The sequence below is a fragment of the Pungitius pungitius genome, chromosome 15 (assembly GCF_949316345.1).
Source record: "Pungitius pungitius chromosome 15, fPunPun2.1, whole genome shotgun sequence".
Taxonomy (NCBI): Eukaryota; Metazoa; Chordata; class Actinopteri; order Perciformes; family Gasterosteidae; genus Pungitius; species Pungitius pungitius.
In genome coordinates, this window is record NC_084914.1 from 15,788,492 (window position 1) to 15,858,040 (window position 69,549).

Sequence of the window (69,549 nt, forward strand, 5' to 3'; positions counted from 1 at the left end):
TTGATGGTAAGCTTTCATACTTCTGTGGCAACAAATACTGGGAATACCGTTTAATCAGTAGCACAAAGAGGCAACAAACACCTTTTACCCCAAGTTTGAAAGAATCCAAAAGAACCACAAAGCGGGAAACAGAACAGGAGGAAAGAAAGAGGGCGCCAGTGAGAACGGGCCGAGGCAGGCGGCGCTTCGTTGTCCCGCGGTCAGTAAATGCCTCACTCAAAGGCTGTTGGCTAATGCAGGAACGAGTTATCTCGGTTTCACCAACAACAACAAAGGGATGGATGCCCCCCCCCCCAGGTTAACCATCACGGAGAAGCCTTACCAGCAGATGGACGCCGACCCGCTGCGCGGACAGTAAGAGGCTCAACACGTTTACAAGGTGTGGTAATGAAGAAGAGGGGAGATGAAGAAGCAGCGAGGACACGAGGTCATCCGCTCGCGCACCGCTTCTGACTCGCGGACATCTGTGTACAGTTCTGTCCCGACACACCACTGAGAAGACACTAAAGGCTTTGAGTCCTGCTTCAACAAAAACAACGACAAACAAGTAAAGCACAAAAATAAACTTTGTACATCGATCGGTCACAAAGGCATTTCCCACCGTATTCATTTTGTTCCTGTTTCCTCTAAATGTTGCAGCGTATGCAGGCCGGCTATGGCGCATTGTTCCCCCCCCCCCCCCCCCCCCGTTTAGTAGTGGTTTAGTCCACAGAGTCTCTTCTTCCACACTTAAGGAGTCCTGGAGAGGTGACGAGACCATCAAAGTGGTTCTGCATAGTCGGGTACGGATCTGTTTACAAATGGATGCCTTTCCTCCTTTTCATTCAGTACAGACACACTTTCTCTTTTGTCTTTAAAAACCAATATAAAAAAACAAATAATTGGAGCCGTTATAGCAAAGCAATGCACACAGGAGCACCTGAGAAATGCCTTGAAGTTTTTGCTCTTTTAAAAAAAAAAAAGGAAAACTCTGTCAAATCCCCGTCCAAAACAGTTCAAGTACCCCCCCGCCAAAAGAACAGAAAAATAAAGTAATAACAAACGCATAACATACTTATCATAAATAATTATAACTTTACAATTTTCTGAATTGACACTTTCATATTTACAATATCTTAAACGCTTAATGCTACTACCTTTTGTTTTGTTTCTTTAAGTGATGTCCCTGAGAACTGAGCGACAGCCTTTTGGTTCCTCTGCTGCTCTCCCTGCGTGTCCTCAGATGGGAGGAGAGACCCGACGACCTGTGGAGGGGCCAGTGGGACGCGCATGGAATGTAAAAGCAGACGACAAAGTCTTCCTCCTTTTCTCACCTTTTTCTAGTTGGGTGTGTGTGTGTGTGTGTGTGTGTGATTCCTACTCAGACATCCAGATTTACCAACACAATCAATAAATAAACGCTGAAGCAGGCAGGAACGGACTGAAGAGGTATTTGTGTGAAGTGCTTATACGATGACGGTAAAGAGGGGGGAGCATGGACGTCCCTCGTGCACACAAGGACTCCTTGTGCCCAGCTATGTGGTGTCATACATGTTGGAATAAGTCATCATGAAGCACACGTATCTTTAACCCTTTGAGAACCATCACAACCAGTAGCCTTCAGTAACTGGAGACTCTTTTCCATCACGAGCACCACAGAACTGGAGGAATATCAAAAATCAGGATCAACTTAGTTGAGCATATGAATGTGTGCCTTAGCCAGAGTGTGGTATGATTACTGCAATGACTGTGGTTTTAAATCTTTTAGATTTAATTTTTGTTAGAGTTTATCCAAACGTTAACACTTGTTGGTCCAGCCATGCTAACACAACAATGAAGTATCATCTCTGGCTAACACACTAGCAACAGATGCTAACATAAGACCTGACACATGAGGCCGAGACGGAGCAGCGTGTGAAAAAAAAGAGGATGGGGATAGCGGTCAATTTAAATGAGCTAAAGGGCTTGGTCGTGCAGCAGAGTTGTTTGGCTTTGTTAGTGACTATAAACAACCAATTCACATCACACATGATCAGTTGATCTATAAACGTTATCATTTAGTGCAGATGTATAAGTGGGAAAAGCCTTGTCCTACTATAAATTCAAAAAATATATATTTTGGTAGGCTTTTTGATTCTAAATATACAAGCAGAGGCTTGTTCCTCGTCACCAGTCCCATATACTGTTTGAAACGTCTCATCTCTTGCTGTACAGTACTACTCAACCATTCTGGAGGTGACGTTTTTAAATAGTGCTTATTTGATTAGTCACAAGTGCTGCATAGGTCCCCCCGATAGTCCAAAGTCCTATCTGCCAGGGTGTCAGGGGTAGGAACCACGACCGATAGAACCAACATAGGAACCAGATTGCTGGTTCATGGAAAAGTTCCGTAGAAACGTCTTGAGATGGAAAAGGGACTTGAGCTATGATTCGAGTACGCTCAAATCAACACAGGTCCCAACATCTTTCAGAGCTTCCTAACAGAACACAAAAAGACATGAAATGAAAGCCGCTGGCTGATGAAGCACAGAGTGTTATTGCTTATGGACTAAATCCCAATCCAGCAAGTGACGGGTGACGACAGGAGGGTCGTCTGGATTTGAAAGGTTTTGCCCACGAATAGCTGTACAACACTGCAGTTGTAGCTCCACAGATTGAGACCCAGTCGTTTATCAGAGCTGTGAAGCAACTTGGTTCTTCCCTCCTTTAAGAAACGCACTGAGCAGCAGATGTGTAGGAACCGGTTAGTACGCCACGTGTAGGTGTGTGTTCTGAATGAAAGATAAGGCCAATTCTTCAGATAGAGAAGTTAAAGCTGACAAATAATACAGTGGAGGTATGACGTTATGCAACGACATCAGAGCGCTCTTTTGGAATGACACGTTCCTTCCATTTTGGAAACCACTTCCTCTTGGCCTTTTTAAAGTAAGTAGACCTATCCAACGAAATATTTTGGTTTTTGAATCCTCATGTGCCAAATCCCCCAAAAGATTTCTTTTGACTTGATGGTTTGAATAGATGGTCTCAATGAAACAGAGCAACACTTCCTGGTTCACATTCAAGAAACAAAACAACAAAACAGGACAAAAACTTAAGACTCAGTCAACAAATGGCTCAACAGAAGAAGTAAAAATACAAAGGAATCCAAAATAACTTTAAATAGAAACAAAAAGGTCAAACTACTTCCCGAGAAGAGCGTCCCTGTGAGGGAGGGGCGTGGTCAGCCAAAGCGCTCCCTGACCAACATCATCAGTTTCTTCTTGCCCTTGTAGATCTGTTTCAGGTTGTCTATGAACTGAGCAAACTGAATATGGCCGTCCTGTGCCAGCAGGAAAGTCTCCCGCGCTTTGCTCAGGAACTCTATGAACTCCCCGTAGTGCCGCGGGCTGATGTGCGTCAGTCGAGAGTGCGTGGTGTTGATGTACGCCGAGATCGTGGCGTCCAGCAGCTGCCGCAGCGGCGCTTTGTCTGTTGACATCAGCTTCCCAGAGTTCCTTCTCCCGGGAATCCCGGCGAGACCCGGCGCCGTCATGGTGCACCGCCGCAGGATGTCGGAGAGCACGGTGGCGCAGTGCACGCTCTTCACCACCAGGGGGATGATGGCGGCGAGCTCGTTCTTCCCCAGGGAGTGGCTGAGCGCGCAGGCCCACAGCACGTCGTTGATGGCGGAATGCGTGTCCTGGTTGTAGGCCAGGTTGAGGTGGGTCATGGCGAGGGAGGCCAGCTTGAAGGAGCGCAGCGGGTACCCTCTGTGCTCCATGTACCTGGCAATGGTGAACAGCTGCGAGTAAGTCATGCCCGTGGACGCCGCCTCGATCACGATCTGGTAGGCCGTCTCGAAGGCGATATGGTCCTTCTCGCAGAGCGTCAGGGCAGACAGGGCGCAGTTCTGGGGGTCCTTCATGGCGCACTGCAGGGCCAGCGTCCTGGCACAGCTGGCCAGCTCCTCGCGCTGCGGGTAGTCCAGGCTGAGGCGCAGGATGGTGTTGTGGGACATGACGGTGGCCGCCACGATGCTGGTGGCCTCGGTCGGCGTGAAGAGGGTGTACCAGCTCTGCAAGATGCTCACCAACGCCCGCAGACCTGAGGAGGGGGAGAAGGCTCGGGGGGTAAATCACATGGTGTGATGATAGCTCTTTGGTACTTGTTTATCAAGTTTTTTGCTCAGTTTAACAGAAAGAATCTGACAAGTGAGGAGAAGAGCGTTTCATTCTGAAACTGGAAGTCGTACTTCGACGGAGCTCCTTGGGTTCAACATCACTCTGAAGGATTTCTGAAGCTAATTGCTGATAAAATGTAAGCGCTGTATTATCATCATCGGCATCAATGTCACTTTCCCAGATTGTAGTTTTTGACCCTTTGGTCCTTTTGTTTTCAGTTATGGAGGACCTTGAAATAAGGCTACAGAGCCAAGTGGAAGTGTCGTAATGACTCTACTTGTAGCACTACTTGTCCTGATTCATTCCCTCAGTAAACATGAGTTTATGGTCTTAAGGTCCTCTGCAATACAGCCCTGGTGTTCATTTAGTGAATTATGATCCATTTAGAGACAAATAGTACTTTAGTGGAATGGACTTTCAGGAGGGACAACAGGTCGCTGCTGCCACCAGAGCCTTATCCTCCCCCCCCCCCCCCCCCCCCGCTTTTTATTTCACACATGGGGACCCTGTATATCAGCTGCACAGAACACAGCCGTGATCTAAGATAGACAGACACCAGGCTGCGGGGCCTAACAGGGAACACTGAGCAAATAACGTGTTACTTCCCCGAAAGGAAAGTCCCATAAACATTTGCGAACAAGTGGTTTCAAACTAACTTCTCAAAGAAAAGAGCAAAGTGTGGAGCAGGAGACTGATCTGGAGTGGCTCTCTTTTTTGTATTCATGTGAGCTCCTTTTCTGCCGCTGAACTCTGAATGTCCCCCCCGGGGGCTTTCAGTGTCATCGGTGACAACTTTATTGTCTATGCACCACACTTAACATGAACATCTCGCTCTTGTAGGAAGGACATGCAAATGCTTTTGCTCTGTTCAACAGGTGTTTTTTTCCCCCCCAAACAAACGATTCTTATATGACTGAAACTGTGTGATTTGATTGGACAGCCATAAACCGTACATATTCACCACACAAGCCAATGATTAGACTGATGTGTGTGTGTGTGTGTGTGTGTGTGTGTGTGTGTCCCACATACCGACTTCAGTGGCACAGGTTACCAGCCAGCGGACCATCTCTCTCCTTCTCCAGTTTAGTGTGGACAGAGTCATCCTCATCACCTGCGGAGCGCACACATCCAATGATTCACACATGCTCCCGCTGCTTCATACAATGGCAACAACACACCTTTTTGTAGAGAAAGGTCCCGCGGTTGCTTCTGACAGACGAGAGGCTTGTAGTGTTTTTTTATATCGATTGGTCCAGTTTTGGTTTCTCTCTTCTTCCTCCGTGTTTACTGTCAAACACTAAAGGCTAAATTACGTGGTTGAAATGGCGAGACGCTGTGTGATGTTTTCTCTGTAAATTTGTAGCAAGGCTGCCACAAATTACAAGTTCAAGAGAACTGTTGTTTTGACAGGTGACCAGTGCTCAGGTTTTTGTTTTATGGTTAAATGATTTATGAAAACGGCTGACTCACTGTCTCACACACACACACACACACACACACACTACCTGCAGTCCCAGCTCCAGTGCCACGTTGAGCAGGGTGATATCAGGCGGGTTGTCTGCAGGTGTGGCAATTTTAAAGGCATCCTGGGCCAGCTTGAAGATTAAGGAAGAGGAGTGGATGTTTTTCTGGATGGCCTCCAGCACCGTCCGCAATCTCAACATGTCACCTACAAGCAAATCAAATGATATATACACATACAAACATCCATATGGGGACATTAGGGTGCTTGGTCGTGTTGACGGGTCGATACCTTTAGCAGCAGTGAGCATGGTGGAGGCCAGCTCGCACTGCTGGGACTCCAGGTGTCCCAGCGTGAACCAGCGTGGGTACCTGCTTGGTACTATGGAGATGCCGTGGTGAGGGTGGCCCACGTCCCCTGAGCCTGTGGAGGACTCCAGCACCGGCAGCCTGCCAGGGAAAGCACCACAACGTTGTATGGTCACCATACAAGTCTGCTGCCGCATGTCCACGGAGCTGACACTCCTCAACTTAAATGTGATATTTAAAATTCTGGAAAAGATCTACTTTTACAACTAGACATTAGTGTTGATCCTAGAAAAGGGTAGTACCTCGAAGTGGCGCCCCTCTACCCTTACCCTCACCTTTGCTTCTACCAAACCATTAGAAAGCTGGTGAAGGATTTCCAGCAGCAGTGTGTGAGCCGCTGGACCTCATGACCTGGCCATTAAAGCCACTTTCTGCTTTGCACACTGACCTCATTGCGCGGAGGGCCAGCTTGTAGGCCAGGTCGGCGTCGTGCGGCAGCAGGGCGGAGAAGAGGTACTTGGCGAAGGTGTGCATGGGGACGCTCTCCCGGTGGATGACCTCGCCCAGGCCACTGAATGGACCAGCTGGGCCGAGAGAGAGAGAAAGAGACGTTGGAATCGTTCTTCCTGAAGTACTGAGCAGAAACGCGCCGTCACTGTACCTTCCAGTAGCTGGATGGCTTGCTTCCGTAGAGTCTGGACCAGGAGGTCGCCCAGCTCCAGCTCCTGAAGTTTTGCGACAATCTGCTCCTCGTTACGACACACCTAGGGCGCAATTCCCACATTGTCAGTGTCGTGCCCATGAAAAATGGAAAAGAAATGTTGACGGCGTGTACTCTCTGGACTACCGTACCTTGTCCTGAGCATACAGGCCCTCGGGCATTATCCTCTGCTGGCCCATACCCATCAGAGCCACCTCTAAGGCCAAGGTCAGGTAGGACTCTCCTCCACTGGAACTGCCCCACACTGGTACGTGGTGGTAGACCGGAGGCCTGGGGTCGCCTTCTAGGAAGGAAGGAAAGAAACAGTACCATTTAGTGACTGGGGCAAAGATGCCTTCAAATCCCAACAAAAGTCTGGCTTTGATGAACCTAAATGCTATTTGCTTTTTGTCGGTCATTGGTCGTGCATTAAAACTTTTATGTCAATATGAATCAATGAGAACAGGCTGAGGCGTTTGGATCTTTACCACGCAATATGCTGTTCACTGAGGTAAAGGCATAGTTTACTTCCTGGTAGTCAAACAGAGATACTTTAACTTGCTTTTATGAAGCCACAAAGCTGGTGTAACATTACATCTATGTGGCATCCATGATGGACTGAGAGTGCTCATGTGAAATGGTCGCTAACCCGACAGGCAATGCTCGACAGCTTTAAGTGAGAACAGATGTCACAAGAGTCTCAGCTGTTGATTGGTGTCTGTTTGTTCTTCCCCCATCCTCATTCTGCTTAAATCCCCTCCATGCAATAGATCCCCTCAATCCTGTTTATTCTATGGATGGATGTGAGAGAGAAAGAGAGAGATCTAGTGAAAGGGGGGATGGGTTTTTACAGGCTTAACCCCAGTGCTAACTCATTGAGTTTGTTAGGTTTTTTTGTCCATTGGGTGTTGACTCATTGGTTGATTTGAAATTTCATTGGAGTGATTGCAGCATTTTCATTGGTCAATGAAAGATTCCCCACCTCCCCCTCCCATTTTCAAAAAACAGATGTTTCCAGCTGTCTTCCAAAGAGAAATATAGCGTAGTTACCAGGCGCACACACGCACACACAGTTTAGTCTGTGTGTGTGTGTCTCTTATCTTATTCTCCAAAACAACATAAGACAATCACCTCATCCATCACCCCCCCCCCCCACACACACACACACACACCAATGAGTGTGCCAGTGGTCAGCATTGTTTGGATTGACAATAGTTCCCTGTGGCCTGGTAACAATGGGAAAACCCGGCCCCTATTCTGCTCTGTTGCAAAGGCCACTAGTGAAAAAAGGGCCCTGGCAGGGTGTGAAATGCAGAATGGTGATGGATTCTATGCATACCACACACACAATCACAGCAGGAGTGTGGTCTAAATGAGCAGGGTGTTCAAGCACGATCCCTTCAGCCCTGCATAGTTCTGGGCCACGTCAGCAGCACAATTGCGCCGCCGCCCCCAGATACAAGAACGTGCAGTCTGCCGTATAAAGGGTCACTGCTGGTGGGAGGTGTGCGTGGTTGGTTATTTGGTCAACAAAAATGGCCCTTTGAGCTGCACGTATATGTTCTAGAGCTGTCAAAATGACAGCATTAATCTATCCAATACATGTGGCAGAGATGCAATATTTAAAGAAATGATGGAGTTGAGAGCACAGAAAAGTGCATGAGGTATTCTACCTCCAAGATGATCAAATGTGTGCAGTTTTGTGATAAATTGCCTAAAATACACGCTTCTTAAAGTGATTACTCATTACTTGTAAGATTTGGTCTTTAGAAGAAAAACAACAATTACAAAATTTGACATGGCTGAATAATATTTTTCTGAGAACATTAGAAATACTTTTAATTTTGCAGCATCTCACTTCCTATAAATTGTGAGGTTAGCTTGTTACTAATGGCGCCTCCTGATGGCAGCCTGAGACGTGAAGCTTGTTCTCAGCTTTGCTCGCCATGTGTCAAAATGACTAATCTACACATTTGAATTACTCCGTACACGAGCCTGTACAGAAGAGAGTAAACCCAAGACGCTGAATACCGAAAGCCAGACAGTTTGTTGGTCTGATGCAACAAAGAGTAGTCATAAGAACCGTGTAAATATTTAGAAAGGAAAATTTGTGTTGATGTACAAAAATATTTGCACTGCTTTATCTTGCCATAAAATTGGTGGAAGGGGATCCCTTTATGTTGACAATGTTCGTTTTCTGTTCAACTTGTGTTCCTTTTTTAGTATTTCACTTTTAAAGCAAATAAAATGATATCAATGAAATTATATTCGGCTCAAAGTTGATTATGGGGCACATTTGATTTTTCTCATTCCCGGCGAGTGCTTACCGAGGCACCACTGAGCTAAAGTAAAAAAAGGGGGGGAAATAGCAGTTGGCTGGTCTAAAGCTTCTTGATGGTTTTCTTTTAGATGTCTAAAATATTTCTTGTTGCTCCCTTTAACAAAGGGATTAGTCTCAATAATGATCTTTAAAAAAGGAGACACAGCGGCATATCTTCACACCTCCGGTGTCCATCGAGTTGTCGTCGTCCATGCGGCAGGTCTCGGTGAGCGTGTTGAACAGACAGCCGATGGGGTCTAAGGGATGACCCACCCAGCCTTCCAGGTTGGTGGTGGAAGTCACGCCCCTCTGGAGAAGCTCTGAGAGATGAGGACAAAAGACAAATATTTATTTTTAACTGTAACACATGCTGCACAAAAATGAAACCCACTAAATATGTGTGTTACCTTTCTTTTGGTGTTTGTAGATGTCCATCTGTCTCTGCTGCTGGAGGCGAAGCGTGTTGATGATGGCCACGGCCAATCGCAGGGCTTCCCTCGAGTAGCCGTGGGAACGCAGGGCGTCGACGCGAGCGCACGCCGTGGGGACGTGGTCTGTGTGTGAGACAAGGTGGTCAGGACAGCTTCCAAAAACGACATGTGGCCAGTGCAAGTTGCAACATCTGACCGCAGATACTGGCCTCAACAAGCAGAATTTGTGTGTGTGTGTGTGTGCGCGTGGAAGTGCCACAGAAACACTGCTGTTTCTCCTCTCTACTTTCAAAATGCAAAAGGGAGTTGTGCTCTGAGCATGTTTGTAGCCTAAACAAACATATATATATAACATAAGGTCAATATCAATATCAATCCTCACCGAGCCAGAGCGGCAGCCCCTGCGGGTTGAAGAGCAGGCTCTCCCCCTCCCTCTGGTAGGACGGAGACACGTAGTGGTCGCTGCTGATGATCCTTTGGAGGTGGCTGTCCTGCCAGTGGAGGTCGCAGGCCTCGACGGCCCGGCTGAACACTGACCTCCTCGGCCTGGACAGAGAGTCTGGGGGGCAGGGGGGGACGCGGTTAGCGCCATTGTTGTTCATTGGAGTGAGACTTCAGGTCAATCCCGTGTGTGTGTGTGTGTGTGTGTGTGTGTGCTCACCTTGTGCCAGGTTGCTCTGCGGCAGAGCGTTGGTGATGTTTGGAAGCTCGCTGCCGTAGTTGCCGTCCTCCAGCGGGCAGACGTCCAGGTCGCCCCACTTCTTCAGCTGCTTCAGCCAGCCGCTCTTCTCTTCGCTCTTACAGTGGGGGTTGAGCACCACGCACACCCACAATGCACCTGGAGTAAAGGAGGGCGGTCAGGGGTCGGGATACAAAGAGAGCGGTTGAACGCTCTACTTTTCTTAAACTCCAGCGCTCATTTAAACAGGAGGAGCCGGACCTCGATGTCACTCCTTACTGGCAGGTTCAAGTCTTTAAACAAAGCGAACAAAGTAACACTGAGCACCGTCTTCAGAGAAACCGTCTTACAGAATCTCTACGTGCAATGGTAAGAAACTCATGAAACAAATAGTGTAGCACAGATGTGGAGTGTTGGCAGCTTTAAATACTCCTAAAAAGCTGGAGAGTTTAGTAGATGAATTTTTATCTCATTAAGTTACTTGATGATTTTTTTTAATGATATATTCGGTTAGTCATATTTCAGAAATAATCTCTGGTTCCTGGTGTTTAAATGAGGATTTCTGTTATGAATGTAGGTACATTAAGATGTGAATGTATTATTATTTTTATACCTGAAAAGCTCTCTGCTCTACATACACAGACCTCACCCTGGGGTCAGCCGTCTGAGGAAAATGATCCGACAGCACACCCCCACCCACCCCTGTCTGCGTCTCTGTGCCCCCACTCCCCACCACTCAGGAAGTGTTCGCATTGACCTCCTAAATGCTGCGATTGATTGCAGAGAAGCCGAGCAGGCGTATTGATCATTTTGCTCCGTGCAGGGAGCGAGAGGCGAGGAGGCTGCTGGCTGGGTGACCAAAGAGCTCACTGGAGGAACGGGTATCCGACACAGACACCCCAAAAAACTAAAGGGACAGGCTGGACACTTATGCCTACTGGGCCGTCCGACCTACAGGAAGCTGACCCGCAGTCTAAACAAACTCTGAAACAAACACTGTTATGTGCAGATCTCTGTACAGCGGCTCCCTCTCCCTTACAGAACAGAGTTGAGTGTCACTCAATTGTCCTCCTGGAGAGCAAAGATGGATGCAAAGAAAATAATTGCAAGGATTTATTCATCTCACATTTTGGGTAACTTTAATAGTTCTAGACACAGCGGGTTTAAAATAAACGGCTCAAAATGAGACAATACATTTCGACCAATGCTTTTTTGAGCCCCAGTGAAGAATAAATGGCTCAATTACCTTTTTGCTTTTGATCTAGAACAGAGGTGCCCACACTTTTCGATCGGTTAGGTCGACCTAAAACAGCGCTGCAGGCCCAGAATGAGTCTATATGACGAAAACAACGAGCCTCCCATCGGTCAGAATAAGGAAACCGCCACAAGAATCCCACACATGCTTGGTCATTCCCTTACTGGAGTCGGCCTGGGTTGCTTTGGAATGAAATTAAATGCATGTGTTAGTAAGCTAGGATCGCTAATTAGCATTAGCATCCGTTTTGAATCTCCCGCGGTCATTTTTTACGATGGCATGCGAACGACTGGTACTGCCTTTGAAATTGGCATCTTGAAGGTCGTCAGGCATTAAGTTATAGATGAGCAGAAGAAATATTTGGCTGGTGGGTTCAGTAATACGCAAGTTTAGCCTTGGACACACACACAAACCTACACACAAGATAAGTGTTCTTACCCAACTCATCCCAGAGCTGCCGACACTTATCCGTCATGCCTGTGCCCTGTTGTCGCCATAGCGACAGCCTGGGGTCCGCCATGAACTGTTCCGTTATGAGCGTCAGCATGCGGGCGCCGTTGGAGTCTCGCATTCGTAGCATCTCCCTGACCTGGAAGGATTGAAAGTGCAGGTTTAGTCATGCATGGAAGCCTCTAGTGGAAACAAAACACACACCGATACTAACGGGCGCCGCAGGGGCCTTCAGCTCGTCCTTGTCAAACACAGAACAACCGTTCCTCAAGCCGTAGTGTGACACACTGCTTATTTTGCTTTAAGTCAGAGGTGGAATGAGGAGGTATGATACTACTGTCACTTTAATATTTTTAGATGGTAGAAGCATGAGTCTGTATATGTGAGTGAAAGTTTTATCTAAAATCAGAGTGAATGAGACAAAGAAGGATTTTTGGCAACAGGCATAATCCTAGACTGCACTGGAGGTTTAACATGTGGCTGCATTCAAGAGGTTTTATAACCTTGTGAATGCCACTAAATAAAGACTTATTGATTGAGGGGCTTTGTGTAAGTTTGAATAGCGTTAACTCTGAAATATCAGCAGGCCAAATGTGCTGTGTGTATAGTTCTGTGTCAGACTCCTTTATGAATCCTCCACATGGGATTTGCAGAGCTACATTCAACCATATTCAAGATTGACTGTATTATGCAAACTGAATGCACTAACCAAAGAAATCTAAAGATGCTCTAGGGACCTGCAGGTGCTTCAATTCTTTGTGCAATTCTCTCAAAGGGAAATCATACTTTTACAGAATTAAGTGGCGTGTTTGAATGGATGAAACTAAAGGAAAAGAAATTCACACTAAATTATGTAGGAGTTTCTTTTATCCATTTGAACAAAAAGTGTGTCTTATGAACTCAAAGTGTGGGGTTGTGGTTGTTACCACACCAAAGACCCTTAATAAACAAAGTGGTGATTTCTACCTTGGCGAACATGGAGTTGAGTTGCTTCCCAGAGCCGTAGTATCCTCCCTGGGAGAGGAACTGTTTCACCTGCTCCCTGACCTGGTCCTCGTCCAGATGCCAGCAGTTGTCATCGTCGATACTGGCGCCTGCAGTTGGGTCAGGAGCGCCTGGGAAAGCACACGTGTTAAACTACGCTGTGACCATGGGAAATAGAATTTACTTTAGGCCCAATCGTGAAGAGAAAGACGGTTTCCATAGCGGCATGCTAACGTGTGGTTCAAGATGAAGCCTCACTTATACATTTTAATTCTGAATCTTTCAATTCTGGTTAAGGCTGTACTTACAGCAGGTGAAAGTATTGAAGTGTTGAACACGTCACCATTTTTCTCAGTAAATATATTTCCAAAGGAGCTATTGACATGACATTTTCACCAGATGTTGGTAACAACCCAAGTAATACATACATACATACAATGAAACCAAAACCAAAACTTCACATAATAGAAGGAAGGATGAATGGGCAAATTTACAGAGACATAAATCTGCTGCCATCTAGCAGGATGATGAAGATGACACGAGGGACAATGATCCCAAAAACACAGCCAAGGAAACTCTCAACTGGTTTCAAAGAAAATAAAGCTGTTAGAATGGCCCACAATCACTTGACTTAAATCCCATTGAAAATCTATGGAAAGAAGACCAAGATTCATAGAAGAGGCCCACGAAACCTTCAAGATTTGAAGACTGTGTGGAAGAATGGGCCAAAACCACAGAGCAACGCATGTGACTGGTGACTCTATACATGAGACGTCTTGAAGCGGTCATTACCAAGTGTTTTTTCCCATTATTACACATAACTTTATTTCTGAACTCTGAACTTTGTTTTGGTTTCGTTGCATGTATGTATTACTTGGGTTGTTACCAACATCTGGTGAAAATGTCATGTCAATAGCTCCTTTGGAAATATATTTACTGAGAAAAAAATGGTGACCTGTTCAATACTTATTTCACCCGCTTTATGTATAGTAGCAGAAAATGCTTTCTGCATATGAACAAAAAGTGTGTAGTGCAGATAGCATTACGGCAACTCTGTAGCGAATAGTATACAGTTCATACAACTTAACTCCACTGTTTGCTGGTATGATCTATGATGACTGGGTTGTTGAGTACAAAAGTCAAAATGGGGATGTTCACACCAAGTTTCATCCATTTCATAAATTGAGGATTTATTCTTGAAAGGCTGATAATATCAAATATCAGGAAACATTTATTGCCATAATATGTCAGACAAACATGGCAACAACTTCATTCAAGATTCATTTGAAATCCTCGATATCAGCCTAAAATGTGAATTTGGTAAAACTTTGGTAATAGTAAATCAGCTGTACATGTAGTTACCAATCCAACTGTAAAAGCAGAAACATTCTGACTCATTCTGAATGAGTTCAAATCTCTACTGAATGTTAGTAGGCATTTGTATTGCATTCTACTTAAAGTGAACCTACTTGACACCCGAGAAAGCTCCTCGACTCAAGCTAATCACACACTGAGGGAATACAAGGCCAGCTTTATTTTTCTTTGGGGCACGGAGTGTTGCGTGTGTGTCTGAGTAATGCAGCGGGGGAAATGTAGATGTGCTTTGATCTAGCAGGAAGCGGACTGAGGAAAGCCCAGAGATGCGTTTCCAACTGGCTCGGGGTACGCAGCAACATTCCTCCATCAAAGGAGCCCGTCGCTCCTGGATCCACTGAACTCGAACCCCCATGATCCCCTTGTCAAACACAGAGGGAATCACAGTGCCCGGGCTTCCTGCACAGGAGTGCTGGGGAATGTCAACATTTGGCCGGGCGCGTTGAAACGGGGAAACAGAAGCAGGCTTTTGGTTTGGAGAAAGGATGCTTCTCGTTGGTTGTTTTCCACTACGCGGCTCTGTTGTGGTCGTCCTGCCCCTTTCCAGTCCATCCAATCCTTTCATCTTCCCTCTCCCGAGGGCCGTCTCTCACATCTCCTCCTCTCAGTGTACCTTCCCTTTTCCACACGTCTCTCTGGACTCATTCACCCCTTCTCCCCCCTCGCCCTCTTTCCCGTCCCTGCTTTCTTCAACATCCTCCTGCCACTGGAAGGAGGCAGGCACCGGAGAGGGGCACCTAACAACATAAACCAACCGATTGAAGCCTGCCTTGCTGCATCGTGGGACCAATCGGCCTCGGATCAAGTCTGGACGCTTTTAAGTCGTTGCTCTGACTGACAGCACCTTCGCAAAACTAACTTTTCACCAGTTAAGTGCTTCTCCGTGCATTTGGAACATTAAAAAAACTTCAATTGTCAATCACAAACTTGTGAATGTAAAAATTTGCCCAACCGGTTGTCCTCTCACCATGGACCTGGTTGATCTCAGAGTTTGAAGAGAGGATCTCGTCGGCCAGTTTCTGAGCTGTGGGCAGCACCTCGGTGTGGTGGGCCGTGATCAGGTACTGGACCAGCTTCTGCAGCTGATCCCGGTTCATCTGGAACAACGTCTCTGAGATGGGCAACCGCAGCTTCACCTGTAGCAAGCAAACATGGGTTCGCCCGTGAGTTCATTCAAACGTGCTAACTCGCTGCTGCCCCCCCCGCCCCCCACCGCGGGCTCATGACCTCTTACAGACACGGACATATGGGGTTGTTTTGAGGCCATGGCGTTATTACCTGCTCGGGCTTGCGAATGCGGTAAAGCGAGAGCGCCACCACGTGGGCGCAGTAGAAGATGTCCCTGTTGCCGCAACCGCAGGTGACCGAGGTGATCTTGCATCGGTCGAAGCTGATGGCGACCTTGTGGGTGACCTCTGGCTCGGACGACGTGGCGGGTTCAGTGACTGTGCCGCTGAGGTGAAAGCCTGCGGAGAGGAGAAAGGACAAGTGGGTTTTATCATTCACTAAAAAATACTAACATGTGACCTGATGATAACAATGTGGTGCTGGGTGAACAGCCACGATTCACACGTTTACTTTATTCTCTAAAGTGAAGTTGTTAAGTTTTGTTTCATCTTTTACCCGGAATCGTGTGTGCAGACTGCCAAGGAGAAAAGCATCAGAGAAGGAGCATTTTCCATAATCTGAACCCTTTCAAACTTACCGAGGGAACCTTCGTCACAAAACACACGCATCAGAACGAGACACCGGGTCATCTGATCCTCTCCTCGCGCCTATGTTCATTTCAAACTAGGGGGTTGCTAGGGTGTGATCATTTCCTGCCCAACCACTTTCTCTCACACACACACACACACATTCTAGCCTGTAGTGATGAAAGCTTCCTCTCATAGTTCATCTTTGGGGCCCCCACATACTAAGCTAACCGCTGGCTGTTGGCAGCTGTCGACCTATTGCTCAGCGTCTGGGGGGCCAACCATCTCTTGTACTTTTTAGTCATACGTCAGGCCTCATTGGCTCTAGCCGGCCATTACAGGGCTTGATGGACTTTGAACATTGACTACACGCTAGTTATTTCCTGCAATGCATGAGGATGGTAGGCCATCAGCAGACAAACAGCTGCTGGTTCTTTCGAGTCAGAATAGCCGTTTGAGCCTTATTAAAAGGGTGTGTAAAATTAGGTAAAAATACTCAACTGGAGTATCTGGAGTACAATGCTACATCGTTATCAAATGTATTTAATCATTGGCTCAAGCTCAATGCAAAATAAATTTTAGGAGCAATACTGCCGTTGAGTGCCAAAAATCCTCATCTTTATCATAACTAATATATAAACTCTTTGACCTACATTAAAATCCCCTAAACCTTTACTAAATAAACAAAAGCAGGTATTCTTTATAGCCCATAGATTAAAACATAATGTGATAACAAGAGAAGAACTAAAAAAAAAAAGTTAAAAGGTGCAACAAATAAAAAGGCAGGTAAAGGCTACGGAGGACAAAGGGGACAAGATAGCAGAAATGTAAGGAGAACAGAAGAGGGGAGAGTGCATCTGCTCTGTTGGCTCACCGTGACAGGTCAATTATTTATAAAGTAAGACCTCTGTGTGTGTGTGTGTGTGTGTGTGTGTGTGTGTGTGTGTGTGTGTGTGTGTGTGTACTGTATCCCACCCAACCATAGCAACCCCTTTGCTACTTTCAGGAGAGAGAGAGAGAGAGAACAGGAAGGCCATGATATTGGCTATTCTGGGTATGGGTTTAAAAAAAGAAAGTTCATGGTGAATGTTAGTTTTTGCAAACACACACACACAAGAACAATTCAATTCTGGGGTATGGGCCAGCAAGGTAGAAGCAGCTTAATGAGCGAGTGTTAAGCCATCTCCCTGGCAAAATCCCACACCTGGATTTTATAAACCAAATGTTGTGAGCATGCACACGCACACGTGCACAGAGAGATCGTATCAACTGCAATCCGCCCTCCCTGGGACAATGGAAGATAAAGAGCTACAGCGGATTAAGAGAGAAACCCAACATCCACCAGAAAGGTTGGAAAGAACGAATTCAACGGCTGATTGGAGGTCAAAGTACTTTCTGAACAGTTAAAAGGTGGACAACATAGTAGAAGCCCCCCCCCCCTCCCAGTTCAGTATACATCTCTCTATATTCCCAACATCCACCAACATGCAAGTACCAGACGTCTACCTGCAGACACCAACCAAGGGCCTTGAAAAGAATTGTCAGGTTGTTAAGTGGACTGACTTTGTAAATCTCTTTTCTAATCTTCCAACCACTCAAATCACTTTAAAACTATGCAGTGTTTCCCCTTGGGGTGTACAACTTCAGGGGGAGGGGGGCAGTGAGAGTTGAAAGAAATGCCAGGAAGAAAACAAGGAGCCTGGATACATCTGTATAATCTGATGATAGTGATAATAGAGACTTGTCCCACAGCTTGGGGTGCTTCTGATCCTTTCCACCTCGGCTCTGAACACCCCCCCCTTTCATTTGGTTAGGTTAACGCCTATTGTTGCTTGGACCACAGACACAAATGTGATGATGATACTGCTGCTCTTTTCACAGTTCCCCCCCCCCCCCCCCCGTTTACTGATGTTTGTAAATACAGCCACAGCAAGCAAGCATTGGCTCATTATTGAAAAGCTAAAATATACTACCAGCCCTGTGAGTATCATCACAATAACAGACCAGAACCTTCAGGTACACAATACCACTTCTATCTCCCGTTCATCAAACTTGTATCTGGTCCCAAAGGCTCAGGGTAAAAATGTACCCCATCTTTTTCTTCTGCCCTGTTTGTTGGAAGTGTGCGTGTGTGTGCGTGTGTGTGTGTGTGTGTGTGTGTGTGTGTGTGTGTGTGTGTGTGTGTGTGTGTGTGTGTGTGTGTGTGTGTGTGTGTGTGTGTGTGTGTGTGTGTGTGTGTGTGTGTGTGTGTGTGTGTGTGTGTGTGTGTGTGTAGAACGACTGAGGGAGACATTGTGTCTTCAGCAGATGGGGATGCAATGACACTTGATAAAAAGATGCTGCATCACTTTGTAGGCACAGACACACAAAGTGAAGAACCCTTTTCGTAGCCTGTCTGCTTTGTTCTTAATGCCACCGCAACAAAACAAACCACTGAGTGATATTCCCCGTGAATATCTGTAAACTCGCTCTTTTTGTCCCACACACACACTTTGTACTCGTCTATATCATTGGTCTGATTTGCAAAAAGCGATGAATTTCTAACAAAGCTGAATTAGGAGTGCAATGAGTGTGAACTGGGAGTGTTGCCAAGTAAAATGATCAGCTCTAATCCTTGGGTGGGGGGGGGGGGATTTTTTGTGGGTCCTTTCTCTGCTTATGAAGGTAAGCGTTCTCGCTCTCAGAACCAACGCAGACACTCTGAAATCTGTCATGCGGAAGAATTAATTTGTGTTTGCCATTTGTTTCAATATGTGTGATAGAAAAAAAACAAAGGAGACAATAAAAATACAGAAAGGACGACTGGAGACCACCAATTGTACATCTCTCTTTTGTAAATAAAGGGACCTCCCCCCACGCACTGATGTATATGTACAAACACTCTCCCTTCCTCCCTAAGCCATCTGCCACTCGGTAACTCCGCCCACACAATCCAATCAGGAGGCAAAGAGCTCCCCACGCTCATAGGCCATTAACTCGTAATCAGCTGGGGAGACGTAACCAGGCAGCAAGCCAGAGTGTGCGTATGAACCCACACAAACCCACACAAACCCACACACCCGTAAACCACCAAGCGAAGCCTCACCACAGACGGACCGACAGTCAAACCCCGCCCACCCCTACACTGGATTTTATAGATGAGGACGGGACTTTTGGATTCCATTCATCGGCTTCAACCACCGCGCTGTAGCATGCGCCCCCAATGCCGCACACGTTCCCATAAGCTCCTCCTTCTCATTGCTGTTTAGATTAGTCTTTCGTACTTGCTGCTCACATGTTGTTGCAAACGCCTTCCTGTGGTATTTGTTAGTCTGAATCCGGCTGCAGCAGAAAAGGAAGCTGCACTCTTCATTCATTTAGCTGGCTCACCTCTGGGTAAATGCCTCAGCTCAAATAACGACTATAAGTGCTTTGCAAATGCTGTAGAAGACCCTCATAACATCACCAAGAGTCCCACGGGGGAATTTCACCAAGATATATTCACCATACCGAGGCCGGTTTACTACAGCAACATGAAGACCGCAACAGGCTTATTTGTCTGTGATTTGATTTCACAAAAACTAAAAGGAAGGCAAAAGATATGCATGACAAAGCCCATATGGAAAACAAATGAATGTTTGCTTTGCGAGGCCTGTCGGCAGCGCAAAGGGAAACTAATTTTAGAAACATGTTTTCTGAATGAGGGGGGGGGTTCAAATTAGGGCTGCAACAACGAATCAATGAAATCGATTAGAATCGATTATTAAAAGCGTTGGCAACGAATTTCATTATCGATTCGTTGTGTCGCGCGACTATTTGAGTTTAAAAAGAAAGTTGCGCGCGCCGCGCAGAGCTGGGGAAAAAAAAGTTGAGCGCTCGCGCAGCAGAACATCGGAGAGACCCGTACTACTGTTCTGAAACATGCGGAGGAAGAGAAGCCAATGCGATCTAAATATTTCACACTGAAATGGGGGGTGCGGGTCCTAGCGGGCAACGGGGGGGGGGGGGGGGGGGGGTGCTGCGGTTTTCTTTGCAGCGCTAGTAGTTTTACGTTCTAATCGCCGCGCTCGACTTCAATGTGTAACCTTTATTATTGTTCGGTCTGAAACAGCGCGCCCAGTGACGGGTGGTGCAGCAAAATTGATGTCCGGGTGGAAATCAGGAGACAGGTCGGTCCGGGATATTTTCGGGAGGGGCTTTGAAATTCGGCAGGGTTGACATGTCTGATTGTAAGATATGCAAAAGCGACATGGCCTGGCACGGGAGCACCACGGCAATGATTCATGATTTTGTGCCTAATATATTTAATTTGGCGGCTGTAAAGTATACATCATGCGATGTGTGTATGTTTTTTGTGTTAGTCCATTTTATTTGCTTACTTAGGGATGTTCAAGGAGCAATCTGTTAGTGCAAAAGATATTTAGGAAGTGCACAGTCAGTTCTATTTTTCAATAAAGGGTTGGAAATTAATGTTTTTACATTTTTAATTTTTTTATCCGATTCATCGATTAATCGAACAAATAATCGACAGATGAATCGATTATTAAAATAATCGTTAGTTGCAGCTCTAGTTCAAATATCATTGACCCTTTTGCCAGGAGGGGCCTACTGCAAGATTCATCCTCCTCCAGCAGCCTTTCCAGCTCCCATCTGTCCTGACAGCTTCAAGGTTTAAGGCGCCGCCGCCCCCCCCCTCTTCAGTCTCATTCACACACAGACACCCCCTGTATTCAATCAGCCATCTAGTGCTGTACAACAGACATGTGTGTCTGTTGTACAGCACACACACACACCTCCTCCCCTCTTCCTATCCATCTATCATCCATCCATCCGTCCGTCCGTCCATCTCTCCCTCCTCATAACAGTTCATTGATTCATTTGTGATTACCCAGCAGCCCCCTACCGAACACACACATGTAATATGCAAAATACTTGCAAACCGACGGGACTCATTTGTCATGATTACATTGAATTGATTCCATGATTTTCTCCATTTGGTTGTAACGGGAGAGGCCGGAACACTGTCATGGGGGGATGGGGGGGAGGGTCAAGTAATCAAGTCCCCTTTCTGCATATGTGTCACTGTAAAAACAAGAGAAAGGGGGAGGGGACTAGTGCAGATCTGAAGGAGAGAGACTGGCAGAAACTCAGCAAAATAGGCTGACATGTCGGTCAACAAAGTTGGAAAAAGACGAAGCAGAATGAAGGAAGTGGCGAGAGGACACTCAGAGGGAGGCAGATTATTCTGGATGCAATATCAACTTTGGCTGAATGCTTGTCAAAGAGGTGGAAAAAGGTCGATCGAAATCATCACAATGAGGGAAAACCCGTCGGATCGAGTGAGTAACAGATAAAGGCTCTGAACAGGAGCCATGGATGGGTGGGGAAGTAGAGGCGGGCTACTTCAGCTGGACACCATCGAAAACTCCAAGCCATGAGGAGCCTTAAAGCGGTCGATGGTTTGGCTTCTTTGTTGATTTCTTAAGCATACGAGTTAAGACAATCTTGTATGCGTAAGCACTGTGATGCTATCATGTTTTGAAGTTCTAAAAAAGTCATACTGATACTTTTCGTCCCAGCAAACGCGTGAAATATCAGCTGGTATGAATTTCCATTTTATATGGCCATAGTCACAGCCTGGTCTAACAAGCTAGTGTGTTTACATCCCAATTTGATTGGATGGGGGGCTCCCCAGCTAAATGTGACAGTCGCTCTACTCTTTATGACCTTTGAACAGGAAATCAAGTTCATATTCACTGGAAGCAAAACATTGGTTATACTTTCAGCCTTCATCATCATGAATATTTTGTAACTGAGAAGTCTGACCCCTTTTACTGTGTACAAGCTAATCCAAACGGGGGATACCTGAAGCACTACAAAATAATTGTAGTTACCACGACGAGGGGGTCTGTCTCATAGCCGTGCTGACCCAATGAGACGTTTTGTACTGCACCCTCTGTCTCGGCTCAGAGATGGCACCTGGCTTTCAGCGGAGACCACAAGGGGGGCCCTGCCCACATTGAGCCGTGTGGGCAAGGTGTGCACGGCAGTGGGGTCACTCTTCACTATCGTTGGTTGCCAAAGACATGCACACATATCCACACATTTGTTCGCCACTAATAAACGCACACACACACACACACACGCACACACACACACACACACACACACACTTTGAAGTGTGTGCATCTATTCCACTCATATTTGCGCCTCGTTTAAGGACCATGTTCGCGTCGCTACGCATCTGCGTAAGCGGTGCATGCAACGTTAATGTGGTTATGCACACAAGCGTGCACACACACAGACAAACACGGGTTTCCTGAGTCTCTCTCACTCTCCCCTTGCTGCTCTTTTGTCTCTCTCGCACTTTGCCCTTCTCCTAAAAAAAAAATAAACCAGCCGTGGCCTCGGCCGTGCTTTTTGTTCAATATGGCAGTACGCAAAGCAACAAAAAAAAAAAAAAAAAAAGAGAACAACCATCTGCCGCATGCACGCAGCCTCTGTTTTAGGAAAAACAAGGGCTGGCTTCACAATGCCTCTTTAGCTAGTTGGTGTGTGTGTGTGTTTATTTCTCCAAGCATAAGTCTGCAGGGCAAGATAAGTATGCGTCTAAGAGGCTTATGCTGCGTTTCAGGAACTGAGAGAGACAAAATGGCTCCATTCGGAGTTGGCGTGCACAAGGTGGCAAGAAAAACATAAAGGACAGAAAGCGGCCCTCCACACACACACACACACACACACACACACACACGCACGCACACACACGCGCGCTGAGAATTTGTAGTTTGGGGCACACAAGCCGAACATTTGAAACATAAAGCCAGCCTTTATTAGTCAGCGGTTGGTTTCAGATGGAAACTGATATCTGTTGAAAGCAGTCACTTCACAGACTTTGACCAGGCCCTCTCAGGGAGCCCCTGAATGCACCAGCACCATACAAATAATTAAGCATGTTTTTCTAATGGAACCAATATTTCCTGGGTTTCACTGGAGCGCTTCGGCTCCTTGTGACCTTCTTGAGCTTAGAAACCTTTCCGACAACACCCTCCCTGATTAGCCTCCGCCCCCACAGAGCTGATCATGCTGACCGTGCGCAATCACGTGTGAAACATGAATAATGAAATAATGAAAACAGCTTGCGAGTCGATGTGCAAGCTGACGATGTGCACATGCTCTCTTATCCCTTTTGCGAGCGCGCATACAATAGCTCGGTGAGGGTGGAAAACTCTCATTTACCCATTAGCGGAAAAAGAAAACACACACACACCCACACACACACAGATGGGTGGGGGACTTCTGGTTGACTTCATCAAGCTCTCATCAAGCCAAGCCACCATATGGGGATGGGGCCCAAAACAGAGGGGATTGGACTGTGTGTGTGTGTGTGTGTGTGTGTTACAGAACCCCCTTCCCCAAATGCAACACCAACACAAAGGAAGCATGCATCACCAAATCAGCTTTGTCTTGCATGCATTATGACGCTACCACTAACCCATTAAGAAGACCCCCCTCGACACACACCCCCTGAAGGTGTGCTGAGCTCAAAGCAGCTGAAGTAAAGCAATGAGGAGGGCCAGACTCTGATTACTACCTCCCCCTTGTGTCTCTATTCCAGTGGGTCTAATTTCTAGCTTGGCCTTCCTCCCTTCTTTCTCTCTCACACCAAATTCAAGATGCCGAGGCACCCTTAACCTCTTCAGAGTCTCCACTGTATGTACTTATGTATGCGTGTGTATGCCCTGACAAGGTCATCTTGCAGACAGCACATTTTAATCTGGACGTGACCTGCTTTTTCTTGGCTTCGGACCCCGGCCTCCCTTCCCTTCCCTACTGGCTGCCGCCACGGAGACACCCCCCTCCTCGCCGAGCACCAACCCACCCCACACCCGAGACCCTGGGCTGCAAGGGCCTCGAGGCTGGGGCCTCGCCTGCCATTGTTAGCCCACAATGGGAGAAAGACGGCTGGCTGGCGGGCAGGCAGGCAGGAATGGAGGGAGGCCTCGCTAAGAAGGCCAACAGAGGCAAGAAGTTACTGGAGTGATTGTGGGGGGCCGCAATCATCTACAGGATCAGCATGGCTCTCCAACAGGGGTTTAACCAGCATTTCATTCAGTCGGGACCGTCTCCCGCCAGAAGCCCAGGTTTGTGACAGATAGTGGGTGATCTATTCCGGACTGGGTTTGGGAGACTCCTTTCAAATATTTTGTAGTTCTATTTTATCAAATAAAAAAAATTAAAAAAAATTAGTAAAACTTTGGTTGAGGTTATCAACCTAGAGCCGGTCGAGCACTCGTTTTTACATATCCCTGTCTAATCTAGGCTGAGCAGCTGAGCACTCTAGACATGCCTTTGTGGAGAGACTGGTTGAAAGAGTGCACTGTGATTTATTGTGTCTCCATAGTCTTATAGATACCAGATTACAAAAAAGGCTACAACAACACAGTCTGATTTATTGGGGCATGATATCCTATCTGACATTAATGGACCTCATTTAATCAGCTACTATTGGTGAATAAAGTCTGATGAGGGCGTATTCAGAAGGGATGACATGCATTGGTTCCTTTTTATTCCTGTGTCTAATGATTGGGATGCTAAAAAAATAAAGATGTTGGGAAAATCAGGCCCTGGCGTCTGATCAGCTGTGGGACAGGTATAATGGCAGAAGACAGAAGATTTCAATTAATTAAGCCTTCAGCTGTTAGACATGATCGAGAAGGCTTTTTTGTAGTTCTATTTTATCAAATTGAAAACGCAAATATGTCTGCTACATCATTTGAAACATACTTTCTCCAGCAGATCGCCTGATTTGGCAAATTTGGGGATGTTTCCTAAAACTTAAAAGTGAGTTGCACCAACAGATTTTCCTGGTGGGTGGGAAAAATAAAGTCGCAATATGGAGTTTCCAGTTCATTTATTATCTGGCTTGATAAAGAGGAGAAACGAGTATTCATTAAATAATGTCAACTTGTACACAACCCCCACACGGATACACACAAAAAGGTGGCAATCCAATAATGTCAGCTGTCATGTACACAACCACACACTGGCATGCGAGTACACACACACACACGAGTTTACAAAAGAAAAGGTTTCCAATCGCTAGACATTCATTCAGTCTAAAAACACACACTCACAGTTCTGGGGTGAGCGAGGTAGAGAGACCTTTACGACATGCATTATGAGAGACACACAATGCCAGGCAGAGCATTCTCTCACTTACTTTATTCAGTCAGTCATTCAATGGCACCCCCTATCGCCTCCACTCTCATCCCTCGCTCTGCTCATCTTTAATATAAACTTTCCTTTAATTTATCATTATTACTATCCTTATCCATTTATTGCTTCATTGTGAATTATCTCAGTCATTCAATGAGTTTGTAATATAGGACAGATAGGAGGGATCGAGCTGCACTCGTTGCCCCAGCTCATGGCGGCACCAAGGGGGCGCGCGCACGCACACACAACATCCCATCACAATAGCTAGATTCACACAGTGCACGGACGGCTTGAGATTGAACCAACAGTGACGCAAGCCTTCCAATCCCTTGTGTATGGACAATGGAGGGCTGGTAACAACAACCCTAGGGCAGGAGTTGTGAGTGTGTGTGTGTGTTTTCATTTAAACGCAAAGCTGAACCAAACAATTATCCAATTTGTGTTAGCCCAAAACATCGTCTGTAATAGTTTTTTTTTTTTTTACAGAGGTCAACTGAGGGTCCACAAACGAATCAGAAACACAAAAGAAAAATGACTATGCAATACAAAAAACAAGGTGACAAAAAAATAGCATTTTTAACACTACTCTATGGGTCCTCTCAGTGCTTTAACGTCCTACAGCAAAATGATGTCCTCCAGGGGTTTGACAAATGATCCGACTCAGATTTAGTCAACCAATCGAAACTATACTATTAAACCAGCAAAACTCAAGACATCCAAATTTAAGTCGAAGTTTATCATTTAATTAAACTAGAATGAACTTGGTTTGAAAGGTTGGTGGCAAGATTCCCAGTAAACACATAATACAACTCAGATCTTTATCTTGCTCATTTGACCCCAAACCAGTCACCTTTTTAAGAGGGTTCAGGATGAAGAGCCGGTATTTGCTGGCATTTTCCACCCGGCGATGATCACTTAAAGACAAGCAGCCTGGACCTGCAAGCCTCAGTTTCTTTCAGCAAAATAGCTGAAAAATCTTTAAAACAACAGAGGGATAGTTTTGATTTTACCTGTGCTTAGCAGAGATCCAAAGCACCATCAGTGTTCACCAAAGCAGCACCAGACGCTTAGTTAACGCTGTACCATAACCTACCTAAGAGTTAACGTGAGTGACAAGAAAACTTCTTTTGCTTTATAACATGATGATCATTCCTGTGATAACATGTAGTTTGGGGTCCCTCAGGGCTCTATTCTAGGTCTTTCAAAGCTTAAGGAGTCAGTGCTTGTTGAATCGTCAAACAGCATCTGAAAACCCAGCTCCTTCCACTTTCACAGAGTGACCAGTTTGCCCTGTGGGACACTTGGTTGTGTCAGGAGAGTAAACAAACAATTAGTAAAACTTTGGTTGAGGTTATCAACCTAGAGCCGGTCGAGCACTCGTTTTTACATATCCCTGTCTAATCTAGGCTGAGCAGCTGAGCACTCTAGACATGCCTTTGTGGAGAGACTGGTTGAAAGAGTGCACTGTGATTTATTGTGTCTCCATAGTCTTATAGATACCAGATTACAAAAAAGGCTAGAACAACACAGTCTGATTTATTGGGGCATGATATCCTATCTGACATTAATGGACCTCATTTAATCAGCTACTATTGGTGAATAAAGTCTGATGAGGGCGTATTCAGAAGGGATGACATGCATTGGTTCCTTTTTATTCCTGTGTCTAATGATTGGGATGCTAAAAAAATAAAGATGTTAGGAAAATCAGGCCCTGGCGTCTGATCAGCTGTGGGACAGGTATAATGGCAGAAGACAGAAGATTTCAATTAATTAAGCCTTCAGCTGTTAGACATGATCGAGAAGGCTTTTAATTGCATCAAGGTAAATTATATAGTTGAACTCCTTGTTTTTCAAAGATTCACTGTAGCAGTTTACCATAATCTCACCACACTCACTGGTTTTGCTTCTAAAGCTACAGTGTGAATGCAGCATGACTGCTCCTCCTCCCATTTTGTCACTGCCCTCTTTACCAAGTGCATTTCTACAGCGAGTTTTCCTCTGTAGCCATCTCTCTCCCTATGGCTGTCTCAGTCGCACACACCCACATACACAGATAAAGTGTGCTTTTCCTTGTTTGGAGAAAGTATCAGATCAGGGAAGGCCATTTGAAAGGCACTTCAAACCAAATTATGTAGATTTGAAAAAACAGCTTTGGACCCAGAAGGCAGCAGGAGGTGGGAGGGAGGTTTGAATTTCATCATGAATATTCATAACTCTAGACACTTAAAAAAATATCCTCTCAAGGTTCACGACTGCAGGAGAACAGGCCTTTTGACTTCTTGGAGACATTCACTTAAAAGGGATTACAAAGTGCATGTATAACATAGTTAACATCCAACAGCCTACCAAGCACAAAACAATCAACAAAGGGCCAGATGCTTGTCATCAATCAAACGACCAGGAGTTTAAGCGTGTGGAGACACAGCCATTTCAAAGGCAAACTGTTATTAGGTCAATCTTTTTCAAAAGAGTCACCAAGGTTGCTTATTAGCTGTGGGTCACCATCCGCTATCAAATGACAGCATCTGTTGTACTAGATCAAATGATTTGCATATCGTTTTGAGACACAATTCTTTTGAACAAACCGTATAATCTCGGGCGGTACGATGGTTTAATGACGTCCACCCAGCGGCCTCTCAGTGTGGAGTCTGCATGTTCTCCCTGTGTCTGTGTGGGTTCTCTCTGGTACTCTGGCTTCCTTCCATAGTGCTCAGGCGGTGATGTATTGGTGACTCAAAAATGTCCAAAAGGAAAGCGAATGTATGTCTCTGTCAGTTGTCCATTAACAACAGGTTCCAGGCTTGCTAGTGAGTTAGCCTGGAAGTAGCTTCTAGAAACACAAACAGAGCTTTCCTGTGTCATGTTCTAGTGGGAACTGGGCCTACTGGGTTATGTGGGCTTCCAACAAACCAGTAAATACTGTTATAAAAGTAGTTGTGCAAGGCCTACGTTTGTAGAGAAAAGGCAAGTTTAAAGAAATGTCTGCATTAGCTTCACTCACAAGAACCAGAGATTTCCTACCTGGACCCAACATCTCAGTTCTGAATTTTCCAACCAGCCATTCATTTGAAGCACACTGACCCCACTGTGAACAGTGTTACAGAGAAATAGGTTACAATAGATCAGCTGACGCACACAGACCACCGTGTCCACTCACATTGTAGAAGGTCAGGCAGCAGTAGTCGGACCACAAACCCGAGCAGCGCCCCTTCACCTCTCTGGTCCAAGGACAGACATCCAATGAGTCCAAAGTTAATCAGTATTAAATCTGAGCACACGTCGCAGCAATTTCATTTCCAATTTTCGCCATGTTCTACGTTGGCCAACTTGTGTTCCTCGTCTTCTCCCCCCCATTAAGGTCACCACCATGAAAGACACACACACACACACACACACACGACAGAGAGGGAGTGAAAAGCTCTTAACAATGTAAGTCGTGGGCTGAATACAGAGCATAGCACTAAACAAAAGCATGAGCAACAGCCAGCTGGCTTGGCACCACTTGGCACGGGACAAGCCTGCCTGTCCTTGGCATGACAATGACACGCACATGCAAGGACACACACACACACACACACACACACACTTTCTCCCTCACTTCTCAGGTATAAAAAGAAAAAAAGCGTGGCGTCATTTAAAAGAGGCTTGTTCCGTCCAGTCCCAGTGAGAAGCAAAGGAACGCAACCGGATCTCATCCATCACACTGGAAACAGGAGTGGGGGGGGGGGGGGGGGGAAAGACAGGAACTGGAACCGCACTCAGCTGGCAGCTTTTTATTTGGGGCAAGCTTATACCCCCCAAGTGTAGCACACTACGCTACTCGTGGCACATGGCGTCATAGGGTTGATATAAAAACATGCTCTCATGCCACGCTCATTGTTTGGCAGCGTTTACAGTACATTTTCTATTCTTTCCTCGTTTAGATCTAGGGTATTTGAAAGGGTGGCATTTCACAAGCTGGATCAATGAGACACGTCAAGCACAACTTCACCAGCATACTGGACATCTTAGATAGAAGTGTAGTGACTTGGATATTTCCTGCGAGGGGAACTCCAAACCACTACCCATTGAGGAGCCAGATAAAGAATTATCGCAGGCATTGTTCCCAAACAAAAGGACATTGTTTCGGTGTGATCAGTGGCTGATTAAAACTGTTGACCACACGGATCAGAAGCCATGGAAAATCAAGTCAGACTAAGACACGAAAGCTGTTCCAATACTAGTTTTAGGAATGCCTGTGATACCCCCTAACATGCCCTGAGGGTTAATGTTAGCTGCTAGCAGGCCAATGGGCACAAAGGTCCTGCTCACATCCACACACCTACGGGCAATTTAGAGTTACCAATTAACCTGATCCCCAGTGCATGTCTTTGGACTGTGGGGAGGAAGCCGGAGAACCAGAGAGAACCCACGCAGACTCCACACAGAAAGGCTGCTGGGAGGAGATGAACCCAGGACCTTCCTGCTGCGCGGCGACAGTGCTAACCACCGCACCACCGTGCCGCTAACACGAGGTGTTCAAATGTAGTCTCACCTTCTGTTTTAGTCACCAAGACACTTTAAACAAATAGTAGCGAAGAGATGTTCATGAGATATTGCAATTTGTGTTTTTCATTTTTTATGCACTTATATCAGATCCGTACTTTGTAACTGCTATTCCGCCCGGTCCACGACTCAGGATTCGTATCAAATAGCAAAAGAAAGGTATGGCGACCGTCTCTAATGACGTCGCCGAAGGTCCCAGAGATGGCAACAGCTGCTGATGTTTGTGGCTTGTGTAGATCAAAGGGCAAAGAGCAGGCAGGGTCCATTGATCTCTGGGGAAAATCCCCTTTGGTCCTGCATTCCCATATCCGGAATCAGTAAGTGGTGTTAAAAATAATACCAATAATCACAATCCAGTCAAGTCTGACAATCCATCCCCGCTCACTCCAGACGTTGTTTAAGAACAATAAGGTTGACCTCAGGTAATATACCTGGTGGTGTGCATAAGCCCAGACAAGGTGGTAGAAAGGAACAGTGTCTGCCACCCCCCCGTTCCCCACCAGGCCCTAAATACTATCATTATCTACACGGCTCACGGGACGCTGTTCATTGTACAGTCACAGTAGTGGAGCTTACGCGCTAACCCAGGTGTTGCTAAATCCTCGTACATTCCGGTTTCCCCCCAGCTTGTCTGCAGCAATGCTCTGTGTGTGTTTTTTAGACAGCCCACATCTGTAATTAATGTGAGTCACTGTGAGTATGAGAGTGGTGGGGGGGGTGGCCATTCACTAGCCGGCTTTGTGAAGAAAAGTCTATATCTTGAGGCCGAAAGTAGCTTTGCCCGGAATCCCTGACGCCCCACCTTCAAATTCTAAGCTGCTGAGACATTACTGCCAGCAGGAGAATAAAGACATGACTAATGGCCCAGGAGTTAAATCTTCCCATCCAGTTACAACGTGTCAACTCAGAAAGCATGCGGCACAGCACCGTTTGAAGCATTCAATGGGGCGTGGGGGGGTTTGTGCAGAAAGAGTGAGCTAGTGAGCAGGAAAGAGCAAGGGTCCCCTTACTCAGCAGGAGTTGTCTGCCAAAGCAGGAGTCAGGCAAGGGCCGAGAGAAAGAACGTGTGTGTGTGTGTGTGTGTGTGTGTGTGTGTGTGTGTGTGTGTGTGTGTGTGTGTGTGTGTGTGGTTGCAAAGTAGGAGATAGTGGCCACGTGCCAAATACAATGACCCACAAAGCTGGCTGGGCATTGTGTGTGTGTGTGTGTGTGTGTAGGAATGTGTGCATGTGCTGGCATTCCTGGGATGCATGCTGCTGGTTCCTTCACAGTAACAGTGAAGGGAGGCAATAGGACTCTAAAAAGGAAGGGGCGAGGGGCGCTGTGCTGTAAAAAGAGGAGCGACTGAGAAGAAAGTGAAGACAGACATTGCTTTCATGCAATGAACTAGACCTGGTGTGTGTGTGTGTGTGTGTGTGACTGTTTCTATGCATCCGAGTGTTGCAGAGTTTCTTGGTTGGAATAACTTTGTCTCATCTGGCGACAACACAAAAACGCCCACAGTCACAAAGTCACATCATCACACACAGCTATTGTCTGCAGGAGAGGGGGGGGGACCCTACTCCCTCCCTCCCCGCTGACTACTCCTTGCTTGAAGCACTAATCCAGTTATCTCTATCCCAATAAGAAATGAATTAATGAATAGCGCTCACATACCCCGCCTGCAGTCGCTTGAACTGGCGGAGCACTGGGCGGATTCTCCAAAACGTGGGGATGTAGCTTCCTCTGCTCGGGGACGCCTGCCCATGTGACTGACTACAGGACTGGGCACCCTTACACGCCAACATAACCAGATACAAAAGTGCAGACTTCTACACAGGGGCTGATAAATACACACACATCCAAACACACAGAATAGAATAGGGGGGCTGTCATGCCGATCAACGGTTCTCCAAAGAGCGAATCAAAAGAGAGTAAACCCTGTGGATATTAAAAGAAGACTTTTTCATGACCAGCCTTCAGAGTGTGGTCATACAAACCTGCCCCTTCATGAATGAAAACACCTTTCCTTTGACACTGAATAAAGCCTGGTGTTCCTTTAGACCCACAGGTCCAATCAGAATACACACTCAGTGTTCCTGAATATGTGCGTGTTTGCGTCAGTGTGCAATAAGCAGCTCAAATATCTTTCTTTGAAAGCCCGAACATCAACTGTGATAGGAAGTCATGAAGTGATCATTAGGTAGGAATGAAGCACCATTAAACTACGGGAGGCTCTACATTTTCAAGCTCAGGGGTGAGGCAGGCTCATAGCGAGCGCGTGTGCATGTGCAAGCTGCAAGGACATTTCCATTCAGTTCATAGCAGAGAAAGGGAGTGTTCATGTCACCGAGGGCATTTCTCGCTGGAAAAGCACCATGTCCTCGTTGGCTTCGGTGGGAATTTGATTGACAGATGATTGGCTGCTACATTTTTAGCATGCAATAAAATAGTGGTAATTAGTGAAGAAGCCAAGTGTGCTAATCAGGTTAAGTTAATGCTGATCATGAGATTAGGAAACTAATCCAAGGCCTTTGCACAAGAACATCCAAAATCAAGAGTGTTGGCTTAATCAGATTACCTTCAACTCATTAAAGAAGAAGCTTATGTGCTGACTTTAGGCTCTCTTGTGGAGGAAAAGTTTGAATTATCACACAGATAGAATCTCTGATTCTCTAGAATCCAAATAAATACCACCTGTGTTTTAAACTGGGATCCAGCCTCATCACAAGATGTAATTTTTTGCCCTGAAGTTCATCCTGGTGGCCAAGAAGGACAGGATTCAGCTGTGTCTTTTTCGTGGGAGCTGGAGCTTCCCCCAATAATGAAGACACAGTGTGCCAACACTATTTTAGAAGTCTAATTTTGGGCTTTTAAAAAAGAAAAACCCTCTTTCCTGGTCTTGGCAAATTTAATATCAAAAGCATTCTTAAGCCTTCTTAAACCAGCGACTGGCGCGTCGCCTGTCTATTGAGGCGGCTCAATCGGTCACCTGGCAACAGGTCAGTGTCCAGTTTCCGAGAGATTCAATGCAACAAGTCAGAATGCCTGAGGTTCTCCTGACTAGCATGCATAGCAACCCCGGTATCACAACGCCACAGTAGCAGGCATTCGTTCCCATTTGTTGAGTCACGTGGAATCAGGAGACATTTAAAAGGGAGACCTGAGCCCGGAAGTTTAGACTGGAGCTACTTTGGAAGGGAAAGAAAAAGAGCAGGAACTGAGCTATTGAGGCGGTCTGGTCATAGCATTTGGGTTTTCCCACTGTGACACACAGACACACACACACATTCACAGTGACCCCGGGCCTCAGCAACTAACTGAAATAGGCTTTGTAAGTTAAAAGGTGCGCCAGGCTCGGCTATGGACGCCTCACAACAAAAGCAGTGGTTAAAAAGCATGGGAACCCCCTTAGGGATGGAGGCCATGGTCCTTCAGTGTGTGTGTGAGAACGTGTACTTCACACTGGGAACAATATTGAGTCTGTATCGGATGCACAGAGTAATGTATCGGTCTGTGTGTGTGTGGGGGGGGCACAGGGGGAAGCGGCTCAAAGACTGCAAACTGGCAGTAACTGGTTACTGAGAGTTCTGTCCCATGAGCTCAAAACCAAGAGGCACCAGGGACGTTAAAGCAGGGGTGGGCCATTATTTCTCCCATGGGGCCACATGACAGACAGGGACTGTGGAGGGCTGGACCAATAGATGAACTCAAACCTGCTCAACCTATTATTTAACTTCTGTATAAAAAGCAGTATGGTTTTTACAAGTTGTGGAATGTATTTGCTCAAGTACTGAACTTGAGTAAAAACTCAAGGTACTTTTTGAACAGATAATAAAGCAAAGCAAAAAAAAGGTAGTTGCTCTTAACTCAACCGGAGGAATAATTCACAGTAAAACCAATGTGTTAGTGATCACCAAGTTGGACTATACAGATGTGCTGATCACAATTTACTTCAGGACGTCTGACAGGTGATCGTCGGTGAGGATCTGTGTCTGGATTTGTTGAACTTAATCTAGTAAGAAGGTAAGAAGATCCAAAGAGAACCAACATCTTGTGAGCATTACATTACATGTAATTTAGCACATTGCATTTTTAACCCATGTTTTGTTTTTTAACCCATCCCATACAGTGAGAGTAGTGTGAAGCTAAAGGGGCTTCCGGGGGAGTGGGTGTCTTGCTCAGGGACACATGGGCCATGGATAAGACAGGGTTTCCCCACCCATGCACCACCATGCCCCCCCCCCCCGCCCCCGAGCATTCCTCCTCATGTGTGAAAAGTTCTCCTCTTTTAGAGAAGCATAGAAATCCCGGAGTGATTGCTCTGGCAGTACTGAATCAGACTGCAGGCCAATGGGTTCCAGCTGAACATCAATGGGAGCATTATCCACATTGCATGTGAAGGGAGAAGAAATCATGTTAATTTCAAAGGGCCTTGAACTCCCCCTAAGATGGATGAGTACTTGTGGGAAGGGGGCAACTGGTAGGGGAGTGTTGTACATGTCATGTCCAAAGAGGCCCTTGCAGTATGGTATCGTTCATGCAACAGTGCAGTCGCATCAGTGGATGCTAAATACGTCATTCAGCTTACATCGGAGCGCTCTGGGAAATGATTGCCTTTGTTCTCACAAAACGCTGGATTTCTGCTCACCATTTTGGCCAGGCTGAGCCACCTGACAGTTGGGTGGTTGATGTCACTGTGTTCAGGCTCATGCTCCTCTGGGAGTGTAACGAGCTCTCTGTGCTTCAATGCATTTTTTCTGATGAACTCCTCAAAGGAGTAGAATTCAAATTTATAGGCTTTTTTTGCAGCTGAAGCTTCAAATTTTCCGCGATTTCGTTAATCCTCGAGAGGCCCGTTCTCCAATGAGTCTTTTCTCAGGGGGAAGGGCAGCAGAGTCTGATGAAGTTAACTCAGCTTGTCCACTCAGCAGTCTGATAAACTTAACTCTGTTCGTCCGCGCACGGCAGTGACGCATGCAGCAGCTACACCTTCACTTATGAATGCAAAGTGACAAGAAAAAAAAGAAGAACCTGATTCTAAATACAAGCATGGCAGCTCTATTCTGTGAATGACGTACACTCAGTTTTATTCCTATTCCTGCAGGAGCCTGTAGGCCTGTGGTCTGTGTTCCGTGTTAAAAGGATCCCTTGTTTGAGTGATGGACCACACTGTGTATTTGAGCAGCACCGATTCTGATACTGCCCAAGAAGCCACCTTTATCGCACGGGCTCTTTAGTGTCGAGCCCCCATGGCCTGGGTGTTGGGGGAGGGGGAGACAACACGGAGGATATGGACACAGAGAGGCCACGTTAAGGGCAAGTAGCAGCTCCAGCCCACAGTGGAAAAGAGAGGAGACAGACTAATCAGAGAATTATCCTGATGACCCCCTTCAATCAGACCCCACCCTCCCAGCCATCTCAATGCTGCTCCACTTGTTCTTTACTCGGGATGAAGAGAGCAATGATTCAAACAAAGGTCGCGTCAGACACTCATTTGGGGAACGCATAACGCTGCTTTTAACTGCCCTGAATCAGCTGGTTTGCTGGCTCGCCATTGGATAGGCTCCTGTGATGAATATGGTAACAGCAGGAGGTGCACCAAACATATGGTTCAACATTCTTTTACTTTATGCTTTTGAGTTTTAAGTGATTTTAAGACAAAAGACAATCAAGTTTTGTTTATAAGGCTGTAGGGCCTTATCTTTTTATTCACTGCATTTCCTAACATTCACCATCACAATCGCACATTTCTGTCCCAACTAAGTTTCTTTGACATACAATGCGTTAAAGGCACCTTTATGGATACAGCACAATCATGCTTAGCAGGAAGGGTTACACTTAGAAGACCATATATATCAAATACATATAAATATAGCTAGAATTTTACCAACTGTTAGCATTGTTTTTTAAAGCCTACCCACCAATCGGAGTGAAGGACAGTTCGGTCGTCCACCAATGCTTGGGACCGGAAGATGCCTCCAGAGAGGAGGAGGAAAACTAGAGAAAATGAATGTGGCCATATTGTGTTGGAAGCAGATAAGATCCCATTTAATTGCTTCTTTCATAAGAGCAACTTTTAATCCCATAGTTACAGCAGTGGTGTTTCATCCAACTGATAACTCACAACCCTTTGAACCCTGAAACACACACACACACCACCCCCCCCCCCCCCCGCTGTCTTAGCAGAAAAAGTGCTTACGCACCATACGCTCTCTATTTTTCAGGCAAAATTAAAGTAGGTGAGATTAGACATATCACACCACTTTGTTCGTTTGTGTTTGTTGAGTGAGGTGGAGGGAGGGACAAAGTGTTAAAGAGGGGGAAGGTAGCAGGGAGAACTCCAGGATTCAGATGTCAGGCTCTTCTCCTCCCACCCATTCAACACCATCATGACAGAACACCAAAAAAACAAACAGTCAGGACAATTACATTATAGAGACGTTCGTTTTGAAACTACTCTGCTTTCAACAACAGATTTCTCAGTTTTCGCACCTTATTTCAGCATTTCTGTACGGTGTACACCGAGAGATAAAAAAAAAAACACACACACACACAATGGTGGGTTGGTGTCAGGCAGTAGAAAAGGCACCTAATCCTATTACAGCGTGACATCTACTAGACACCCTGTGTGCACTGATGTATGCCCACCCTGACACACACACACACACACTTAAAGAGAACATTTAGTAACCCATTATGTGCTTCCAGTGCTGGAAAATTTTACAGTCTTGATTCTAACTGACAGTTTAAGTGGTTTGGGTTCAAACGTCTTGAGGCTATATCCCTGGGATTCGGTCCTACTAATGTATAGTGGTGTGTGTGTGTGTGTGTGTGTGTGTGTGTGAGAAAACTGTAGAACCAGGAACTTTCAATTATAGGCAGAAATCTTCCTCCTTTTATCATGGAGAATTTAAAGGGAAAGATTTTCCTCACAGAACAGCAGAAGCTTTCTCAGCGACTAGCTTTGATTAAAAACCAAACCGGTTCATTAGCATTTAAAGAAACAGTCACTGAAAACAGGTCCACTCTGTGGAGGGCTGTTTTAAACAGGGTAAAAAGGGTGCCTTTTAAATGATGGTATTTCGACCAAAGTATGTTACGGACATTTCATTAAGACCCCAAGGAACCCAATCAATTTAACTGGTCTTCTGTCTGTCTCCTCCATCTTTGTTTGGGTGCAAGGAGGGGAGAGGGGGCTGTTCGGGGGAGGCGTGAACAGACGAGCCATGGGCACCCATAGAGGATGGGTGTTGGGGGGCATTTGTATGTGCGTGTGTGTTAAAGGGTGAGAGGTCCCGACCAGACTGATCCCCTCTGGTGTTGACCACATTAATCATGTTGCATAGCGTGCAGCTGTGTGTGTGTGTGTATGGTGGGAGCTTGTCCTCATATGTCCCCTCTATGTGTGTGTGTGTGAGTGTATTGCTGCACTTGACTGCTCCTATCAATTCAGTGTTTCATTCCTCCCTCTGCTCCCCTATTTTTTTAGGGCATCCCCATCCCCCACCATGTAGCTTAGTACTCCCTCCCTCTCCCCTGTGTGTGATGGACTGCTGAGAGCCTAATGAGGTTCCTCCCACCCCGTTGGCTTTTTTGTGACCGCTGAGTGTGTATGTGTGCGTTTGTGTAGGGGGGGGGGGGAAGGGGAGAGCCAGAGGTGACAGGTTGGTTATGTACTTGCACATTTGCCGTTGAGCCCCACCGTCCTCCCCCTTAAACCCACTCCTCCGTCCTTCACACCCTCTGTTCAATCCAACTCCACCTCCTTCTCCCATGTCACCCTTCCTCACCCGTCCCGTCCTTAGCCCCTTCCCCCGTGGCCTCTTCCTCCTCCCTCTGGAGTCAGTAGTCACCATTCATTTGTCGTTGAGGCTGCAGCCTAATGGGCCATGGCAGGCCTTCTTCTAAACCAACCCACACAGAGCTGTTATTAGCAGGGAGGGAGATGAAAAAGGGGGAGAAAGGTGAACCGCCAGAGAAAAGTAGAAGAGGGAAATGGTGGGGGAATACAACATGATGATGTACAAAGTGGAAAATTCACATCAACGCATGTGTTCAATCAAGTGCTGAGGAGACATCGTCCAGCCCGCTGCGACAGATAGCGCCCGGCTGGTTTGGGGAGGAAAAGGCGGCCGTCGACATGGCGGTGCAAGGTTAACATTAATCATGTGGGATTTGATTGCTTGCACACAAGCCAACAGTCGAACTAGAGGCTGAAAAAAATGGATTTGATTGGGACTAAACGCTAGCGTATCTAAAACACAAGCAATAACACTTTGACACATAGAATAGAGTTGTTGAGAGTAAGAGTAATTGTTGGACGTCATCATTTGTCAGGTGGTAAGACAAGCCTCCAAAATCAATGGTAACAATGCTCTGTTTGCATCAGTTGGATGCTAGTAAATGGCTAGCATGTTAGCCAAACCAGGGCCATTTTTTTACCTTTTAGTTTGAGTATCTAAGATTCTTAAAAGTCAGCTTGGTGGGTGCATGACTCAAACAATTTTGCTGAACAGGAGGCCGAGGTGCATTTGCTTGATGGCCACTGACAGACTGAATGACTATAATAGGGGGACTTGGTCTCTAAGTGATATAATTATTTGTAGCTTTGGCGCTAAGTGCTTCCTTTAAAAACATACCCACACATTTGGGTGAGAGGGAGAGAGTGATGAAAAAAAAAACACTTAATGACCAGGGTGCGGCAAGGCCTTGGTGTTCAAGAAAAGATCAAATTGCTTGGCAAAAAAAAGGTTTTGAGGAAAAGTGTGACGGTTCAAAAAACACAAAAAGGAGAACCGGAGAAAAAAAGGCTACCAGTATCCGTGGAGGACGTAGAGAGATGGAAGGTCCTATCGGAGCTGATCGGCTCAAAGAATCCTTGATCTTTACCGTGTTCCGGTTGGTCTACCGTAGGCCTGTGCAATAATCAGTATATTGACATATCGCACAATATATGAAAAGGAGCTCATTTTTGGCATTATATTCATTTTACATATAAATGAATGTCACCAACATGAATATACAACAAAGTGTTTCCCCTACCATTAAAACGGGGGTGTTAACGTTCTGATTCTAATGTTCTAAAGAATAAAACATTCTTTGTCCTTTGAAAGACTATTATATTGTCATTTATGTAATCAGTGGCATAAAATTACAATAATGACCCAATTATTTTGGTGCAATAATCGCACAACAAAAAGTAGTCATCGTGACAGCCCGAGTCTACGGATATGCTCTTTTAGAATGGAGGACATGCACATACACTTTGGGGAAATGCCTTATTCAGATTTTCTTTTCCCCATACGTTCTTGTGTGATCTTCTTGTCCCATGCCCTGTCAACAAAATCCACAATAGCAACTTAATTAGCAAGAATTAATTACATTTTTAAAAGTTGAAAAAAAAAAAAACATTAAGCCCATCTGAAAAGCTGCAAGCTTGCGCCACAGGTCACCACCTATAGTCAAAAAGAAATGAACTGTCCCTTTAAGCTTGGGATCTTCCAAAATCACCTGTGGCTGATAAAGAAAACGGGAGAAGATGAACATTTAAAGGAAAGTTCTGCTTGAATGCATTCCATCCAACCATCAAGTCGTCAAGAGATGAAAAGAGCAATGCTGCTTATTCCCCTCCCTCAGTTAAACAAGGAGATGAAATGACACGACAAAGTAGTATGGAGTATAATATGCCCCCCCCCAGCTCTCCCATTATAAAATCAGGATGAAAATACGTATTTGGGGGGGTGTTTCGCATTTCAACCCTCTTCCTATACACTCTTCTCCACACACACACACACACCAAATGTGCGCAACAATACTGGCGCACACCAACAAAAAGACAGGTGTGGAACAGTGCACTGCCTGAATGCAGCAGGCTGTCAGCCTCTTGCGTGAAAAAAGACAAGGGCACCATTAATCTCAGCACACACACACACACACACACACACACACACACACACACACACACACTTGTTGCAAACTAGTGTGGAGTCAAACTGGAATAGCTGAAAAGTTGCTTCAAAAAAGAAATGCTTCAGCCATACCCAGGGGGCCAAGACCAAACAAAGAGTAGTACAAGCAAGAGAAGAGCTGGGACCCATTCACACTTCTATTCTTCTTTGGCTTTCAAGTAACAATCCAGGTAGTTTGGACTGTAATTCAATAGTAATTTGAATTAGTTTCAATAACACAGCGTTGGTAATATCTATAGACAGTTTACCGCTCCCAAACCGCTCTCTGCAAGTGGTTAAATATCCCAGGAGACACTTTTTCCTTCACAAGGAAGTAACGCCATTTAGAGCAAAAGGGAGGATGGCGTGGGCTGAGCCCAACTGGGTCAGTTCTTTCTAGGAAACAGAAATGACAGTGAGTGAGTAGTTAACATTTGTATTACCTTCCTGGAACCTAATAAATAACAATGCAGCTGCTAAGAAGAAACAATGAACTCAAGTTTCTCCCCAAACTTTGAACACATAATTTCGGCCATGAGGGCCAGTTCAGGCGACTCAATGCGACCTCTGTTAGCGTCAGCCACACAGCTCACTGCGACCCCCTCACAGCAGCAGGCACAGGAAATGAAATACAGCGTCACTACTTCACAATGTGGTAACTTCTGTTCAGGGGCTGTAATCCAAGACTGTGACGAAGAAACCGCCCCGACGCAAGGCTACAAAGTCAGGCGTCTAGTTAATAGGCAACAACCATTTGTCCAGCAGACAATGAACACCTTTCCTCTGAGGTAATGACGCCGTAGGGATCGGCGGCGCACACACAGCAGGAACTATTGTGTGAACATTGGAGGAAAGAAGAAGAGTTTGTTCTCATTTAACCAGCCTTTGCCTTTGAGAATGTTTGCTGCCCTCAAACAACCAGCTCTGATTAATGATTTTTAGATAATCAGCCCTCGTGCACATGGGCGCCTCTTCCTTTGATGAATAGGTCGACAGAGCGTCGTCCTAATGGCCTCATCTTTCCCGAGAGCTAATAAGAGCACAGGGCTGATTTGTTTTACCCGCTTCTCTCTTTGAGTGCGGCAGGCAAAAAATGAATTACACTGATTAAATGTTGTCAGTCTGTGTGTTTGTGTGTGCGCGCACATTAAGTGGCTTAAGTCGTGGCACAGAACGGGCTCTGCTGTGAAATACACGGATAAATAGATATCCAAGAAGATGCACTCAAGAAGGACCAAACTGAAGAAAAGATGTGCTTTTGCAAATGAATGTTCCTGCATCGGACTACAATTACCAGCTCTGTGAAGGTCAAAGCACTCGCTAGTTGAAAATGTACCATTTCTTTAAATGAATGTCATGATAAGCATTTAATTTAAGCATTTAAGATTCCAAAAGAGCTTCTCATTAAAAAGAAGCTAGATATGAGAATTAAATTACAAGTGACGTAGATAAACAGGATTGTAGATGAAGAGCAAGAGCAAAAAGAGAAGAACATTTGGGTTCATTGTGGCATGAAGCATAACTGCAGGCCTAAAAATTAAAAGATCCAGAATTTGTATTAAAATGCATGATATGGAAAAATATATTATGAGTAAATAAGATGCACTTTTACCAAAAGTGTAAATATTAACATTTCTTTTCTAATCTTCTTGAAAATAATATTTTCCCCTTCAAAACCAGCCCATAGTTTGTTGTGTTTTATTCTTCTGTTTGATGAGTAATAATTTGTAATACAATACAACCCTGTTAATTACATGGGTGCACTGCACAAATCCCAAAAAGGGATGTTGTAAGTCTTAGAAACATTGAATCTTTTGATTTGTGATCACCTTTGTCTCTTATCTGAATTTGTTTCTCGCTTTCAGAGAGAATCCACTTCTGAGAGGCCCTTTTGAATGTTGATCTTTACATATACGGTGGTCAAACTACTTCATTCATCCAGAATGCATTTGTTTAACATACAACAATATACCAACTGGACAGAGGAGCCAACAATAAAGAAAGACAGTCAGAATCCTCAGACTTACACGTGTGTTACTACAGGAGTACAGTCACACCAGAGTCATACAAGGGACGCGGTAACCCACGGTTACCAATACGATTGAGAGCCCACATCCTGACGCACTCATTTCACTCATGGCAGACAGTCTGTCCAGTTTAACCCGGACCTCTGAGCAGAAAGAGGAAGCCATGTCGAGTCAGGAGGAGGGATGGGGGGCTCCTCGCCTCCTCCCGACTACCAGCGCAGTGCTCTTGAGCAACCAGATTTACACCCAGAGAACCGCTTGCATCTCCAGTCACTCAGTTCTCAAATGCAACATATTGCCGTAACACACACCGTCTAAAGTTTGCACGTTCTTTGATGGGAATGCTTCCTGTGTGCGTGTGGAATAAGTTCCAGAAAAAATACCTCTGCCATGCCAACTCTTAGTACTTCTCGTGACCAAAAATTGCTGACTCTTGCTATCCTGCCCTAATTAAAGGGGCCGCTTTGAGGACATGAAAATGCTGGGGGGGGGGGGGGGTTCAGCAGCCCTCTGACCGCCCCCCCCCCCATCCACTTTAATCCTGTTCAACTCTGCTGCCTCGCTTTGTCAGAGTCAGTGCTGCTTCAAAAAGGCGTCAGGGACCCATTACAGCTTTATGTAACGTTGCCGAGACAGAGGTACCCACACACACACAGGACCCCCCCCCTTTCTGTGAACAAGGGGTTTCTCTACAGCTGGGTAACAAAGCATGACCCAATAATCCCAAAGCTTGACTCAAAGCTTAAGAACCCCCCTCTCCCTCCCTCCTCTTACATCCCTTCCTCCCGCTCTCTGAGGACTTTATAAAGCTCTCGCAAAGGGGCTTCTGGGTGAACGTGTGTGTATGTATATATATGTGTGTGTGTGTGTGTGTGTGTGTGTGTGTGTGTGTGTCCACAAATTATGGTGGGGGGGGGGGGGGGGGGGTACCAATAGAAGCATGCTTAGCTTTGATTATTCTAATTATGATTCGGAGCGAGGAGTAGATTATTAGGAACACATGGGCCGTTGGGCTGCTGATGAGCTCACGTCTCTTCAATCCCTCAGCATGGCGGCTAAAAGAAGCTGACGGACATAGTCCTATATGGGTAGGGGGAGGTGGGCAGACCAGGTCACTCATTTCTTCAGTTGAGAGTTGACTCCCCAATGCACATGCACACTGCAAACTTGAAGGGCAACAGATCAGCGGAAAAATAAAGAGTTAAATGGAGAAAAAACATAAAACCACTCCTGCAACTCACTGATCCAGTACAAAAAGGAGATCTGCAGTTTTTGTGTGGTGGAAACCGAAGGAAACATCTCCCGGTCTGTCTGACCCAGGATCTGTCGAGTCCCATACCGCTCACTTTAGCACTAGATCTAATTAGTAAGTACTTGAAAAGAAAAATGATTAAATCAAGATCTGGCTGTAGAGATGTCTACAGAGTCTACAGAGGACGCTTAGGGAGGATGGGGAACAGGAGCCCCCGCTGGGCCTCTGATGGCTGTGAGGAATAACAGAGGTATCATATCTCGTGACGGCCTCGCTTCAGTGATTCCAGTCCAGTGCACCAATCCAAGCTCAGTGAGTCAGGGAACAAACCCCCGCCACGGGAACCGGTGAAGTGTTGGAACAAGCCAAATCTTATCTTAATGTCACACAGCTATTTGCTGCCCCCCCCCCCCGCCGCTGCCCTCCCCCGTTCGGCGTATTTGTTGACAGGCAAGACAATACAGAGTTCCTAGCGACCCTATAACCGGCCCGGTGATGTGAGATTGGAAGTGTTTGCTCACCGGTGTGTGTGTGTGTATTGTTGATGTTTTTGTGCCAGTTTAATATTTCAGCCGACCACCAATGGGAGCACGGCTTCTTGAACCCAACCTCCGGTGTTATTATGTGCTGACAAAAAAACGTCTTGAACTATTCCACGAGGCACCACACACGTCCAGCCTCACAGGTGTGGACTGGAGCAGCACGTCAGGGTCGTGGTGATGGCAGGATGCGTTTTTCATTGTAGGTCACTACCTGGCTCAGGTTCACCCTTCACTAAAGTTATGGTTTACTAAAGCAAGCACTGAATCTGGTCCAAACGTACTGGAGGGGGGGGGGGTTCCCATGTCTCAGATTTCATTTAATTATGGGGGGTGGAATCGATGAGCGTATAGGTTACAATCAGATACAGGCAATAGCAAAGAAACGCAGACCCCCCGCCCCCCCGTGCAGATACCTTGGAGCAACATGAAACCCCCAGACAAACTCCAGCGGCTGTCACGCCATATGGCCAGAGACATTTCCACGAACTACAGTTTACTTCCAATGGCTGTTCATGTCTCCCCACGACAAACCCACGGGCTCCATCCCACCAACTCCCTCGATTTCGCCATTGGTTGCGTCGGGAGCCGGCTGCGCGAGCGCCACGGAGCCCGGTCGCGTGGCCGGAGCTCTGCGGAACGGCCCTTTGTTCGGAGGCAGCTCTGCGCGGCGCACGGAGCGCGAGACACGGATCGATCATTTTAGACCGGGGCGCCTTTTGTGTCGCGAGCGGCTGAGGCTAATAAACAGCGTAATGGGTTTGCTATACTACGGATAAAAACAACATACACACACACTCCTCGCGTGTTTTCCACGCTGGTGGCGGCTGCGCTCTTTGTCCGACCAGCAGCGGCAAATAAACAAAAAGCTGCGAGGGGATTTTTTCTCTTCTTCCCCCCCTCCGGATTAACGTTGGATTAATCATAATGAGGCACCCAATAACCGCCTTTGTTCCTCGCCTAAGCCGGCCCTCAACCGACCGAGAGTTATAGAAGAAACGACTTTTTTTGCAACGAGGCATTTGCGCAAACAAAAATAAAAGCCCCGACGCGACGACGCTTTTGTATCCGTCTGTCAGCCCTCCTCCCGCGCCGCTCCCAGCCGGGGTTACGGGTTCCAGCCAAGGAGCCCCGGGGAGGAAGGAGAGCGCTTGGTAGTGGACTAAACACTGTTTTCTCGTGTTGAAATAACCGTGTACACACACACACACAGAGGGAGAGGTGTGAAGGCAGCGACGCCGCGGCCGGCGGAGAGCTGCGCAGGAACGAGGAGCCACAAAAGGAAGAAGCCCTTTAATGTTTTAACAGCAGCTGCTCGGCTAAGCTAGTTAGCGGCGTTATTTTCGCTTCCCTTTTAAAAAAAAGAGCCAAACAAATTCCAATTCGACAGCAAACATCCCATTGTAAGCCCGCTGAACTAAAAACACACACGGACAAATGGGGTTGTGTATTCGCGGAAAATCGCCGCTTTGCGTACTTTCCACGACAGCGGGGAAAACTTCCATCAATCATCCCGATGAAAGATCCCGCGGCCGAGACTTGCAAACGGTCCACGCGGAATGGCGTCAAAAAGCTTCTCCTCGTTTTTTAGTGAAATGTTCCACTTACCGACTTGTAAAACGCTTTCCACACAACCGGTCTCCAGCAACCTGATACCCCGGCGGAAAGGAAGTCCGTCCCCCGTCCCCGCTGCTCCGGCTGCCCCCACGGTGGCCGTCGTACCGGTAGATCCTCCCCCACCGCCGGCGGTTGTAGATCCGGACCCAGCGCCCCCAGTCCCGCCGGTAGCCGCCGACTGACCCTCCTCGCCGGCGACTCGGCACTGAAATGACGAGTACATGCATATCTCCTTTTCGTTGCGGGGAAAAGACCAGTAGACGATGCGGCGCTGGACGGGCTCCGGGATCCGCTCGAAGCGCTCCTCCACCCGCTCGAAGGCCCACTTTTCCGCTACTGCCTTCGCGGCGCAGTCTAGTAGAGACTCCGGAGAACGATACCGGGAGCTGGGCAACCCGCTGCCGTGACCGGGCCCTGGGCCGGGACCTCGGGGAGCGGGGCGCAGGCAGGGTCGCTTGCTGGCCGGTGGTAAAGAGAGGAGAGGATGGGGCGGCTGTTCTCTGCGTCCTTCCGCCATGGCGAGCCGATCAACACTGACGAGACGGTGGGTGCGCGGGCACCGAGCAGGAAGTTGAGGACGCGCGTACACACACACACACTCACAGACATTCACGCACGAACAGACAGTGCAGCGAGTGTCAAATGAGACAGGATATCAGACAAGGCTTCCGCAACAACTTTCAAAATAAAGCATGTTGTTTTTACAAAAGGGCATTTCACCAAAAATTAGACGATTGGTTAATGAGAATGACGCTCTCACGATGGTCTTTGCATAATGTTAGTTATAATACATTATTATTTAACTACACTTTAGCCCTAATTTATTTTTTTTACACAACATAGCATACCGTTAGCTAATAGATCCATATTATTTCGAATATCATCTCTGTACTTAGGCAGAGAACATAGTGGAAACTGGATTAAAATTCAATGTATGCATAATCAATAAGGCTGATTCTGATTCATAATGTATTCTCAAATGTTTATTTCAATATCACTCTGACCCATCAATTAGTTTGTGACTTTTATTGGACTTTCTATTTATGTGATCAAATCGTATTATTGTTGTTGTTGTTAGCTACACTAGTCTGCTTATGGTTGTATTGTATTGGATCCTACTCACAATAGGCTGGAGCAAAGCTGACCAGCTGCAAAGACAAATCTTCCTAAATGTATCCACTTCTACCTGTTCCCTTTATAGCCTAATATTAAAAACGTTAATACTACTTAATTAAATGGGAAATTGGACAGTGGTTGTTCAGATCTACATGATTATATACAGATTTTCTCCTAAAAATCTTAGTTTTATTAATCCATGACAGGTTTCACTGACTGCTCATTCCTGTTACTGCCCTCTTATCTTGGGATTTTTACCAGGGTTTGAAATAAAATAAACTTCAATTTTATATTCAGGTAAAATTAAAATGAATATATTTTAGGATGCCCCAGAGTTAGAGGATCCATCTTTGGAGATACTACGCTGGGTCCTTTCCCAGGCCAATGCTTGCCAGATCAACCTGTAGTATTGACCGCTTCTGGCCATATATTCCTGTGTTTCCACAGCAGCAGAAACTAACAGCATAGATGCGGTTATGTCAGGCAGTTATTTATTGAACAAAAGTCCTGGCAATATCAAGGCTTTTATTTCAAGAGCTCAATCTCTTCATTTCCTGTTTCTAAAGCTACATTTCTGTGTGACTTGATGCTCCTGAGCAGGCAGAGAGAGAGAGAAAAAGAGAGAGAGAGGAGGGGGGAGGAGATTGATGGGAAGTGGAGGACTTCACATGTCCCTAAACAACACAAAAACAAAACACTCCAGTCTCCTACCACGTTGCATGCCAGCTGCAGCCCCCAGATCAGCTTGCTAGGATTTCAAATACTCTTTATTATTTAAATGAATGGGTGGTCATTGATGCAACAGCAAACATATGATATGATATGAACATCAAGTGTGCAATAAAAGAACACACTTAAACCAAACACCAGTTTATGAGAGATAATCAAACTAGAGAGAAGTTGCACGATGATTCGGCTGTTGAATGTTTTTTTTATTGGTCATTGCACTATTCCTCTTCCTCTGACCTGACAGTGAAGTTCCCTGACAGAGGCGCATTTTAAATCAAAGGGATAACGATCCCCCGGTTTCTCCTCATGAATGACAAAGTTGCTGTTTTGCAAATTTCATTCCCTCCTTTACGTGGTACATAGGTATCAATGACCCCAGGTCAGCCAATACACACTCGTCTGAGGGACACAGCGGGATACTGAGGCCCGGAGTCAAAAAGTGACTAAAAGTTCTAATATTCCCCACTTTTCAGCCCCCAGCGTGAAGTCGCACTGCTCGTCAATGTCTCGCTTGACCAAAGTAGCAAGTGGTCAAATAAATCCAGGGATGCTTTATTGCATTACCACGGACTTGGACGTTTGGAAGCCATTGGATGAGGTACAAACAGACATTAGTATTAGCAATTTGTCTCCCTCGTCCTCAGTCAGCTGCCGAACAACGCAAAGAGCTCGACATTGGTTCTGCAACTATTTTCTTTGCCTTTATTAATATTTGGTCGCCCGGTTACACTGGAGCGCCAGCTGCACAGACAAAATATCTGTTTGGACAGGGCGGTTTTCATAGCGTTTGAGCGATACGTCTTGTCCCCCTGAAAAAAAAGAAAAAATGATGCAACACAACTACTGTTTGGGAAATTGTAACCCTGTACACTACTCATAAGTAATATGATTTCAACGTCCGAACTCTCTATAGTATGAGGCTATGGTGTTCTGGTAGGCCTGTGCATGATTGAGTGTGTCCCTGTCGGTGTGTGTTTGTATACAGACCAAATTCCTCTTTGCCAAACCTCGCTGTAAATTACCCTGAGTTGGCTTAACTACATTGAAAAGTTGAAGCTGCATGTGGACATGAAGTAGTGCAGGTCACTATCTACTTAATACAAATAAAATACGCCTCTTTGTCAAACTATCAAACATGCATAATGTGTATATGAAAACATATCATGTGTTCTCCTAGGCTTCTTGCGGTTGCGTCCCTGAAAGGTCGTTGGTGTTGCGTGACCTCTAAAGCTAGGGTTGCCACCTGCCGCTTAAAATATGCAATCGTCTCATGTTTGAGAATAAAATAGCGGACGGGGTTAGTCCCGTTTGTCGTGTTGTCGTCAATGCAGCATCTCATGCAAAGAAACCCACCCGAATTCGGTAAAGACTCGTCCTAATATGCCCATGATTGGGTAATACTTGCTGCCATTGATTGGCCGGATCAGGATGCAGAAGCCGTCCCATCCGGACAAGTACCAAACAGTGACAGTGCACTTTCTGACTGCGCAGCTGTGGTCGTCTTTACGGTAGTGGCTTAAAGTCCAGACCATTTGCATTTGAGTTAAACCATCCCACTTGACCATGTGATATTTCAGTTTTTATTTTTTAATAAATTTGCAAAAATATCTACATTTCTGTTTTTTTCTTTCAAGATGGAGGGCTGGGTGTACTTTTTTGATTTTAGCAAATGGCTGCAATGAAACAAAAAGTGAAAGATTTAAAGGGGTCTGAATACTGTATATGGTTTCTCCCCAATGTGTACTTTTGGTTCTTACTCTGACCTTATGGGCAAACTCTGGATCCTCGTTTGCACAGTAATTGACAGTTATATGGGTGGAGAAGATGTTTCACCAGCCTGGGGCGAAGCCAATCTGAGCGAAATGCCTAATAAATGTCTGATGAACGGACGTCAGGGCAGAAAGCTGACTATCTCCTCTGAAGTGAACTGTTTAGAGACATGGGGGAGAGGGTATCAGGACCTGTGCCTCTCTGCGCATCACCTTCCCTCTTTTGAAGACTGCTTTTTGGGCGTGCAATTACACTGAACAATAGGCCAAAGCCGATGGAGGATGCAGCCCGTTACCATGGAAATGATTATGATGGATTTGCGAATAGACAGAGCAGGTAATTGGAAAAAGATTGATGGGTGACAGGGCAAAAGAGAGAGATAGAAAAAGACGGAGAGAGAGAGGGATAAATTACCAAAGCAGCAGTGGGAGGAGAGGAAGCCCTATTACACCCTATCTTTCTGGGATTTACAATTATATAATGATGCATCCTTTCTCTCATCAAGTCAATAGGCAATCACTCTTTTCTGGCTTTCTGAGTCACACCCTATTCTCTCTTTCCTCCCTGTATCAGACCGTCTTTCTGTCCCCTCCACATCCTGTTTTCTCTGTCTAACCTTCTCCCTCCTGCCTCCAACGAGAAAAGTGGTTCCATTGTGTATATTTCCTCTCATTATCAGCCGGCGCAGGAAGGGTAAAGGGTAGAGACACCCCCCCCCAGCTCCTCCGTGTGAGGCACACATACATCCACACAACATGCCAGCATCCAGGGGGGACGTAAACATGAGGCATGTTCTCATCTTGTGGAGGAGCCTTGAGGGCTGAAAGGCTGCTTTACGATTGGAAGGTCACTGATGAGGATCCACAGGCCAGATTACTAATTCTCGGTGAAGAGGGAGAAAATGATGATTCCCTTTTCCAACCACCACTATAAACCTGCCCTTGAGCAAGGCAATGAAACTCCCAGGTGAAGCGGTGATTCACTTTAGTGGGCAAAAATTTGTACAGCGATTTTCTGTTGGGTAACTCACATAAGGAAACAATAAACAATTGGACGTGAACAATAAAATCTAAATATTTAGACTAAGCCAATATTCCTGTTAATCTTTTGTTTCTGTTGCGGCAAAGTCTAACAAATTCAGGCAAAGACGTGAATGAGAAAAAATGGAGGATAAATTAAGAGTAACATTCGCTTTGTGTAGGTACCCCAAATTGTACGATACATCCTCGCACCTACATTGCAATCGGTCCAGGAAAGATCTCGCACTTTTAAGTTAGAAGGATACCACCATACGTCCCTTTTTATACAACATCACATCACTGCACTGAATATAGTACATTATGGTGTGGGATAACTGTATTGTTTAAGGACACACTGCTACTCAATATTAAGTAATATTGCAGGACGTTTGCTCAATACGTTGCTTTGATAACGTAAATAAATGAGCTCTTTGGGTGTGCTTGAGCTCACAGGGTCAGTTCCTCGGGAGAGAAGTATGGTGTAAAGGCAGTGAAGTCCGGACCACCATCTGAGCTAACAAGCTAAACGGGCTAACAGCTAGCATTATATATAACGTGAGTCACACTTCCACAACAAGTACAGTCGCTGTGTCTTCCATGGTTAAGGGCGGAGGAAAAACAATGAAAAGTTGAACTGATTTTAGGGTGACAAGCCACGCCCCCTGTCCGTTGCGTCTGGCGCGAATAACACGACCCATGCGAATTGACCAGGTGTGAATGCACCATAAGGCAGGGGCTCGAGATTAGATAAAAATGCAAACGCCACATTAATGCGCTTTCCAATTTCATTTAATTAACAATTAGCTGCTGTGTGAAAATTCTCCATACTACTACTGACAAAATGTATATTTTATTAAAAATATGACGGATTGCTTTCTTATGTTACACAGATGTTTAAAAAAAAAAGAAAGCAGAAAGTGGCCCTCAAACACATTCCCGCCCACATTCCATGCACACATTCAGCAATCGGACCACCCACACACATACGCACCTATCTTCTCATTTGTATCATGTTCCCCAACGTCTAAAATAATACGAGGCATGCTCGTTGTTTTTGTGCACAGCCAGTAGCAGGAGTTTAGTGTTACCAACACCCACAAACACACACAGGGACAAGAGTCATGTCCTGAAGAGCAAGAAAGAAATAGAAATAGAGCTGTGTGCAACCGGTGAGAGTAAAGAGAAAAACATTTAGCTGCACCACAGTGTGAAGACATTCAATAGGCGGACAATGTGTGTGTGCGTGGGTGTGTGTTCCTTGGCTTTGACACAGCCACATGCAGACACACTTTTTGTCTCCCAGAATCATGCACGGCAAGGAGCTGACTGCCACGGAGCATGCTTTCCTCACCACAGAACACTCCACTCCAGCACTTCATCACTTGGGGGACAATGGAGCAAAGAATATCCGTCTCTCTCTCTCTCTCGCTCCCTTTCTCTCTCTGCCTTGATGGCTCTAATCATTTTCAATTCATTTTCTACTGCCATTTTGTCATTGTGAGCTCCACTGCTTCTTTGTACATTGATATAAAGGCTGCAGAGGGAAGAGGAAGGAGGAGGATCTATGTGTGTTACTGTGTTTGGTCACATGCAAGGCCTTGTTAATTGCTGACTTGATTTGGAATTATAGCTCGATGAATGGTACACACTCTTTAGGGCTAATTTCAGTCAAGTTTCCAGTAAAACTTCTAGTATCATACAATGCTGCAGTGATCTCATAACTTTTTCCCAAATGGCAACAAATCATCTTTAAATGCGACATATCATGCTAATTTCCAGATTCATAGTTGTGTTTTTGGTTTTAACTCAACATGCTTTAAATGTTGACAGTTTACTGCAGAATCAAAAGGAAATCATTTCCCCTCTTAGCTAAAAGTTTTCATTGTTGGTCAGATGGTTTTGGTGTGTGTTGCTGAGTTTTGGAGATACCAAGCTCTTTGTAAAAGTCATTTTTGTAAGCAGTTTCATGTTGGAAACACAAGCCAAGTGGCACATAGTTCCATGATATCTGAGTAAAGGTTGTCCTCTTTACAGACCACATCTCCAGCACTGCAACACACACAATCTAGATGGATACATTGTACTCCAAGTGCAAGAGGAAAAGTTTTACCAATCTTATTTGGTATGTAATCTACTATTCTCTTCTATTTGTGCGAGACATGGTCTACTACAATGCAAAAAACATTTTTGTCTACACTATACAAACGCCCTTTTGGCCCAATCTGGCCAAAATTGACCCAAATACAAATGACAGCTGAAACAGGTTCAAAATGTCAACCGCCAACCATACCAATATGTTTTGGTCAAGCCCAAAATTAAAGTTCTGCGGTCAAATTTTCAAAACACTTGGGAAACGCACAAAACTAGACCCCGAGCCCTGAACAGCTTTATATGGCACCCAGGGGCATTTTCTAGATGCTGCGATTCAAAACTAAATCTGACGGATGCCACCAGTGGTAGTTTGCCACAGTTACCCATCTTCAGGTGATACACAACTGAATGTATTATCTTGTTAATCCTCACCCTATTGAGGTAGCCATGTTCTCCTTTTCATCTGAATATGTTGTAAAATCAATAAAAAAGGTTTATATAAAGACCACGAAAGCTTGCATGGGGTGGCTGGTTCAGGGATTGAATGGGAAAAACTCACATCCATGTGTGACGCAAATTCAACAGCATATCCTTTTAATCCAAACCACGATCTTCCTAGAGTTAACTAAGTCTTTCTCACTCTTTTCCCCAAAATAACCCGGTTTTGTTGCATTAACCTTACTAACTAAGTTGTTTACTTATTATTTTAATAAGATTGCATGCATCTTATTATCAGCAATTAGCTGTACAATGATGAAAGAGTTTGTATAGTGACGAAACTTTGTACAGTTTTTTCAATGCAGCTCTCATTTACATGCGATTTATCTGAAGAGAGCAATTCCCAGAAATGCTACCTTTAGCACCTGCTAACTATGTATACATGTTCAGCAACATATAACCAGCTTTCTCCAGGAGAATCCAACATCTGTTAGGGAGTTTTTTTTAAACTAAAATTTTTCAAGGAGGTTTCTAATTTACACTCAGAAAAAGGTTAACGGCAAAAGAAGAGAATAATCTGATTTCCAGGGTGAACGCAAACGTGGCGAGTGTGTGACAAACGGCGCATTTTGTCAGCCTGACACGGAGGTGATGATTAAGACCAAGGTGTCAACAGGCTGCGGATTGGCCAGACAGTGTTATGTGTAGACAGAGTGTGTGTGTGTAGGTGTGAGTGAGTGTGTGTGTCAAGGGGGAGGAGGGAAGTGTGCAATCACCTAAACTAAAGAAAACTCACAAGCGTTGGCTCCTAAAGACACTTCCTCTCCAAATTGCACGCTGACACACACACACACACACACACACACACACAAACACAAACACAAACACACACGTATAGCTGATGAGCTGTTTTCTGAAGGGGCTCCTCCTCAGCAGAGGTGGCACAGGCCTTTTAGCATCTACTTATGACCCTCCATCCCCTACAATACACTCACACACAGACTCCAGGCAACCGGCCCTCTCCTTCCCTCTTCATTCCTAGCTTGATTTGACCCTTTCATCATGTCTGTCTCTTCCCCCTTTTCTCATCGCCACCTTTTTACTCCGCTGGATACTCTTGTTTGTGACAGATTCAATACCTCCTCCCCTCCGGCATATCCCTGTCTTTCTGCTCCTCCTCATCTTTGGCTCCTCTCTATTATCTTCTCTCCTGCCTCTTCTCTCTTCCTCTTGTTCTACCTCTTTCACCGCTGACTATACCCCCCCCCCTCCTTTTTTTGCCTCCTCTTCTCACTGTGCTTCTCCTTCTTAATTCCTCCCCGTTCGCTCTTTCTCTCTCTGCACTTACTCTCTTCTTCTTCTTCATCTCGTCTCGTTCCGCGACCTCTCACCCTCTATTTTCCCTTCGCCTTTCTCTCGCCCCTTTTCTCTTTTTGCTGCCCTTTTCTCCTTCACTCTGGGTGTCGGGGGCTTTGTGGAGGCTCTCAGCACCCAGTGGGACATCCAGCAGGAGAGAGAGCTGGAAAAGCAAATTGTGTGGTGTCTGAGGGAGGGGATAAGATGGGATGGGGAAAAACAAAGAGTAAAAAAAGGAGGAAAGAAGAGGTGAGAAGAAAAGAGATAAACCAAATGCTTGTGTGGTCATGTTGAACGTCAAAGGGGCCCCGGCAGGGTTTTGCTGGACATCTAAAAAGCCTTTTAAAAAAAGGAGTGATTTTTATGTGCATTTAGTTCACTGCATCGTTTAATTTTATTTGCCCGTTGTTGTGTTTTGCCTGATTATTTGCTTTACTATTGGCCGCTTCTATAAATGTATTTATAAGTTACAGACAAGATTTTGGTGAGCTAAATTTAATGTAGTGAATCCTTTGGACAGATTTTCCAAACAGAAACCCATATGGGGTCCACATAGTCAGCCAACATCTATATGACATGTGGGACCCTCGTGGACTGCGAATCCAGTTTAAGCCTGTTCCCAATGCTCATTTACCCCTCATGGAGCAAAATGTGGACTCATTGGTTTGGTTTTATTTTGTAATATACAAGATAGAAGAATATATATCCATTACATATATTAGATTAAAATATGCAGTGAAATAAAATATGTCGGATAAGAATAAGTAGCATGCAACTTCAATGTGGTTGGATTCAGAGTGGTCCTTTTAATCACCTAAAATGGTCCCCATTTGGCCATGACTCAGCCTTGTTCCCCAGGGAATTGTGTTGCTTGATTCAATTTACGTCCACTGCACACACAGACAGAAGCACGTCATTGATCTAGCAAGGTGAAACATAATGGCGTGGAGGTCGGGCTGCGTGCAGGAGACCAGAGTTTGGTTGATCGCCAAAGAATAAACTGTAACCACGATTGTTGAGTTTTAGACATTAAGCCGATTCTGGCCCGAATAAATCTTTATTATTTATTCCTGACTAAATATTCTGCAGAACACAGATCTAATATGTCTCACGCAACAGACCGGCTTCACCAGTTAGTTGTCCGGTGTCGCACAAGAGATCGTCTCCGACTACGTATGTAACCGTAGTTCCCTGAAGGGAACGAGACGCGGTGTAAAAACGCTGTGGGAACGCCTCTGCGTGACCACATCATGAAGTACGTGTGAATGGCAACCAATGGCATTTAGTACGCTGGTACGTCATAGGCGGGCGACGCCAGGACCAGGACGCTATAAAGGGACCTCAACCACCCACTTGCTCATCCTCTGCTTAGACACCGGGCCCCCAGTATTGGGCGGCCCGAAGCACAGGAACAACTGTTCGGAGAGCCTACACAGGGCGGAGAACCACAGAGGACAGTGAGTGGTCTCTCTGAAGGCAAACAGGTCTACCTCGGTAAGACCGCCTCTCCACAGGAGCTCCACCACCTCGGGGTGGAGTCTCCAGTCCCCGGGCCTCGGCCCCTGTCTCGACAGGGCGTCTGCCCCCCATATGGCCAGAGCCCGCAGGCAACACCGAGTGACCTTGATCAGACGGCACTGGTTACCCCTCGGGGGGAACCCCTTGGCCCTGAGCCACCACTGCAACGGTCTCAAGTGTAACAGGCCGCAAGGGATTACGTTGGATGCCGCTGCCAGGAGACCTAACAGTCTCTGAAACTGTTTCACAGTGAGTGCAGAGAGGATCGAAACTACTCGAGCGGGAGACAGATGTGCCCGCATCGTGGTCGAATCCCAAATAACGCCCAGGAAGGTGGTCCTCTGCACTGGGGACAGCACGCTTTTCCTGGCGTTGAGTCTCAGCCCCAGACGGTTGATGTGGGCATCTCGATGTTGGGCCGCCAGCCGCTCGGATGGCGCTAGAATAGACCATTGGTCTATGTAGTTAAAAATGCGGATGCCCTGGAGACGCAATGGTGCCAGATCAGCGTCCACGCATTTGGTAAACGTACGGGGTGAGAGGGCTAGGCCGAACGGAAGAGCCCGGTATTGGTAAGCTTTGTCCCCAAAAGCGGACCTCAGGAACTTCCCGTGTTGTGGGAGGATGGGAATATGAAAGTAAGCGTCCTGGAGATCTACCGTGATAAACCAGTCCTCGGACCTGATCTTGGCCGCGATCTGTTTGAGAGTGAGCATCTTGAAGCTCAACTTCGTGACAGCGCGGTTCAAACAGCGGAGATCTAGTATCGGACGCAAACCCCCAATCCTTCTTTGGAACGATCAAGTAGCGGCTGTAATAGCCCGACTCTCTGTCTGGAGGAAGAACTCGTTCTATAGCTCCCTTCCACAGCAGGGTCTGTACTTCTCGCTCCAATACTAGAGCCTGCTGGGTGTCCACCACTGTGGGTAGCACCCCCCAAAAGTGAGGCGGCCGCCACCTGAACTGGATGGCGTAGCCTCCGTCGATTGTAAGCAGGACCCGTTGAGATACATTGGGGAGGGCTCCCCACTCTCCAGTCTCTCAGGGGCAACACCGAATAATGAGGTGGCACCCTGCACCCTCCGGTGGGGATCACTCTCCTGACCCTTAAGGCGTCAGGGCCTTTCGGACGAAGCCTTCTTCGCGGCGGACGTCCTCAGACCAGCCCTGCCGCGAGAGGGCCCCACCTGAGCGTGTCGTGCTACAGCCCAGCCTCCACGAGGGGGTGCACGCAGCGCGACGCTCTCCTGCTGCGCCAGGTGGTGCGAGCTTGTCGACGGCCAGGGCCGCCCTCGAGCAGCCCCGCGGACGTGGTGTCGTCGGGGAAGGAAGGAGTCGAGCGCCTCCGCCTGCCGCGTGGAGTTTATCCGCGACGGCCCCAAAGGTGCCTCCAAAGAGGATTTCCGGGGAAAGAGGGGCATCAAGGAGGAAGGATTTGTCCTAGCTAGAGTGACTCAGCCACAGGTACCGCTCCGTAGCCACCTCGGCTCCCATGGAGCGACCGACAGACTTGGCCGTCTCCTTTGTGGCTCTCAGCGCGAGGTCAGCCGTGTGCCGCAGCTCACGAACTGCCTCCAAAGTTAGCTTCCTTCCCCTCGGCCACGTCGGCAAGCAGCTCTGCCTGATACGCTTGGACGAGCGCCATTGTATGCAGGCAGGAAGCCGCCTGCCCTGCCGCCGAGTAAGCCTTGCCCACCAGACCGGAGCCGCGGGGAGCGCGACTCACCGAGCCGTCTTCGGCGAAGAGGGCTCGACGAGAGAGACGGGAGTGCCACGACAAGCGCTTACGGTCTCCACAGCTAGCCCCCTCGAGGGCTAGCTGAGCGTGCTCCACGCCCAAGCAGACGACACAAAAGGTGAAATCAGGGAACTCCTGATTTCCGGCAACAGGACACACCTCCTTCTTTTAATAGGTCATCTCCGGGGATTAGGGTTACCTCGCTTAAACTACTACCTGACTTCTTGAACACATGTAATGCCCATCCCCCTCTGTCCTCAGCTCAGGCACACACTGAAAAGTAGTTTAAAGCTATAAGGAATGTTTTAAGATTTGTTTGTATTGAGGCCAAATTACAATGCAAACAGTAAACAAGACGCTTGGAGAAAGCCATCATCTAAAATACAATCCCTCCCAAGCATCACGACCAGAAAAAGTTAGTGTCTTGCATGTTAGAGATAAATATATCCCCCAGTCAGAGGAGATCAAAACAGGGCTTGAAAAATAGGGTTTTAAGTGACCAGAAGAAGAACCTCAAATGTATGCTGCATAAAACATCAATGTCTTCAATGTTCTGCCTCTGCTAAGTGCCCCATACATTTATAAATTACATAATAACCTAGTCTATTGTGTTATGTTGTTTGAGCACAATTTTTAAAGGCACTATAAAGTATTTGAAAGCGTTACGGGGTCACGGGTCCCTGGTCCCTGGTTCTAGTTGTGTACGAGACATTTTGTTGCCAGCGGGTCCACATTTTTGTCCACTCATATCATTTCTATCTTAATTGGCATATCTTTGATCAGTTGAAAACAAAATGAATCCTTAACCATGGTAGCTGCAAGCCCAATGCCTTCAAAGTCCTGATACGGAAAGTAAAATAACCCAAGGCAGGTTTTTGCCTCTGACTTTAGCCGTCCTCGTAGATCCTTTCACTCTAAACGGACTCCCAACAATTGCTGGCATTACTTCAAAGCTAAAGAAATCAGTGTCTTCTACACTTTCTGTGCCTTCCCAACCCCCCTCCAACTCTCCCTTTGCTTCCCATTTCTTTCTCTGTGGGCCCCTGATTGGAGTGTGCGCATGTCTATCTGTGTGTTTCTGATGTCTCTATGGTGATATTAGAGATTAGAGGGGTGATTTGAAGTGCATGGGCTTCTTTGCGTGTGTTTGTTAGGACATGATTTCCCACTACATCGACCAAATAGCTTGTGTGAGTTGAAGAAATTGCCGGTTGCCTTGTGTGTGTTTGTGTGCTTGCGTGTGCTCACATTAGCTGATGCTGTGCTTGCTTGCTTTGTGTGCGTGTGTGGCTGTGTGTGTACTGTTGTTACTGCCTCCCTCATTTGCATGTTCAAACAGGATTAAGTGTATTGAGAGAATCAGCAATAAACAGCTCTTTGACATGAGACAAACACGGCAGATTAGCATTGCAGATCCGATAGAGCCAAGCGGCAAAGCTAGCTCTCACTCTGTTGATGTCTTTGTTGTGTGTGTGTGTGTGTGTGTGTGTGTGTGTGTGTGTGTGTGTCTGTCGGATCGCCGGGGTTTCTCCTCTGTGTTGTAGCTATGAAGGTGACCAGTTGTGATGGGACCCTACTGGAAGTTGTGGCCACAGTTTGCACAGTACCATGTGGAGACCACTTGAACAGTGATGATTGTTGATGGTGAAGACAACATTTGCAGGAAGTTGAATAGAGGCTTTGTCATCTCCTCCTTTCCAATGGTACAAGATGAATTGCTACCAATCAAGTAATTTCTTGTTTAAAAAACCTTGGCATAAAAAGCAAAGAATCTACAAGAGGCCAAGGCTTTTTTGTTTGTTGTATGCATCAAGCTCACTCAACACTGGATCCTACAATTACCAGAATGTCATTCAGCGCCATAAACACTCAATATGCCAGACCTGTATTGTGTCCTCAAGCGCTCATTGACCCCATCAAGCTGTTTCATGGAATTCCCACTGTCACAAACTGGAGAAATCAGCAAAGAAATATAATCACATTGTTTAGGGAAAGGTTTCTGACGAAAGAAAAAATCATCATGAAATCATGAAATGCCCATCATAAATGGCTGCATGTGTAAGCGAAATGAAGCTTGAGTGATTACACCATTGACGTCCTGCTGTAAGACCTCTGAGTCTCCATGAAGCTTCTCTTCAGGGTGCTGGGGAGCGCTTCTTCATTCAGTGATGACACCACCTGAAAAGGCTTATTTTTTAGTGGACACTTGTATTGCTCACTGTGTCGCCAAGTCTTTGCCCCGACTAATGAGGACGCCCTCTGTCTGTCTGTGTGATCAATGCCTTAATGTGTCTTAATGTGTCTTAACGTGACGAACACACTGAACAAGGGCTTCCGCAGGCTGAGTAGCGTTCCTCCAGACACAAAAAAATCGTTTGAGTTCCCTTTTAATAATTTTTCTGCCATTATTATGAAACTGGCATGAGACAGACAGTTGGTCAGTCTAACAAACCACTCTGTGGGCTTTCTAAAGAGAGACAAATGACCACATTTAAACAAAGAGTAATTAAACAATCAGAGCTGTGAAATTCATTTTCCCTGTTTAGTCATCTGGAAAATGATGTCTGACAAGCAGTGAAATTGTGTGTGTGCGCTTCTGTGTGCGCCATATGCACACGGATACGTGGCCTTTGCCTGTGCTTCTGTGAAAGACATCCACATGTGTGTGGGGAGGCACATGGCTTGGTATTTGCAAGTTCTTGTCTCTCAGATCCACCTGACGATGTTTAATAATCACTGAATCCCACAGTAAATGAATGAATTTGCTAAACATTTATTATAACAATACAAGCTCACACAACTCTCTCTGTTGCTTTCATACAAAGCCTACCTACAGGTCCTTTGGAAAAATAAATATCAACTTTGAGTGGTTGATGAACACCCTTCAACACAACTTGAGACTCATTTAAATGCTAAACACCTCCTCTCCGAGACTTGATTGCCATCACAACCCAAAAGTCCACCTAGAAACAGTTTGGACTGTTAAGACAGACTTGTTAAGTAGTTCCAGAGTGCTAGCAAGCAGATACAACACATGCATCAATCAGCTTTGGAAATTCTCCTTGGACAAGGACAGGGACAAGGAGTGGAGACGATCAGGGAGGACATGAAGCGGATTTCCCCACGGCTACCAAGACTGTTCGTGATGTGGTCACAAACCACTGAGCTTCCTTGTTTGTCTGTTTAATACTCCATTGGAAATATCCGTTGAATGGGTTGTCCTGTTCTGCTGGATTGCTGTTTACTGTCACAAACAGGAATTTATCAATTGATTTTTATTTTCTGACACGCTAAGCGCATGATAGTAGATTATGAAAGGTTTGTTCAAGGATGTTTTTCTTGAATTTGGAGCCAAAAAGATTGAATTGATTGGACCCATGTGAGTCACAGCGTTGGACTGTACTGGGATGCTCTATGAATCGTAAAATAAACTTTTAGCACTTTTCTATAGAGCAAGTCATCACAAGCAGCAGGCAGCATGGGTACGGAGGGATTTCAGCAGGTGGAACACAGCTTACATTTCAGAGGTTGCCGAGCATATCATGCGGGTGCACGGTACACTCTATCATCTCCACCCATCCAAGCCCCAATCTCACCTTACCATCCCCTTGACCCAGCTAACCATCACACACTCCAAAAGGGATCTTAAGTCGTCTTCCCAGTAGTGTGTGTGTGTGCATGCTCTACCTCTCTACCTTGACTAAAACACTAGCAAACCGTAGCACTAACAAATGGTAGCACTTAAATTGTACTTACAATGGCACTTTTCTATAACATGTTTTGAAACTGCTTATGTGATGAAAAATGTACTTTCTTGTTACTTGTTCTTCTGAGTTTGTATCTCTATGTGGAAATGCACTTATTGTACGTCGCTTTGAATAAAAGCGTCAGCTAAATGACATGTAATGTAATGTAATGCAATGTAATGCATGCGTGTGCTTTTTACAGTTTGTGTGTGAGATTGTGGTGATCCATAGGTTCCAGACCACCGCACGCAATGAAGGTACCCTGGGTGGGGCCACATGCTCAATGCCTCCCAACCCCTATGAAATAAACCCCCACACACACATGCATGAACACACACTCCATATGAGTCCTTGGCATGGTGAACGTAGCAGCAGATGGCTCTCACTCGATCTGGGGATGTATTTCTGTAACCCTAAACAAAACCAGGTCTGAGGTCGTGTGTGTGTGTGAGAGAGAGATAGAGAGAGTTACTGCAGTGTCACTTTCCCCACAAAAAAAGAGTGGTGGGTAGCACAGCCTAGATGTTATCTCTTTATTTAAGTGTGAAAATGTTCAGCTTGGAATGGTTGCAATGATTTGAGGGAAATGTGACTGTTTGATTTAAAAGAAAGCAAGTACAGTATATGTCCATCCAGCACACAGGGGTCTATCCCAGCCAACTTCAGGCGAGAGGCAGAGTACACCCTGGATCGGTCACCAGGCCATCGCAGGGCAACACAGAGACCAACAATCATTCACAGTTACATTCACACACCTATAAGGCAATTTAGAGTTCCAATCAACCTGATCCCCAGAGGATGTCTTTGGCAAATCAGTGTCTTTCGCAGACACGGGGAGAACATGCAGACTCCACACAGATGGATCTTCGTGCTGTGAGGTGACAGTGCTAACCACCACACCACCGTGCTGCCCTGCAAGTATATGTGTTAACATTTTTTATTGTAGTATCCTCTACAGTGTTTTTTTTCGCGACAAAATTCTGTATAGATGGAGGCACCTCAATCTCTCTACACTACAGTTCTCAATTATTTCAACTCAAAAGACATGGTGTTGTTCGAAACAAAATTACCGTACACAAATCTAAAAACACATGCATCTGAAGGAGGTGTACTGATATGAAGAGTATCTGCATTCAGAATGTGTTGATGCATTGTCTGTCAGGTCGTAAGGGTAAAAAAATGTAGAGCCAAGAATATGCATACTAGCATTCTAACGATCCATCCAAATGTAATGTATGTATTTTTCAGTCAGTCTTATAAATGATGGTTTTCATTTGAATATTTATCTCATTCCTAAAGATTTTGGGGAAATACATTGTGTATTTTTACCATACCACTGTATGTGAATATAATACAAAAAGACATACGATCTTTTTGTTTATTTTTTATGAATCCACTATTTGTACACCACAGTCATAAAGATCTATACAACGCTTGAAAGGATTTTCTGACAGAGAAAGATATTGATAAAATTGCAAAATTTATGAAAAAACCTCATGAGGGCCCGGGCCCACATCTGCGTAGCGGTCAGCGACTTTTTTCTGAGCACTCCGCCTTCTTTTGTGCAATCTCGTTTAAATTCTCTTAACTTTGCAGAAGTTTTGTGTCCTTTGTGTCTGTCTATCCTGAGCTTTGTATGTCGACAGGCTCTATCATGACATAGAAGGAACAGCTAAATCAGGAGGACAGGAAGACATATTGTTCCAGGCAATCGTTGTTTCAGATGGATCTTCCTCATTGCTGTCAGACTGATCCGCTACAAGATAATCAATACAAAGTATGAAGCAGGTTTCCTCCTGTTGCTGCTCGTGGTGAACAATGTAAAAAAAAAAAACAAGTTGCAATATCAAGATATTATTGTCACAAAAAAAATGGAGCGCTTTTTCAATGAAATACCGGGATTGAGCGCCCCCAACTGAGTGTATGCTGAATCCTAACCTATAATATTAGGTTGATAGATAATAATAATAGTTTAAGGATGTAGCCAGCATTTAAAATTGATTTAGCAGCAAACACAAGTGCACAGATTACTGTTGCTTAAACACAAATGCTTATGCCATCTCCACAGGGTTTTATGTAGAAACGTTTGATAACATTCTTAAAAAGATTGTAATAGAGTGTCCTTACTAAGTAACAGTTGAATGGTTGCTGGACTCCAGTGTGGGGTGGGGAATGGGATCTTGGTGAGCCTCGACATTTCTACCTGCGATTACAATCCAAGGGGAAGAAACCCCTCAGAAAATAAAGAGAAAAAAGCATTGCCCCATATTTTTCAAAATCTATAGTTGCTCAGTTTTTTTGCAAAACACTTGACCTGACTTGTTTACAGTCATGTCACAAATAAATATTATTCAATCAAGCCCACTGTGAAATTGAGTTTAAATGTGTCCCCTTCCTATTGTCAACAATGGATGATTGAATAATATGACAGGCAGGGATGGAGTGTGTGTGTGTGTGTGTGTGTGTGTGTGTGTGTGTGTTGGGAGAGGGCTTATAACAACCATAATGCTCTGCACTCTCACTAATGACATGAAAAGTGCACAATGTCAGGTCCAGTCGCTCAGTTATTGGATTGGTTCACACACACGGACAGACGTGTATACTCGTACATGGGCTATGGGGTCAGATCAGTCTCAATAATTGCAAATGCACACGGAAAGACTCACAAATGCAAAAAGAAGATTCACAAATATATTCGACTTAGAAATGCACACAGAAGGAGTTATAAATATGTTTCATGAATTATGATTCATATTCATATTTGTATATGTATTTGTGAGATTAAAGTGATAACACATTTTAACGCAGTGATACAATATTTTAACGCAGTTAACGCAACTTTGTTTGCGTACACGTCCTGGCTAAATGTGGGGACATTGTAGGCCCTTGAAACAGAGCTGTCAAATGATGGCGAGTTGAGAGCACAGCAAGGTGCACGAGGACAGCTGAAGAGCAGCTACTTGAACATGTTTCACCTGGTGGAATCCTGCCTCCAAGATCATCAAATGTGTGTAGTTTCATTGTTTAATAACAATGTAATTATACAACAGTGTCTAAAATACACGCTTTCTAAAGTGATTACTCATTACATGTAAGATTTAGTCTTTAGAAGAAAAACAAACATTATAGTATTACATTATATACTATATTTCACACTTCCTGGTCTCAGAAATAATTGTTTCTTTTAATCAAATATTACAAGTGTTATGTCATTGTCTGGGCATGTTTTAGTGAGAGCCCCTCAAAACGTCACAGAAGGAATTATTTTGGCTAAAATGCGCTGTTTTCATCCACACCCTGGTTGCGTGTCCTTACCACAGTCCTGTGCGCGTCGCAGCTTGGTAGCAATGTTAACTTTAACACAGCGAGGTTAGCATGTAGCTAACTAGCTAGCTAAACATCCCAGGTGAAGAAATCTCTACAGAAGCGCCATGTGTGCGCCTTCCCTTTCACGCCGGTTCGCTGTCTGACTGAGCTCAGGCTGATCTGGGTCCAGATGTTTTACCTCTAGTTTCTCCAGCAAAGTTCTTCTCTCGTACCGAGTTCGGGTCGGGTCTTCTTGGAAGGACACTGATGTGGTCACTCTTGTTATTATGTTGCTAAATGGAGCGTCGGAGCCTCGCCCTGACGAGAGCCCAGCGTAGGGCTGCGAAGGGCAAGCCCAAATCTCAATGTATTTTAGGACGCTGAAGTTATGTCACTCATTAACTTTATTAGTTATTGGCTAACTGCTTCTTTGGGACCCGGCTCGAGCCCAGCTGAGACATTCAGACAAGCGGGGAGGAGGACATGCAGGAAAAGCATATATTTTGCACAGGTATCTTAATTTACAAATATTACCGGGTATATAATCCACATTTCAAAAACACCAATATAGACTACTTGTAAAAATTTATTTTTGGCCCCGTCATCGCTCATTGTGAGGCCACGGCCCATTGACCTCTATGGACCAGCCGCAACTAGTTTTAAACCAACGTTTAATCCCAACTTGCAGGCGGTGTGGAGTTATGTGGGCTTCTACACCCAAACTGTTATGATGTGCACATGGACCCAAAAGCAGCACGCAGGACAACTGGGGGGGTTCTGGTTTGATCCACTCGGGGGGTCTTTATTTTCTCCAGCAGGGAAGGAAAAAGACGAAATCCACAGCTCAATATAAACAGGCAGCAGATCGGCATGCAGGTGGGCTCGACTGTGTGAGACCCGAGGCTCGACACAGGAGCAGGCGGAAACACAGCGGATCTCCGTGCAACGCGCTGGCTGACTTCTTCGGCCAGGTGAAACACCGAGGTTCGACACTGGACGGTGGTGCAGAGGAAACAAAAAGGAAAAAGAAACTTACTTTCGTAATTCAGGAAGAGTAACTGTAACTCACAGGACCAAGGCTCCGGGTGTGGTTAATGGACGGACTGACAGCTCGGGAGAGGAAAGCTGGAGTCTTTATCTCTGCCAGGATAATGAGAAGATGAGACACAGCTGTGTCAAGGGAGGAAGGCGTGGCAATGGGCGGGATTCTGAGGACACCACTGGGGACACAGAAACAAAAACACAAGCACATGGCAAAACAATGACAGACAGGGGGATGACATCCACATGAGGAGAGAGCATGGGGAAAACATAGGGAAAAAACACTAGGGTTAGACAGGAATCATCACACAAACCAGCCGGACTACCCAACAAAGCCGATCCAGGGTCCGGTTAAAACAGACTATGATGTGAAAGCACCCTTTTGCCCTTTGAAGAAGCATTTTGTGTTCACATTTTATTTGACTGTGGCAATACCTCTGAAAAATTCAGTAATAGAATTAAAAAAAAAAAACGCATTTACAGTTACATGAGCAGTGCTTTATTGATTATTTTTGTCCACCCACACAACACATTTAACCTTATTTTATTACTCTCTCTATAATCTGTTATTCCCTTCTTCCCAACCCCTCTACATTATTAAGTGTGTGGGTGACAGACTAATGTGTGCATCCAACCAAGTTCATACGCAGAAATGCATGGATTACAAGTTCACGTGTCTATATTTGCGTGCTTACCCACATTTGGAATATATTAAAGAGATGCTTGTTTGCATGTGTGTTCATCAGTGGGTCTTCCTGAGCTGTTGTCCTGGGTATTAAAATGAAATGAAGTGTGTCTCTAGGGTATAGCTATAGGAAGTCCCCATCTCAAAGCATACACATGTTTACCACATATCTCTCCATCCATTTACCCTCCCACCTTGCCCATCAGGCCTCCACTAAAGCTTACATTTGAAAGAAACAAGGTGGGCATATCATGAATAGGCACTCTGAAGAGAACGTGGGGGCATTACGGAGAAAAAGAACCTGCTTAATGAGCATGTACAAATGACAAGATCCTTCTACTGTACATTGTTTACTTAATTAAAGCCAATTAGCCTAATTTCGGGAACAGGACCACGCCTCTAACACGCCTCTTTTGGTATTCCTGTAAACCTCTTTCCCGCCCCGTTTACACATTCCAAACCAGGTAGGTCAGTTCATACAAAATCACAGTAACAATGACAGTAAGAACGTAAGCATTCTACTAACCATCACCTTACCTTCCTAGCTCTCACCATGGATCAGGTTTTCCCCTACCGACGCCGACAATCTCTTCAGAAGGGACCAGCACGAACCACTCCGAAGTCCCCAGGATTCCATAAAATCCCCAAACTCCAAGGTCCCGAATTGGCATTCCTTACCAGAGAAGCAACCGAGTACGGCAAGCACTCACACAGTCCCTTCCAAAGGCCCCCACTGCCCTCTCCCAGTTGGAGCTACCAGCACCAGGATGCCAGCTTGCAGCTAAAATCCTCAGTATTTACAGCAGAGGGTTTTCCCGTAGTTGCGCTACGTTTTTGTGTTACATTACTGCAATACGTTATTGCGTTACGTTATTGCGTTACGTTGTTGCGTTACGTTGTTGCGTTACGTTGTTGCGTTACGCGCTTACGTTACGCACTTACGTTACGCGCTGTTGATTTATCAGCCTTTTAACACTTTGCTACTTTTCTCACTTACGGACAGAATATTTGGGAATTCTGAGCATTTTAAAAGGCTTTAGGCTTTTGACGTTTCATCGACACAGACAAGTTCAACATTGCACCAAGTCATCCGGGAGAAATGAAAGAAAAGAAGGGAGAATGAGAGAGAGAGCGACTGAGAGAGACAATCAGACAGGCAGATACAGTCACCCCTGAGTCCATTCAAGACCCTTTCCACATATTTGCAGTTTTGAAAATTCCACAGCCTATCACCATGGACCCAGTCTTCATCTCTAGCTACCAGATTCGGGGTTCCACCAGCACTTCCGCCTTTGTCCGGCCCACCTTGTACTCCGGACTCTCCTTTAGACCACTAAAAAAACCTCATCCAAATCATGGGCCCTTGGTCCTCGCAAGCATACCAACCCTACATCCGCTCAGATCTCAAGGATCTTCAAGCCGCTCAATCACACCTCAAATAATGCACGTTTTTGGGGGTCGTATCCGTGAACAATTTTTAGCTTGGAATGGTTGCAATGCTTAAATGTAGCATGTTTCTTGGGACTGAAAACTTGAGGAAATGGGGGTTCAAAAGGAAAATGCCACCTGATGTCATACGGTCAGCTTGGCGGATCTTTCAACGTGGCTCCCCACAACGTATCCGACCAACTACACAGAATCTACAAACAATCCTGTCACTCACATTTCACAAATAAAAATTGTTAAACGCACTTAGCTGATGTGTGATCCTTGCTAGTGAATTGAAAACTCAAGACTGTTAAACTACTGGTGTTAGTGCTGCGGTGCTGATGATGGAATGAGATGCAGATGAGGGGGGGGCCAGGTAACTGCAGGGCTAAGGAGAATAGTGGGAACAGCTGTGTAGATTGGGAGGTCAGGGGACACAAAGGAGATTGGGTGACTCAAGTCTCCAATTGTTTATCTAACCTGAGATAACAAGAGTGCTTAGACCCTCCAAAGCCCCAGAAACATTGTGGGGAGGGTGGAGTGTTTGACCCCCCCACGGCTCAGAGACCTGTGGGACTGTCGCAGGTGATTTTAATCAACCACACACTGGGAAAGTATTTACCATTACAGTATTTTTCTCAGTTGTTTACACACTAGTGCTGGTACTTAAGACACTCATGCACCACCCCCCCCCCCCCCCCCCCCCCAACTAATTCTGATGAAATACAAGCACATGTTTGATATAAAAAATGACATTCAAAATGTCAAACTTCAATCTACTACTATCCAAGCTGATTTATCACATGGGCAAACTTGTGCCCATTATTTTTAATTATCAAGTGAATTCATAGAGTTCTTATATAGATGTATGGATACAAATTAAGGCGGTCAATAGATTTTTTTAAATTAACCCATTGATTGCACATTTTAAAATTCATTCATCTTGATTAATGGCAATTTAATGAATGTTGTTGTTGTTGTTGTTACAATGTCCTTTTTAATGAATGTTTGTTTAATGAGTATTTTAGAGATTGTTGTTTAATTGTTATGTTATTTTAAAAACAAAACTACACATTTGATCATCTTGGAGGTAAAATTCCACCTGGTGGTAATAACCGAATAACCATAACTTGCTCAGACACTGTAGTAAGTGTAACTCTGAACAAAGATAATATAATATTGTGTTCATGTGACGTTTTGTGTATCATTTGAGCAACAATAATAACTTAAAACAGTAGAGTAATGCTGTGATGTTTATTTTTGTGTTCTGTCTGTGTGTTTCACGATTTGGGAGTCCTGGCAGGTAAGCTGAAAACAATGTGAAAACAATTGAGAACTATTAAACAACAAATAAAATGAACAATGTGCTGTACATGCTTAACTGCATCTGCATACAAAGCAGCATAAGACAGTAAACATCCATACACTGCTGGGGCCTGTACTTGATCTCGTCTTTGGCCGACCCCTCCCAATGATCGTGAATGAAATATGCCTGATCTATGAGAGCTAAATGCCTGGCCCACATGCTAGTATGGAGCTCTTCAACCCATTCCACTACCCCTATACCCTTGTTCCCCCTACACATGGGGAGGAGGCGCTGTCAGTCAGGCGCTGCACCAGGGAGACCAGCAGATCCAGAGGGACCAGGGATTTCGGAAGAGCCAGAAATGGAGCTTATCTACATATCTACATAAACCAACTGCAAGCAAATATACTAGAAGGACACGACTCTGCTTTACAGTCCCACCAACAACGCCAACCGGGCCTGTGCGCCTGGTCACATGGCCACTCTGGGACTTTCACCCAAACAATAACACACTGAATACAGGCTCTTATGTTTTAAGAAAAAGGAGCAGAGATGTGAATTTCAAGTTTTAAACAATGTTTAGTTTTTATTTACAGCTAAGTTTGATGTTTTTTTGGCTTTGGTGGGAGAAAATTCATGTGATGATTCTCAAAATGTTTACGGATAACTGCTTTGTAAAATAGAAATCTAGGTCCATTAATCAGCAATGATTTCAAAGTATAATCCCATTGTGGACTGGTAAAAAAAGTAGAAAACCGTGGCCATTTGCCCCCAAAATGAATGTGTGCAGTGGATTACATTTACATTGTTAATCCCCATACGTGGCCCCTGGGTGTTGGTATGAGATGGGGAGGATGTCCTCCAACCCAACAGTGGATCTCCATTAGCTGAATCCTCCAGAGGAACGTCCTGGCCTCACCTTGCCCCAAGGCTCTGCTCCAGTTTTCATCTATTGGCAGAGGCCAGACAAAGACACTTGTCAGCATCCACACACACACACACACACACAGACACACACAGAGGGGACGGACCTGCAAATCATTCACTTCCACTCTGTATCTATATGCACAATGTATAAAATGACGCTGATAAATTCATCAACACCAGACACAACAAATTTCAAATCCTGGCGACTCACTCTTTTTTATTTCCATGCCTTTGTTTGCTCCCATCCATTGGACGGCCCCCGCCCTCCCGGTTCACCCCCACCTCCTCTCCAGCTGTTAAACCAATTAAATGCTCACAGAGGGTAGACTGCCCACTCTCCCGTTGAGAAAAACACACGCAATAAAATGGCTTCTCTGTGCAGAGCCATTGTGTGGCAGCACGGACGCCATCTTTAATTATGGCCTACGCCCCCAC

At 45.6% G+C, this 69,549-nt stretch overlaps 1 protein-coding gene across 1 annotated transcript; it reads right to left on the reverse strand.

Annotated features, from left to right (window-relative positions):
• Positions 1 to 675: 675 nt before the first annotated feature.
• Positions 676 to 45,540, reverse strand: zswim5 (zinc finger, SWIM-type containing 5). The gene is made up of 16 exons (XM_037459434.2): positions 44,892 to 45,540; positions 15,381 to 15,568; positions 15,070 to 15,238; positions 12,711 to 12,859; positions 11,733 to 11,883; positions 10,022 to 10,198; positions 9,743 to 9,919; positions 9,337 to 9,483; positions 9,112 to 9,249; positions 6,762 to 6,913; positions 6,571 to 6,673; positions 6,358 to 6,493; positions 5,893 to 6,050; positions 5,645 to 5,808; positions 5,169 to 5,250; positions 676 to 4,062 (listed from the first exon to the last, which is right to left on the reverse strand). The coding sequence occupies exons 1-16, from the start codon at positions 45,415 to 45,417 to the stop codon at positions 3,200 to 3,202; spliced, it is 3,480 nt and encodes a 1,159-aa protein (XP_037315331.1). The 5' UTR covers positions 45,418 to 45,540; the 3' UTR covers positions 676 to 3,199.
• Positions 45,541 to 69,549: the final 24,009 nt, after the last annotated feature.

Coding starts and splice junctions, on each gene's coding strand:
- zswim5 (XM_037459434.2), bottom strand. CDS start 45,417: ATGGCGGAAGGACGCAGAGAACAGCCGCCCCATCCTCTCCTCTCTTTA. Junction 9,920..10,021: donor GCAGAGCAACCTGGCACAAG/GTGAGCACACAC, acceptor CCTGCCCCCCAG/ACTCTCTGTCCAGGCCGAGG. Junction 9,250..9,336: donor CTACAAACACCAAAAGAAAG/GTAACACACATA, acceptor CTCATCTCTCAG/AGCTTCTCCAGAGGGGCGTG.